The 72089-nt window shown below is 37.7% G+C and overlaps 1 protein-coding gene across 2 annotated transcripts; it reads right to left on the reverse strand.

Annotated features, from left to right (window-relative positions):
* Positions 1 to 18970: 18970 nt before the first annotated feature.
* LOC149212416 (uncharacterized) lies at positions 18971 to 22012 on the reverse strand. 2 transcript variants are annotated; one of them, XM_089390607.1, is made up of 3 exons: positions 21675 to 22012; positions 20071 to 21513; positions 18971 to 19918 (listed from the first exon to the last, which is right to left on the reverse strand). In XM_089390607.1, the coding sequence occupies exons 2-3, from the start codon at positions 21497 to 21499 to the stop codon at positions 19287 to 19289; spliced, it is 2061 nt and encodes a 686-aa protein (XP_089246733.1). In that variant the 5' UTR covers positions 21500 to 21513; positions 21675 to 22012; the 3' UTR covers positions 18971 to 19286. The 2 variants fall into 2 exon arrangements, with proteins under 2 accessions (XP_089246733.1, XP_089246734.1); XM_089390608.1 differs by having other exon boundaries at positions 18971 to 19750; positions 20071 to 22012.
* Positions 22013 to 72089: the final 50077 nt, after the last annotated feature.

Consider the following 72089-nt stretch of genomic DNA (forward strand, 5'->3'; position numbering starts at 1 on the left):
GATCATCTCATTGTTGTCTAGTAGATGGTATAATAACTGATCGACTAGAATATCTAGCTTCAAGCAAGAGTGTCAGATTTGCAGACATGACCAACAATTTTATAGAGATTTTTCGGCGTAAATCACAAGAAATTTCATTTGTCGACGTGTTTCGAACCAACCAATGTGGTTCATCGTCAGGATAAGTTGAAGAATCAGATCTAGCTTAGCATCTTAAATAGTTAGAATAGAACATCCAACGGCTATAATGCTGGACCAAATAACGGTTATACTGTCTAACGGCTAAATTTGACCGGGAAATGGTTAGAAGGACCGGATAAAGGGCAAAAACCTATATTTAAATAAATTAATTAATTAAAATAAAAGTAAAGGGACCATTTACTTTTATGACCAACAATTGTTGCAAATCCTATCTTCACACAATCTCTGTAGAAATCCCATGGCGAGTTTTTAGCGGCAAAAGAAACATTAGAAGCCACACTCGATAGAGGAGATGCTAGTAATACTGCACAAAGTAATTAGCATACCCACCTGGAATATGTCCATTCAAAAATGAGGGCTCGAGAGATTCTTATCAAAGACCTATTGGCTAGAAAATCTTTATATCCTAAATTCTAGTAGGCAATCAACACCCAACTATAACAAGAAAGGGATACCTACTCATAGCTTCTACAAAAATACCCCCAATGGTTACAGGAAGGGAAAAAGTCCTAGCATGAAGCTTCAAACACATCTGAATTCATGCAACAAACTCTTCAAAAGTTGTGAGTATTGAAGGAGCCAAGCATTTTATTCAGAGGATAGAAGACCACACATATGTGGAAGAAAATGTACAATATTTGATTGATGTTATAGACTCCAGTGTGAAGGCTAGATTGGAAGTTAGATAATGGTTGATCTTTGATAAACACCTGTGGATGCTTGCACCAGTAATATACAAGACAACTTTCCCAAGCACAGTTCCACCATTGCGAGCATTTCGGCTTCACCACACCCCGATCGACCTACCCATCAATTCTGCACCCGGTGTTTCAATGTTTACTGCGACTTCAAAACAAAAATATTGTGAAGACGAAGTCAATCAAGCAATGAACCAGTCATCCCAGCCAACTTCTGACATTCTGACTATAGCAACAGAGGCACAGGGTACTAATCCAACATTTTCCTTAATTTAAGTTTTCGTCAATGTAACATTTTTTCTTATAAACTATCTACTTCCATATGTAAAAAGTCCCTTTTATTTTTTGTATTTTTGTTTTATTCTGACTCTCCCCTTCTTCGGGCCAAGGAAGGCTTTGAGGGTGGCGGAGTTGTTGGAGGAGCTAGCGATTTGACCAAATAGTTAGATGGAAAAAGGGCTAGTCAACCCCATCAACTAGCCCTAGTCAAGTCAACAGTCTATAATGTGATGTAAGGTTAACTAATTATAGTTTAACCAACATAATCAGTCTGAAAGTTAGACCTATATAGCTGTCTTGTTATTCTATATATATTTGTCTATGTAGTAATGTAACAAGTTGGTTCGACTCATAATAAAGATTACATCTATGTGCATCCTTGTTGTCTCTCCATTACTGTATATCTCGTACCTTTTTATGCTTACTATGTAATTTCTTGATGACTATATGCTCATAGCAATGTATGTTATTCGCTAGATTACAATAGAGGGCAAAGCATTCCAGGTCATTTTCAAATAGAAGGAAAATTATTTATATGATTATTTATTTCTTTTATTTCTTTTCTTATCAATAAATTTATATATTCTAGGAAATCAAAATATTTTTCAATTTATTTTTGATAAAGTTGTTATTATTAAATCTTTAAACAAAAGTTGGTCGTGAGTTTTTTAATCCCTCCTTAGGAAGAATAATAAAAATGAATTTGATTCTCTATTTTTTATGTGAATCATTTTCTATTTCATTTTGTTTTACTGAAGAGATAATATGAAGGATTTTAATATGCCTAAGTATTGAAATGTTTAGATACACATTACACTACATTTAAATTCTAGTTTCCTTATCCTTATAGATGTTTGCTTGATAGATATAGAGTTAAAATGAGATTAAGCTAGTAAATATTTCATTTATTTTCTATATTATTAATGTTTAACTATGTTTGCAAATAAAACCATTTCTTTTTATGAAAATTGTGAAAAAATCAACTCTAACAATCTCTCGACTAAATCATATATGTATTGTACACATCAAGATTTGTTAAACATCTCCATTTTAACTTTTGATTTATTACATTTAGCAGAAAAATCTAAAAACATTTCCCAAGCTTGTTTTTTGGAATTTCCACTTAAACAAATGAGTTCCTCTGTATTGGAGATTTGTTTACCTGGAAGCTCTTATATTGAGTTGCATAAAATCATTTGTAATATCTTATATCTTTTTTTCCTCTGGCCAAAATGCATCAAACTATATTAACATTGTACATATGAAAGTTGTGTGTACACTTGACTCCATCAAGTTACCAACATTTTTAGGGTTCCAAATTTATGAGAACCATGGTTTTCTCCATGGTATCCATCTATAACGTAGAATATTTAAAGGTAAAAAAAACTCCATGTTAATTTTTTCTAGTTGTTATTAGGATCCCAAGCAATGATGTCTTCAGATACCACTCCTTCTCTCAGTGGTTCATGATCCTAACAAGTGGCATGAGAGACTGAGTTGGAGATATAAGGAGAGAGAGGTATAGTAATGAGAAAGGTTGGGTCAAGGTATGCATCAACAAATCTAGATATGGATTTAGAGAGTGGTCATATGGACCTAAAAATAGAGATGGAGTCAATGGTTTAGTGAGGGAGTCAATGTGTGATGAAAGCCACTATGATGTAATAACACCATTGGTTTGTGAACACCCTAACAGTTTTGTGTAGAAATTCCCACTGTAGATCACCTGATAATGCAATATACTAAGGAAAAATACTAGGTCTACTTCTACAATCAAACTTTGTAGAAGCTTAATCAATTTGAGCAAGATTGATCAGAACACATATGACAGAGAATGAGAAACAATCACACATGAACACAAAGTATACTCTAGGGAAAGCCTCAGCTAAAAAACCCCGATCTCTGTATTACCATACAAGTGGAAATTATCTCAGAATTACACAAAGCCTTAGCTTGGAATCTATCCAGCTCTCAGTACAATCCCTCAACACTTCTCACAGACTGAATAGATACAACATATGACTATCCTCAGCCCTCCAAGCCTCCTATTTCCTTGCGAAGTTTTTCCTGGGGTCCAATGCCACCACTTGTGTCAAGTCTGACATCATACAACTCATTAAACTTAGAAATAATTGCGCAATCCTCAAGGAATGAATTCCTTCTACATGCAAGAGATATTCACAATGGAATATTCCTGCAACTGATAGTACATTGTCCCTCCATCTGATCTCAACTGGGTCTTTGATAGAACTGACATGCATGAGTTATTTATGAGAGAATATTCAGTGATCTGAAGTGCAGTAGTTAGATGCATGCATGCATTAACTAAGTAAACTCACAATCAGTTCCTCCAACTATTGGAACTAATCTAACTGGACTTAACTCAGTTAACTGAGCTAACTAATTACAACTCAAAATTACAACTCATCCTTATCTCTTTAACTAAGGGATAAATTCCTTAATCAAAGGAATAACTGTTGCATGTCCTCACATAGACTTCATGTTTGATTTTCCTCAACTAATTAACTCAAGATGAATTAATTAATTATTTTACAAACAACTGCTAAGATCAAATTTGAATTTTAATTCACAATTTTAGTTCAGGGACTAACTAAAATTGGAATGTATCCCGAAATGCTATTTATGGCAGTGTTATTTTTAGTACTTCTATATTTAGCATTTCTTGTTGCTATTTTCAACACTCCCTCTCAACAAGAAAGGGATTATCAGTCACCCCAATCCTGTCTCTATGGAACTCAAACTTGAATTTTGACAATGCCTTAGTCAAAATATCTGCATCATGTTCCTCGGTCGAAACATACAGCAACATCATGATCCTCTTCACCACATAGTCTCGAAGATGATAGTACCACATATCTATATCCTTGGACCTGTCATGAAACACTGGATTCTAAGAGAGTTTGATAGAACTCTGATTATCGCAATATATCACTGTTGGATCCATCCTATGACCAAACAATCCCACTAGAATCTTCCGCATCCAAATGGTCTCGCATGCTACCTAACTGGCAGCCATGTATTTAGCCTCTGCTGAGCTAAGTGCAACTGACCTTTGTTTTCTGCTGTATCAGGAAACTGCAGCTAAACCAAGGTTGAAGATTCCTCCAAAAGTGCTATTCCGGTCTGATGGACTCCCTGCCCAATCAGCATCTGTGAAGCCTTGAAGCTTCACTCCCTCTGTCTATCTGTACCACAATCCATACTGAGATGTGAATCTGAGGTATCTTAGCGAATGCTTCACTGCCTTCCAAAACAGCTTGGTAGGTTGAACCATAGCTTGACTCAGCTGGTTCACTACAAAGCACAAATCTGGTCGTGTGTTCACTAGATACATCAGTGAACCCATAAGTTGCTGATAAACAATAGCAGCTACTACCTCACCTAAAGTAGCATCCTCCTTCCTCCAGTTACCAGCTAGAGGAGTCTGCATGGGCTTGCACTTCTCCATGTGGAATCGCCTAGTATCTCATTTGCATACTTGCCTCGAGACACAAATACTTCCCCATCCTTCTGCCACACTTCCATGCCTAGAAAGTAGCGCATAAGACCCATGTCTTTCATCTCGAACTCTCTTGCAAAGTCCTCCTTGCAAGACTTGATCAACTGATCATCACCTGTCAATATCAGATCATCAACATAAAGTACAATGATCAATGACTTAACTTCTACCATGATGTGGTAAAGGTTCACATCTGCTTCACTCTTCATGAAGCCCAACCCGGTGAAATAGCTGTCGATCTTGGTGTACCAAGCACGAGGTGCTTGCTTCAACCCATACAATGCTCGCTTGAGTCGGCACACATGTGACTCGTGATCGAAGGTCTCAAATCCTTCAGGTTGCTCAATGTACACCTCTTCCTCAATCTTCCCATTAAGGAACGCAGTCTTCACACCCATCTGATGGATCTTCCAACCCATCTGAGCTGATAGTGCCAACAACGAGCCGATAGATGAGTACTTTGCTACAAGAGAAAAAGTATCATCGTAGTCGATCCCCTCGACCTATGAGAAACCACGGGCAACAAACCTTGCCTTATGTTTCTCAACACTGCCATCAGCTGCCTACTTTACCTTGTAAATCCATCAGGAACTCACCACTGAATTGTCCGCTGGTCTTGGGACAACATCCCAAACACTGTTCTGGATGATAGAGTCATACTCCTCTACCATCATCAACCCAGACTGGTTGCTGCACTTCTTCCTCGAAAGAAGAAGGTTCGGTCGCTACACACTCCCTAACCAGGGCCATGTAACCAATGTACGCTCTGGTGATCTCCTCTTTCTGCACTGAGAGGATGGCTGCCCCACATTCTCTCGCACATCTAGCATCAACCTGTCAGCTTCCTATGGTCATTTCTGCCCACCTCTGGAAAACTCTACATGAGCGGAAGTCTCCAATCCCAGATCCTCTACATGCGGCTACTTCACATCAGTTTGAGGCTCCTCCTCCTTTGGAACCAAAGGTTCCTCCTCTGCATGCAACTTGAGCTCCCTCTCAAGTGATACTCACATGGCTTTCTTCTCATCGAACATCAGACTGCTACGTACCACTGTCCTCTGAGTGGTAGGCAGGAACACTATCGGGTGTATCCATGTACGCCACAAGTATCCCCAACTCAGTTGTTGGATCTAGCTTCTTCCGGGCATATTTGGTCGCATGGAAACAAACTGATGACCCAAAGATCCTGAAGGGACTCACATCTGGTCGCTTCCTAGAAAAGGCCTCCATAGGTGTCTTCATCCCCAGTATGTGGTGCAGACTTCTATTCTGCAAGTATACTGATATATTGCATGCCTAAGCCCACAATCGCTCGAGCTGTTCCCACAATCGATCTATTCTTCCTATTGGCCACCCCATTTTTCTATGCGTTATGGGGTGCCGTCAACTCTTGATTAATTTCTTCTGCGTAGAAGCCCTTAAACTATTAGGAGACATACTCTCCACCATTGTCGCTTCGCAAGGCTCTTATTTTCTTTCCAGATTCTTTCTCTACCAAGGCTTTAAACTCACAAAACCTCAACAAGGTCTGATCCCTCTTTTGCATAAAGTAGATCCAACATCTACGAGAAAAATCATCAATAAAAATAACATAGTACCTTTGTTTAGCAGTGGAGGTTATAGAGAATGGTCCACATACATCTGTTTGAGCTCACTCCATGATTGCTCCAGCTCTACTATCTTAACCCTAAAAGGAAGATTTCACATACTTACCTAAGGTACATCCTTTGCATGTATCCACTTGCCCCAGTTTTCCCTTGGGTAGTCTAGTAGAAATTTGCTGCATGATCTTCAAGGCCTCGTGGTGCAAGTGGTCCAATCTTCTATGCCATAGCTTGCCAACATCTTAGCTTTGCACCACCTCTACTTTGGAACTCAGTGCAGCATAATCGTCTACCTCTAGCTTGTAGAGATTCTTTACTTGAATCCCAACTCGCTTGGTCTATCCAGTGCCGATATGCCTCAGGAATACCTTTCCTTTACTAAAGACTACATCATAGCCTTTATCTTCTAGCATAGCAACGGACACAAGATTCTTCTTCAGACCCGGTACATACGTTACTTCAGTGAGGGTGAGGGGAGCTCCATGCTCCCTCTGAAACACAACCATACCTTCACCTGAAACACGACACCTTCCATCATCGCCCATCTTGATGCGCATCTAGAGATCCTTCTCCTCCAGGGTACTGAATAGATTCTTGTCACCTGACATGTGGAATGAAGCTCCAATGTCCAGGTACCAAAAACATCCCACCATGGATGAAACCATGCATGCGATGAGAGAGAAATCCAACTCAAACTATGAGGCCAGTGCCTCACCATCTCTTCCCTTCAAGGATCCTTTCTTGGATTTCTTCTATGGACAATTCGTAGCATAATGGCCCACCTCATGACAATGAAAGCATCACACTTTCGATTTGTCAAGCTTTTTCCCACCACGGGAAGAATTCGATTTGGGATGGTATGCCTTCCCTTTCCCTTTCCTAGCTTTACCTGCTAAAGCTAGATTTTCTTCATCATCATGTTTTGATGAAGATCCATCTTTGGTGCTTCTTCTTATCTCCTCCTACATCAGATCCAACCAAAGTCATTCCCAAACTGGCAGTTTCTCTCTTCCATTAACTGAGTCTTGGTAGCTATGGCAGCTCTTAGGAAGACCGAGGAGAGCAAGACTCACCATGTCATCGTCGGCAGTCGTGATCCTTAAACTTCCAAGCTCATCCCTGGAAGTGGTGAGCTTGGTCAGGTATGTTGAGATCATGTCGCCCTTTCACACTTGATTTTCCGAAGCTTGTCTTTCAGCGCCAACTTCCTCTCATCATTTTTGTTCTGATATAGATCCTTCAATGTTTTCCACATTGAATACGATGTCTGCTTCCCATGGAGGCTCGAGACAATGTGGTCTCGAACTCCCTCCAGGAGGATTCTCCTTGCTCTAGCCACACATTTCTTCCATTCCGCCAATTCTTGGGCATTAACTGCTAGGGGCTTGGGGAATTCTTGATCAATGAAGCCCTTCAACCTATTGTCCTCTAATACCGCTTCCATGTGATCCTTCAAGGCTATATAATTTGAGTTGCCATCAAGGGCATACTCGAGTATCAAACCACAAAATGCCATTGGTAAAATTGAGATGTGATAAGAACTCGATTTCTATAATCAGGAACTTGAAACATCAAACTTCTCCCTTCTTTGTATACTGTTCTTCACCTTGATCACCTTTGCTCTGATACCATGTAGAAATTCCCACTGTAGATCACTTGGTATTGCAATATACTAAAGGAAAATACTAGATCTACTTTTGCAATCAAACTTTGTCGAAGCTTAATCAATTTCAGCAAGATCAATCAGAACACATATAACAGAGAATGAGAAACAATCACATATGAACACAAAAGAATACTTTGGAGAAAGCCTCAGCTAAAAAACCTCGATCTTTGTATTATCATACAAGTGGAAATTATCCCATAATTACACAAAGCCTTAGCTCGAAAGCTATCCAACTCTCAGTACAATCCCACAACACTACTCACATACTGAATAGACACAACATATGACTATCCTCAGTCGTCCAAGCCTCCTATTTCCTTGCGCAATTTTTCCTTGGGTCCAATGCTACCACCTGTGTGAAGTTTGGCCTCATAAAAATCATTAAACTCATAAATAACTGTGCAATCCTCAGGGAATGAATTCCTTTTGCATGCAAGAGATATTCACAATGGAATATTCATGCAACTAATAGTAGACGGTCCCTCGATCTGATCTCAACTAGGTCTCTAACAGAACTGCCATGCATGAGTTATTTATGAGAGAATATTTAGTTATCTGAAGTGCAGTAGTTACATGCATGCATGCATTAACTAACTGAACTCACAATCAGTTCCTCCAACTATTGGAACTAATCTAATTGGACTTAACTTGGTTAACTGAGCTAACTAATTACAACTCAAAATTACAACTCATCCTTATCTCTTTAACTAAGGAATAAATTCCTTAATCAAAGGAATAATTGTTGCATGTCCTCGCATAGACTTCATGTTTGATTTTCCTCAAATAATTAACTCAAGATGAATTAACTACTTATTTTACAAATAGCCGCTAAGATCAAATTTGAATTTTAATTCACAATTTTAGTTCAGGGACTAACTAAAATTGGAATGTATCCTAAAATGCTATTTATGGCAGTGCTATTTTTAGCACTTCTATATTTAGCATTTCTTGTTGCTATTTTCAACATTTTGTTCCAAGGAGCGTGCATTTACCCAAGAAGTTGTAAGACATTCAAGCATATATGTAACGAAATGCCACATGGAGTTATCAAGTTGTGCAATGGACCACTTGGATAAGTACGAGGGTGGTAGGTGTACTAGTATCCTAGCTTGAGGGGGGAATATGAGATGTCAGGTGAGATTTTTGTTGAAATATTGTGACTAGGTTAATATTTCATGTCTTGTTTCAAGGGGAGAATGTTCACGTAGTTTACATAAGATTGACTCAGTCAAGTTACCAACATTTTTTGGTCTTCAATTTTATGAGAACCCATTGTTTTGTCCATGGTATTCATCTCAAGTGTAGCCTATTTAAAGGTTGAAAAAAACCTTACCATTTTATCCTAGTAACCATTAGGATCCCAAGCAACATATCTTTAAATACCACCGCTTTTCTCGGTGGTTCATAATCCTAAAAAAAATAAAGTTTTCATCAAATAGCTTAATATCTTACAATTTGTTTTATGGTATTTCAATACACTCTATTTCTTGAATTACATCTAGAAACAAGATTCGATTCATCTCTATTTGAAGACTTCCTTCAATCCTATAAATTAAGATAATGCGTTTGAAAAATGAAAAAAAAAACACCATATTTTAGAAAATTATTTTATCTTAAAAATAATCTTTTTTTTTCTTATCTTCCATACAAAAAAATATAATATTGGATAAAAAAATTTAATTAAATCCAAAGGCTTACTCATCAATGGCCAACAAGAACCAAATGTTATAGCCATGGGCTTTACATGTAATAATATAAGCTTTATATTTGTATTTATAAAATTATTTTATAATCTTTGGTTTTCTAAAAATTCATTCATTTTCCAATTTCCTTTCTCATTCCTAAATGAAACATGGTTGCAAATATTCACTATACATTAAATTAATATTTCGTTTGAAATGGAGAAGCCTTTTGAAAAAAGCCCTTAGTGGGAGTACGTGTTTATTTCAATTAAAGTTTAAAAGGGAAATATTGGTTTAAGATTGAAAGGCTCATGCCATTATTGCAATAGGATTTTTCTCGCAATTTGTTTCTTTTTTGCTATTAACTATTCCTCCTGTCAGCACTTCCCAATTCCTCTAGGCTAAGGAGAGGAACCCAAAGGTAACCACAAACCACTTTAAAACTAGAATCTAGCCCTTCCAGCACCAAAGATGATTCTCTCTATATGAATCTTGAGTCACTTAAATGACTAGTTGTCTTAGGTTTTAGGCTAGGTATTGAAATCGAAGAGAATTAGGTCTTAACAATTTGATGGCATGGAAGAGGGAAAATCCATTGGGCATGGAGTCATGTTAAGCTATTAATTTTTAGTGATATGATGGAAAAATGAGGAATCCTTTAACATGGGAAATGTAGGAAATATTTATGGTGTCTTTGTCAAATTTCACTATAGAGAGGGAGCACAGGAGTAGTGGGCTTGATAACATCTAAAGCATCTATGTGAGGATAAATTCTAGATATTACAATGGAGTAAAAACACTAAAATGTCTAGTTAGCTATAAATTAACACTTAAAAGTGAATTCTAAAATAAATTCTTTATTAACTAAGCATTGAAGTCATGAAATTTAAGAACAGAAATAACATAAGATAATGAAACAAAATTGGGAGATAAACATCACCATAAAAAATTGACACATGAATCCCTGAACAAGTAGACTTCAGCCTTCATCATTCACTGGAACATTTTAACGAAAATATGTAATGCTCAATGTCTTCTCTATCAAATCGTGACCTACCAACCCTTTGCACACTAAAATTAATGAAATATATACAATTATCTCATCCCTCGACTGAGGAAACAAAAATTCATCCTTTTCCCAAAGATAGGAAGAGATTACAATGCTTTAGGAATACAATATTTGGAAAATCTTCCCATATCCTACTATCTAGGGTCTTTTTTTTTACTAACCAAAAATATGCTAACTCGAGAGAAAATCATGGGATTTGGTAGAAAACTCTTCAAAATTCATCATCCAAATTAATTTGGAGTCAATTATTCCAAGTTTGAGGTCCACCAAGTCGAATTTAAAAAAATTCTAGAATTCTGTCAACAAATCTGGCTTAGCGAAATTGTGAAAAATGAGTTTCACAGTGACACCTATAATTCTCAAACTGTAACAAGTGTATAAAAATTGAGAGAAAATTTTGTATATCAGCATGTTCTTGAGAGAAACCTCTCTCATTTTTTCAAAAATTATTCTCCATCTCCTTGGACTCCATGCCCAAACATCGTGACTAAAATAGGAAATGATGAAATCTAAACAATAGGTTGTAAAGATTCATCTGAATCTTCCAATGTATGACACCTATTAAAATATTGATGGATGTTGTTGTTATTTTTCTTGTGTTTGATAAAAAGCAATTTTTTGTTTTAACTATTCATCTCCATTTGGCCAAAAACCAATTTTGAAGTTAACTGGTAAAAAAGTAAAAACCTTAGCAAATCCCGTGTAGCCAAAACACAACAAGTTCATCCTTTGCATACTTTTGACCATCTCCCGTACTTATGAATGTGTCAAACATGTGGAATAAAATCCATGAATCATGAAATACCTATTTAGAAAACATTTTTCCAAATTTTAAGCCTCCCTTCTTGAAGATCACCACCTATAGCAAAAGCACAGTAACAAAGCGCAGCGAACTTCATTTGCATGGGTTTAAATAAGTGTTGAAATTTGTGATTGAGAAAAATAGTTGGTGGATGATGTTTACAACCTTATGAAACCTCTTTGAAACTCTAGTTATGAAAAGAAGTGCAAAATCGTTGATTTTCTTCATAACTTATATTCTTTAACAATAGTGCAATAGAAAAACGCAGTGGTGAAGGAATAGATGTGAAACTGACTAGTTGAGCAGACTCTTGAACATTTTGAGATGAATTTTGATGTAATAAAAACAAAATGAACAAGAAAAACAAATTTCTAGAACCTTGAGGTCATCAAGTTGAAAGAAACCATAACAACTATGAAAGCGCGACACAAGGAAGAAACACAACAAAAATATTACAGGTTTGGTACTTGCAAGTGGTGATAATGATATGATTTACAATCTGATTTGACTATGTAACTAACTGAGAATAAATCACTCACTTGTCCCAATGATAAAACACCAAACCCACTATGACCTTAGCCATGAATTTGATGACATATTAACTCTAGATTTACTAAACCTAGACTTTAGAAAATCAATGATTATTTCCATCTTTACTTGAAACATTTTTAACACAACCCTAAATTAGACTCAAAATAATTACATGATCTGACACTTATCTCAAGATACCAATAACTTGATCTCTAATAGATCATAGCAAAACTTTACAAAATGACCAAAATAATAAAAAGACTAAGATTGACTTTGATTACTATAACATAGGACACTAACATTGGCTCCAATGGCGATGGTATTCTCCCTATGAGGTGCCAAATAACATCATATACTAGTAGCCTGATCCATTGGGATTATCCCAACCCTACAACATGTTCCTTCTTTGCAAGCATGAGAACCAAAACTGAAATCCAAACTGAACTATACACTAGAACTTTACATGCTGCAAACTGAAATTTGAAAATGCTGAAAAACGTGTTCAAAGTTTTGAGCTTATTGCCACACCATTTCCTACTCTAACCTATCGGAGAAGTACTAAAATCAAGTGATACAAAAAATCCAGTGAAGGCAGTCCAGTAGCTGCTCAGATAATATGGCTTTTTGACCATGCTTGAACATAATTAAAGCCAAAAAATATAAGAGCAAAGGCAATTGATAATACATTTGATCCTTGCAGTGGAAACATAACATAAAATTAATGCTCAAAATACCTTCCATATAAATAGCTACAAGATCATAAAAGACATGGATTTCATGGTTTTATTATTGATCCTCAAGGCATTCTACAATTTGATTTTCATGGTTGGACAGTTCATATGTACTCTCTTTTACAACATATGGTTTCAGTTGTGAGTCATCAAACCCATTCCAAAAAACAAGACATTCTTCAATCTTGATATCAAAGGGCAACACCACCTCCTTTCGTTTTGGATGAATAAGCTTTTCAAAAGACTGACTTTGATCTTAGAAATTATGGGACTATATTTGGCCCTCTAAAACCTCAATATCTTTCATAACATTTTCAACAAATGTTTGTAAAAAAATGATCTCTGATTCTAGGCTGCATTTGCATGACTTTAAATAAATACACAAAAACCTTAAAAAAGATTCATCAATTTGATCATCATCAAAATTGTCCCAATATTTATTAAAACCTTCAATAGAAACAAGATTTTCCACATACCCTGTCATCTTGATTGATTAGGAAAATGGATTTGTACTTTAAACTCTGAATTTTTTGGATACTGGAGTCGCCATGGAACATTGAACGTTGAATTCTGGATGTCATTGACAATGGAGTTTCCAAGTGAATAATGCACAACCTTCTTGTGTCTAATCACTTTTCACCATCAGTAATCATATCTGAAACTTGATGGTTGTTTCCTGTGAAATATGGAAACTTTCGCTCCCCGACAACGGCGCCACTATTTTAGCACTTCAGAATTATTTGAGGTTTAGGAGAATAACCCTAAGGTAACCAAAATCCACTTTAAAACTAGAATCTAGATCTTTCAGATTTAGAGAGGGCTCTCTCTATATGAATCTTTAGTCACTTAGATAACTCATTGTCTTATGTTTTAGGCTAGATATTGAGATGATAAAGGAATAGAACTTAATAGTTTGATGTAAGGGAAGAAGTAAAATCCATTGGACGTGGAGTCATGTTAAGCTAATGATTTTCAATGATATGATCGTAAAATGAGGAATACTTAGACAAGGGAAAGGTAGGCAATCCTTATGGTGTATTTTCCAAATTTTGATATAGAGAGGGAAGCTGAGGATGAATTTTAGATATTACGATGGAGGAAAAACACTAAAATTTTCAGTTAGCTACCACATAGCACTTAAAAGTGAATTCTGAAATAAATGCTTTCTTAAATCAACATTTAAGACATGAAATTTAAGCATGGAAATAACATAAGATAATGAAACAAAAACAAGAGAGAAGCATCACCATAAAAAGCTCACACATTAATCCCTAAACAAGTAGACTTTGACCTTCATCATTCACTGAAACTTTTTAATGAAATTGTACAATGCTCAATGTCTTCTCTATCAAACCCTGACCAAACAAACCTTTGCACTCTAAAATTCATGAAATATATACAATTAGCTCATCCCTGGACTAAGGAAGTTGAGATCCATCATTTTCCCAAAGATAGCAAGATGTTACAATGCTTTAGGAATAAAATATTTGGAAAATCTAGCCATATCCTACTATCTAGGGTTTGTTTTTTGACTAACCAAAAATATGCTAACTGAAGAGATAATCATGGGATTTGGTAGAAAAATCTTCAATATACATTTTCCAAAATAATTTGGAGTCAATTATGCCAATTTGGAGGTCCATCAAGTCGAATTTCAAAAAATTCTAGAACTCTAGCAACAAACTTGGCTTAGCAAAATTGTGAAAAATGAGTCTCAACGTGAAACCTGTAATTCAAAAAATGTAACACCTGTATAAAATCCGAGAGGGGTTTTTGTATATGGGATTTTTATTGAGAAAAACCTCTCCTAGTTTTAGAAAATTCATCTCCATCTCCTCAGAATCCACACCCAAAAATCATGATTAAAACAAGAAATGACGAAATCTAAAAAATAAGTTGTAAAGATTCATTTGACTCTTCCAATATATACCACCTGTTACAAAATTGGAGGATTTTTTTATTTATATCGTTTTTGAAAAAACATCTTTTTGTTTTTCAATATTAATCTCCATTTGGTAAGAAATTGATTTTGAAGTCAACTTCTAAAATAGTAAAAAATGCAGCAAATCCCCTGCAACGAAAATGCAACAAGTTCATCCATTGCATAATCTAGAACATCTCATGTACTTATGAATGCGTCAGACATGTGGAATATCACCCATAAATCATCAAATACTTATTAGAAAAAAGAAATCAAAATTTCAAACCTCCCTTCTTGAAAATCACCACATACAGGAAAAGCGCAACGAATTTTATTTTCATGGGTTTGACCAAATGTTGAAATTTATGACTGAGAAAAATAGTGTATAGATGATTTTTACAACCTCATGAACACTATTTTAAACTCCACATATGAAAATAAGTGCAAAATCATTGAATTTCTTCATATAGTATATTTTTTTTACAGTAGCACAGCATAAAAGTGCAACGGTGAAGGAATAAATGAGAAACTCACTAGTTGAGCACCCTCTTGAACATTTTAAGGTCAATTATGAGGTATTAAACACAAAATGAACAAGAAAAACAAACTTCTAGAACATGGAGGTCTTTAAAATGAACAAGAAAAACAAACTTCTAGAACATGGAGGTTGACAAGGTGCAAGAAACCATAGCAACTGTGAAAACGCAGTGCAAGGAAGAAACAAAACAAAAATCTTACACCTTTGGTACTTGCAAGTGGTGACAATGATACAATGTACAATCTGATTTGACTATGTAACTCACTGAGAAGACACCACTGACTTGTCCCAATGATAAAACAATAAACACACTATGACCTTATCCATGACTTGGATGCTACATTAACCCTAGATTTACTAAAACTAGACTTTAGGAAATCAATGACTATTTCCATCATTGCTTTTAACATAACCCTAACTTAGACTCAAAATAATGACATGATCTAACACTTCTCTCAAAAGACTAATAACTTGATCTCTAAGCGATCATAACAAAACTTTACAAAATGACCAAAATAATAAAAGGAATAAGCTTGACCTTAATTACTATAACATAGGACACTAACACCTCCTATAAGAAAAACAATCTCGATAAGAACTACCCTTTCATTACTTTAGAATGAGATATTCACAATCTAAGGAATGAAGGCAACATCCTTTTGCTTGGGGACTTCAATGCTAGAACCGCTACTAACCAAGTTACTCTATTATGTAATAACAATAATCCTAACCCCCTTTTGACATGATGAGGATTATGTCTTGGCTAGTAAATTAAAAAGAAATTTTGAAGACAATACCAAAAACCTATTTTGTACCAAGCTAATAAAGCTTTGTAGTTCCCAAGGCCTAATTATTTGTAAGATTAGCAAGTGGCAAACATCTAGTGAAATGACTTGTATTCATGGGCTTGGCAATAGTTTTGTGGAATATGGGATATCTGATATCGAGGTTCTCAATTGTATTGTTAATTTTGACCTCCTAGATGATCACACGCCTGATTGTGACCATATACATCTATCCTTAACCCTAAACCTTGATATACACATTAGTCACATGCAAAATAATGGTGAGAGCCAAAGGCACACTCTCTTTGACAAAATTAAAAAGGATCTCTTCTTAGAAGAATTAACAAGGAATTTAGGTCTTTTAACGTATAATGATAACATTGATCGCATCTATCACAATTTTACTACAACCCTCTCCACTACCATTAATAAATTCTCTAATGAGGTTTGTATAAAAATAACAATAGAAATTCCAACTCTTGGGATGATAAGGATTGTACGTTTTCGAAGAAATAGTTGAGATATGCTCCTAACGAAACTATGATACCTGATAAAACAAGTGTGTATAAAGTTCTTATCAAAAGGAAGAAAAGGCATTATTTAAACAAGAGGCAAGAGCATCTTCTTCACATCTCTAAAGCTAAGCCTAGAAAGATTTGTAGGAATATCATTGTTTGTAAAATGAAAGAAGATAATCCAATCCCCTTAAAGGAATGGGATATCTATCTTAAGAATATTTATATCTCCCCACACACCATGGGAAATATAGTAAACAATCCTATAGAGTAAGATATATTTTCTTTGGAAGACATGGAATTCGGGATTACGAAGCTCACTAATGGGAAGGCTAGGGATATTGAAAGATACCAAGCTAAAATTTTCAAAATGGGAAGGTCTATCCTCATCTCGCACAAACTCCTCAACTTGGCGATGAAACACGACTTTCGTAAACTTTGGACGCAAAGCCTTATTGTTCCTATATTTAAAATTAGAGAGAAAATTGTACCCTCTAACTATAGGACTATCATGATTAGCAACATTTTAGCCAAATTTTTTGGGCTCATTTTGGAAAATAATATTAGCATCTCACTTGAGATTCATGGTAAAAGAGTAAAAGGGTAGGTTTTCTTTAGAAGGCATCACTCAACTATTGACCACCTTGTCACTCTTAGGACAATTACTGAGGAGTGTCGCAATAGTAAAACTGATCTCTTATATTGTTTTGTCGACTTTAGAAAATCTTTCTTCCTCAGGAGAAGTTATGGCCAACGGTCAATGAGATAATGGTTACTCTTGAGGTGAGAGTTTCTAGAATGTTATATGAGAATGTTATTTCCAAGCTTAAGACCATTAAGAGTTGGTTTGAGGAGATTAAAGGTAATATCGAGGTTAAGCAAGGATGTCCCAAATCCCCTACCCTTTTTGGCATTTACATTGATAAGCTAGAAGAGTGTTTAGAAGCTACAAGATGTGATGGACCCAAGCTCAGTGGTATAGTCATTACTCTTCTCCTTTATGCTCACAATATCATTCTTTTTTCTAGAAACCATGATGATTTTGACAAGAAACTTAGAATCCTCCATGATTACTGCTCCAATACAAGTATGATTATTAATAGAAAAAAGATCAAGTCATGATAATTAAATCCAAAAGGATCAACTATGATAATTTCATTTATGATAACAATTACTTGGAGAAGGTTTCCTCATACAAATATTTAGGTATTGATAGTCATCATCACCTCAAATGGAATTATATCATTGAGAAAAGGATTATAGGAGGTTGTAAAGCTTACTCCTAGCTTGAAAACAATTGTAAGTCAACTGATTTTTGGGTTTGGAGTAAAAGGAACTCCCTCTTCGAGAATTTCATCACCCTTGTTATTTTATATGGATTTGAGGTTTGGGGCTACTATATATCTAGATAATCACGGAGAATGATTGAGATGATCCAAAAGCAATTTGTAACATACAAACTTAAGATTAAAGTAAATACTTCCTACCCTATTCTCTTGATGGAAGCTAGCCTCTCCCCCTTTGAAAGCATGGCCATGTTTAGGTATTTGATCCACAAGAAGAAGTTGTACAACATGGAAACCAAGGGGCTCCCCAAAATTTCTCTAACTCTAGTCAAAACCCCCACTTCCAACTCAAGTGAGACTCACATAAGAATGCCTAGTCCTTGCTCAACAATTGGGGGATAAAGGAGGAGATCATCATAGAGGAGAAGGATGATATTAAAAACAATATTACTTCCAAATTTAAGGATAAGCTATCAGATGATAAGTAGTTGGAGGGAAAAAGAAAGCTAAGATACTATAAGGAGGTGATCAACTCCACTTTTGTTAACATGAGTACTAAAAAGAAAATGAATTGCAAAGATAAGAACTAATTCTCATGAGATTTGGAGTGAAGTTGGGCATTGGTCTATTCCCAAAAAACCCTTGGGACTAAAGAATTTGCCCCCTTTGGGATACTAAAGGAGTTGAAAATGAAAATCACTTTCTCTTGGACTTCCCTACCCTTACTTATATCCGTTCTCCTTTACAAAACATTTGCCACACTACCAATCTTCTTGACTTGTTAAGTCAACAAAGCTACAATTATCTAAAAACGTTTCTCTCCCTTCTCTTTAATCATATAAATAAACTATTGAAGAACCTTAGTTAATCACTTACTTTCTTCCAGTCAAATAAATCATATTAATCTTTGCGAAAGTATCGTTTAACTAATTATTTATTTTATATAATATTAAATTTCTTTCCATTATTAATATTTTATGAAATATTAAATTTAAACGCATACATAACCAACTACATTATGATAATATTATTGAAAAGAACACATCTACAGAGCATCAGTACCCACTCTAATTAATAATAGTAACAATTTCAATTTTACTGAAATTTAAAGATTATAAAGAAACACATTCACCATGAGTAGGATTTGTTTTTTTACATTTGTAAGATTGTGGTCTTTACCTGTGTGAAACCATCACCTACAAAACAAACTATATCACTTTGAACCCAAGATACAAAATACACAATAAACCATATGATCTAGCAATAACCAATCAAGCTATTTACCTATTAAAAAAAAAAACGGTAAGCGATCAAGTTTTGACCAAATACTCTTCAGACCACAATTGACCTATACTCCTAGATTTAACGTGAAATACTAACCATTGCGATCAATTCAGGCCGCTCAGGTTTTGGAGGATGCATTCCATGTTTCAGACCGGCAGCTACAGCTAAAAATTCTCAAACGCAAGTGTTCCTCGACGAATGATTGGTGTATGAATTCCTTTCGAACACTGACCCGCGAGATGGAGCCATGAATTGTTTCTGAAGACAGTAATATAGCGAAGTGGGCTTGATCGATCGATTCAGGTTTCGCAGGATGCATTCCACGTTCCAGATGTCAGCTACAGGAAGTCGTTGGAGGGTTCTGAAGCACAAGAATTCCTCGCCAAATGACTGCTCCATGACTTGCCGTTGAGCAGTGACCCTCGAGCTGGAGCAATGGATTGCCTCTAGAGCCACACTTCCACGGCGACCATGGAACGTGGTCAACATAATGCTAAATTCTTTAGCAACCTTCATAAACTGCTCTTGAGCAGACCACCCAGCAGCATCTTTTCCAACATCACACAAGCAGCCAATCGTGACCTTTTGCTTTCCATCAATTCTGTTTCCATACCAGCTCATGGAAAACAATGCAGTCCCTACAAACAATGGCAGTACAAGTGGTAAGGGCTTTCTCGCACGGTATTCTCCTAGTAATATCTCAACGACCAAAACATGGGATGCTGCAGTTGCCACTAATGGAATAACAAAAGCACCAAAACTGTCGGCAATGACATGAAATGTGTCCACATTCTCTGGAATCTCATCTGTAACAATTGAAAGAAGAGACAAAAATAGATTTAAATGCATGGCCACTGAGAGCAATCGGTAAAATTGTTAAGGGAAGAAAGACTTAAAATAATGGTTAAAGAGCATCAGAATGAAATAATGTATGAGAGAGAAAGAGAGCACGGAGTACCTTTTATACCGTTCATTAATGCGTATGTCTCTTGCAGCCGTTTCTTCCAAACATCCATAATGTCTGATTCTCCACCTTGGTTCGGATGCTCCTCCATATTTATGTTGCCCGCAGTCTGCAACAAGTTATCAGCTTTTCTTTCTTCTTTCCTTTGATCCAGAACCTTCCGAAGTGTCTGCGATCCCTTCTTGAGTATTTGTAGTTCCAGGATCTTCGTTAGTCCCCTCATGACTAATTGCCCCAATTTCAAAATTTTGGGAAGAAGTTCCACATCCAGCTCAAGTTTTGAGATATGATTATACTTGAGCATGGTCAGGGCATCTACACTGGATACAAAAAATCCCTCTTTGACCTTCACGTACAAGCAGTAGTCCCCATAGCTCAACTCTGCTGAGTGTATTATACCATCATTGATATGAAATGCATAAGATTCTATGCAGGGCTTTGCTCTCAAAACCACATCAACAAATTGGCACTCATCCAAATTTTTGAATTTAACAAATGTTGTTACAGGGAAAACACTTTTGTTTTCTTCTTTTGTGGTGTAATAAGCATAGCCATACCTCCTATCACAAGCTGTCCATCTCTTGTTAAACAAGCTGAAGAAAATGTAAAGAAGTCTGCACTTTCTGAATATCCCCATTTTCACTGATTTGATTAAATAAGACATGAAATGCTCGTACAGTTTCAACAAAGGGGTCCTTACGAAATCTACAATAATCAGAATGAGCGTGCACAGAGCTGATTGCTTAGCCAATCCCTTGGCCTGTAATAGCAGGGGTATGGTCGCTAGGAAGGCAGAAAGCCTTAGATTCCATGAAATGTTATATTGTTTTCCGAATATGCAGGGGGCATACAACTCATTTATGTGGTACTCTTTGGAAAGCATCATTTCAAACATTTCTTCTTTGCTGATGACTGTCCCCATAACCAATTCGTTGCCAATGAGCTCCACTTCCTTTAAGAGAATCATATTTTCATCAATATCATACATCGCCCACTCGAAAAGTATGTCTTGATGGCAGAAGTAAAACCTTTCATTGAATTGAACGGTATACCAATACCAGTTAAAATCAATCAAAGTAACACCATTTATATTTCTGTTACTCTTCTCATCCAAATAGTGCTCCCTAAATTCTTCCCATGATTTTGAATGTATCCATGATTTCCCAAGACTATATTTCTTAGATATGTGTATAACATCGGGTTTCTCGCTTCCATCTTCCATTTTAGTGTAACGCACACCATAAGCGTCTTCCTGAATATGTGTGTTCTTTCTGAACACAAATTTAAGCTGGCCCTTTATTGCCATTTGGCAGAGATAATAGACGGAATTTACAAATGTGGTCTCCCTGACAATCTGCCAGATCGCATAGAGCCATTGTATGAGGATGAAAGTTTGCCCCTTCAAGAAATCACTGAAGATCATTTTCGTTCACCTGTCTGTAGATTTCATTAATTAATTCCGCGTGCCCCCAGCAAAAATGTTATACAATATTACAGCTCAACTATCGAGAACTATATCCAGATTTCAACGAGATGCTTTGAGCTACTCGCAAAACCTTAATTTGTCTAGGGATGTCAGCAAGAGGCAGAATTCTCACCATGAATTTTCGGCGGTTTGTCGCTGTTGCTTATCGCGTAGAGCCATTGTATGAGAATGAAAAGTTGGCCCTTCAAGAATTCACTGAAGCTCTTTTTCTTTCACCTGTCTGTAATTGCCTTAATCAGTGAGGCCTCCTTTCAGCCAAAATGTTATACAATATTACAGCGTCCACCATCGGCAACTATAACCAGATTTCGATGAGATGCTTTCAAAGTTACGTTTGATTATGGAGTTCAGCAAGAAACAGATTTTCTCACTCTGGGGTAGGTGAGGTTAGACTAAGCTATGGATGTCAGCCAGAAAGATTTTCCCACTATCCCTTTTTGGGAAGAAAGATTTTCCCACTATGCCCTTTTGGGAAAATCCACCTTAGATTAGGTTAAGTTTGTTGATATTGTATCCACCTTGGATTAAGTTTCCTCAGTATGTTTTTGCAACCAGTTTATAGCTTTTATTTGCAACCCTACATTTCCTTATCATACCTTGCCTCTTTTCTTTTCTTTTATTTTATTAATAATATTTTTAAATATTTATATAAATTTCATATAAAATATAAAATATAAAATAAATTATATATATTCATATATATATATATATATATATATAATATTATTTTTATATATAACTAATATCTAGAATTCTTTTATTTATAATTAATATTGAATAATTTATTTATTTCTTAATATATTTTTGTTTTTACAAGTAAATTCCATATATTATGGTTAAAACATTGATATAATAATATATCATTTTCATACTTATCGAGAAAACACTTAATATTTATTAATTTAAAATAAACATTGAAATATTTATCTATATATATTATTTTGGTTATTAATTTTTTTTAAATGTTATTTGTCAATTCTATATTAAATCTGAAATCATGAGTTATATAATATATTTTACATTTTTATTATTCTTTCATTTTGTGTATATATTTTTAAATTGTTTTATTTACAATTAACATTCAAATATTTTTTTTTTTTATTGATATTATTTTAAATGTCACCAGGTCAATTTCATGTAAATAATTAAAGGAAATATATATTTACTTTCATACTCAATATAATTCTTTTCTATGAATTAAATAAGATTTCATTATTTTCTTATTGCAAAATAAGTTAGTTTGTTTTTCCCTTTATATCCATAACCAATTTATAATCAAAATTAAATATTTTTTATTATTATTATCATGTAATAAAATAAATAGTATTTTTTAAGTGAGATAATCTCTAGGGTAGTATGCACAATCAATTCAATTCAATTTGTTACATTATAATTTTGTAACTATTAACCTACATTCGAGTGTCTCATCAAAAGAGAAAAGCATTTAAAGTTTTAATGGTCAACGCGACCAAAGCATCCACCCGAGGGATTGGTGTCACCTCATGAATGGCTTTTTAGAAAACACACAAAGTTGCACATGGCACAAAAGATTATTCATATATTTCTTTTCAAAAATTAGAATGCATCACAAGAATATAGTGCACATGAGATCCAATAGATTCTAATCAAGGAGATTGTTATTGAGAAGATCTCTCAACAAACTCCAACAACCCTTAAACTACTCTCTAAAATAAGCATTATTCTAACACTCTCCCATAATCTTTATTTTACAAATAACAATATAAAAAAAAAAGAATCATATAGTTCACAAACAATTCACATTTGTGTGATATGGTATTCAATAGCAGTTCTACCCACTTTAAAGTCTCACAAGCCATGCTCTTTCTCCACACAATCTTCGAGCTTCCCACTTGATTCATTTAAGAAATAACTTCTTTGGATGATCATTGACTTACTTGTAATGATAAAAAATATTGACATATTCAGCTCGTGAGGGCTTCCACAAGAAAAAATTCCAAGTAACGAAACCACTCTATGGACCTATCACCATCTGTCGGATATTTTGCTTTCGTCTATCCGTTAGTTTCTAGGAAGGAAGTTTGGATACTGAATGTATTGAGAAGTTGATCATACAAATTGACCTGTGTAACACACAAGAATCTCATACTATAACAAGTAGTCATTGTTCAAGGGTTTTTGAGCACAAAGAACAAAAAGTTGTAACAATATGTAAACACAATCAAACTAGTGATGTGTTCAAGCATTTATGAGCGCTAAGAACCACTAATTTCAATCACTCAACATTGTTCAATAATTGGTTCTACACCTTCAATTTACAAACCAAAAATATACATAACTTTAATACAACATATATGAGCGATAGCTATTTTAGAAGAGTATGAGAGGCTCAACATTGAACTCATCATCATTGTCACAATCTGAGAAGTCTCCAAGGTTGACCTCTATTGAGTCTTCAGAAGTAGATATGTTAGTTGATTCTTTTAATTTTACATTCAAGATATATTTGGGACAAGTTTTGCAATTGAATGATGTGTTTCCATGGCTTCTCTAGTAAAAGCATTTGAATGATTTTTCTTTTTATTGATCGTGTCCTTGGATAATAGTGTCATCCCACCATGTCACATGTCCATTGTGTCACTCATATTCATCCTCTTTTCTTCTACTAAGAGTCACGTTGTTGTCATTTCCTCTAGCAATGGAGAGGATTACTGATTTAAGGTGAAAATGGTATTATCATAATTTGAAGATAAATTGTTTAGAAAAAAAACCTTAGCATCTTCATCTTCTATTTTCACCCTAGTTTCCTCCAATTGCCTTATGAGTGATTTTAGATTAATTGTGTGTGTATACAATGATACCCAATCATGCATTTTAAGTTAGAATAATTGTAATTTCAAGGATGATTTTGCATTCAGATATTTTCCCCAAATATCTTACTTAATTGTTCCCATATTTGTGTAGAAGATTTTTTTAAGTCTTGTTGGGTCCTTCGTTTTTGTAAAATTTTGATCAAGTTTTGGTTAGGAAATGGTTGTGCTAAAGATCAACACATTTTTTGCAACGACTGTTCGAGGGTTATTCTTGGTGTTGGGTGCTATAACCCTTTCTGTGTCTATATTAACATGGTGAACAAGGCCATTGGGATACTACCTTCACCTCTCATGTACAATCCTCTTCTTCAGCTCGTTGAAGGTAATGTTTGACATATCCATGAACTTGTTATCATGTGCAGGAAAAATTCCCATGTCGTTGAAAGGGAGATGGCCACAAGTGAGAGGAGCTCTTGATTGAATGTTTGGCCCATTTGTAATTGGTTTAATATAATCCTCCTCTTATATCTCAACCTTCATGTCACCAACCATTAGTTCTTCCTCCATTCTTTGTGCAGCTTCTTCTTCCTCTTTATTGTTCATCTCCTCTTCCTCCAACCTCCTTGGTTTTTCCTCTTCTTGATTCATGTGGATATTGGTGGCCACCCACCTATTCCACCTAGACCTCAAGTTAGTTTCATCTTTTCCTTTGTTTATTGTAGCATTTAATGTTTTTAGCAGTTTTTCGGGTCCTAAAATTCGAGAGCATTTTTAACCCCATAAACAATGTTTTTTTGAGGTCCTCAACAGGCCCATAGCTATAGGAAAGGGCCTGTGTCAAATCATTCAATACTTAGAGAGATATTTCCAACAAGGTATCATACACACGAAACAGAGATAATATGACCAAGCTACGACCCCAGGATATTGGCTGCCCAACTAACCCCAATGGGACCCATAGACTCTTAGCATTCCATCTCCTGTGGTTAGGGTTTTGGTTGTTTAGGGATTTCCCTTATTGTTCAATAATAAATAGGGCATGTTTAAAACCCTCATTCAAGCTCTTCTACTATCATCATTCAAAGAAGTCCTGATGATGGATCCCTGTTGGGATTTGAAACATTAACAAAAAATGGCTTTTACTCTGGGTTCTCTGGTTACTAAGTTAGAATATATAAATCACAGAGGTCTTAAATCCAAAATAAATAGGCCCTTGAACATCATTGTAACAAAATTTAGAGGCATGTAGCCACCACATCTCTTCTTAGAGATAAGCTACCATCACCCGAGCTAGTTTATTTCCATTCTATTTGTAAGCATAGTTTAGTATTTGATATTAATGAAATAAAGTGTTATTTCTATTGCATCATTGTATTTATGGTTATATCTATAAAAAAATTGTTCATGTTTATGTTTGGATCATTTTTATCAGAGTGATTTGTTTTTTCTTTCCTTTACATGTCCCCAACGAGGTCGAGATAAGATGAGTTAGGGCTTGAACTAGTCAAACCTTTGCAAGATGAACCTCACAAATTTAGATGGCCTCCCATGGAGGAAAACAAGAAATATGAGGGGGTAAAATATCCTTTCAAAATATTGATCGAAGTAGCCCTCGAGCGATAGAGGAACACGATGATGGACAACTTTTCCGAGATCCTTCAATGGCTACCCAAAGGCAACAAATCTTCTTGCAATAGCCTCTCTAGAAGCGCCACACACTTTAAGGTACAATTTAACTTTGACATCCCCGTATTTCAAGGTCAGATAGATGCAGATACCATTTTTAAATGGTTAGACATTCTAGAAGGATATTTCTTTGTTCATGATTTTTCCAGCCAAGAAAAGATTACTTTCGAACTTCTCAAAGCCGCCCCCATGTCAAGGACTAGTGGGATTCCTACTATGAGAAGAAGGAAGAAATTAACCCCTCACTATTTTTAGTCACACCTACTTGGAATTTGTTCCGAGATGCCATCAAGGAGTAATACTACCTTTTTAGTAGTTGTGAGGATAAATACATAAAGTGGACCACACTGCGGCAGGGAAGGGACCAAGACATGTGAGAGTTTACCAATGTTTTTCATACCCTTCGCACGAAGTTGGGTATCAAAGATTCTGAGCGACATTTGGTACTTAGGTATTGCGGTTCTTCATATAGGTACATTCATGGCGAGATGTAGTTCCTAGACATCTCCTCGCTCGACACGGCATATCGATACACTATCCAGATTGAGCATAGGTTTAAACAGAAAAAGACAGAATCTAGATTTGTGAATTTGAAGCCATGGAAAGGCACCCCCAAACCAGAGAGCAAAGAAAAAATCCAAGGCAGAGCGACTCAGGACAACCCACCAAAGCCGCAAGCAAAGAACAACACTATGAAGAGAGATAAGGACACGGGAAAATGGTGTGTGTTCCATAAGAGGTCCACTCACAACAAAAGTGAGTGTTGAGCCAAGTAGTCACTGGTGGTCGAGCTAAAGGCTTTCGAATCAGACACATGTTCTGACTCTGATTTAAAACCCAACAAGGGGAATGAAAAATGGAAGCATGTCATTGACACAGAGCCTAATGCCACCTTGGCCACCACCAAGATCCAAAACAATGAGCCTAAATATCTAGAGGAGGGGGAACGCCTCTTCCACTGACAGATGTAAGTGAAGGGTTCTCTGCTGCAATTCATTGTTGACAGCGATAGCCAAAAGAATGTAATTTCAATAGAGGTCATGAAGCAGTTGGGACTACTGACTACCGCACATCCACAATCGTACACCATCAGGTGGCTTCACTAAGGATGAGATATTTGCGTTAGCCAGCAGTGTCACCTTCCCTACAACATCAAGCCCTTCATGGATGAGGTACTGTGTGATGTTTCTCCTCTTGAAGTTTGTGATGTATTATTAGGAAAACCATACTTGTGGAAGCGTCATGTTGTAATGAGTCTAGATCTCACTCTGTGATTATTACTTTTTGAAATAAGTTGTACAGGATACCTGAGATAACCTCGCCTACTCCCATCTCTTTGATCTCTACAAAGAAATGTAATAAGATCATTTAATAGACCAAGAAATTTGTTTTCCTTATGATTCGCCTTCGGGACAAGAAGAAAATTGTGGCCATGGCTTCCAGACAAGGCTCCTCCACATAGCAACAACAGATGGACAAGGTCATGGAGGAATACAAAGACATTTTCACCTCACCTACACGAGTACCTCTGCACTATTAGCTCAATCACTCCATCGATCTGACCTGAGGCACTGCTACCCAATGGACCAATCTATCGATGCTCTATTTTGGAGAACGATGAGATCAACAAATAGATTCAGGAGTTGTTTTAGAAAGGGTACATCAAGACAAGATCATCAGCCTACGAGAGCCTGATTATATTGGTGTAGAAGAAGGACAGGACCTGGAGACTATTTATTGACTATCGGGCACTGAGCAAGATCACTGTTTGGAATAAGTACCCAATCCCATGAATTGATGACCTTCTAGACCGATTCAAGGGGGCCAAATACCTCATGACGATTGACTTGAAGTCTAGCTATGACAGGTGCCTATCAAACCCTCTCATGTGTGGAAGACTTCCTTCAAATCCAAGGATAGCCTTTCTGAATGGTTGGTCATGCCTTTTGGGTTGATGAATTCCCCTGTAACCTTCACGAGATTGATGGAAGACATATTGCAACCCTTCACCAATGCATTCATTGTGGTGTATTTAGATGATATCTTGATATTTAGCTAGAGTTTGGAAGAGCACCTCCACCATATTCGGTAAGTCCTCCAAATCCTGTGAGAACACAAGCTATGTGCAATATTAGAAAAATGCACTTTCGGCATGAACCAAGTTCAATATATGGGGTACATCACTAATGAACATGGTGTGCATGTGGACCCAGCCAAGATACAAGTAATTCGGGATTGGCCAGTCCCAACAAGTCTAACAGAGCTCCAAAACTTTCTAGGTCTTGCCAAATTCTATCGCAGGTTCGTGTTGGGGTTTTCTCATATCACTTGGCCTTTAAGTCAAGTCACCAAGGGCGGGGAGAAAGAAAATTTCTTCTTGTGTGAAACCCAATAGAAGGTGTTTGCCGAGTTAAAGCATCACCTTCTCTCTGCACTAGTGCTCACATTATGAGACTTGCAACAACCATTTGAGATTTAGATAGATGCCTCTGACTGTGCCATTGGTCTAGTTCTTACTCAGTAGAGGCATCCTTTGGGTTACCACAGTGAGACATTTTCAAACATAATCTGAAAGTATCCCACCTATGACAAAGGAATGTATTCCATTGTGTAGTCCTGCCATCAAAGGAAGCATTACATTATGGGGAAGGAATGTTGGGTTGATTTGGGCACACCTAGTTTTGATCTATATTGTGCACCAACAAAACCCTCAATCAGTGGCCCTTTCGGCAATTACCTATAAGCAGATTGCAGTCTCACCTGAAGTGACTAGGGAGGTTGTAGTACCAGGTTTCTGCAACCTTGAAGGACTAAGGGATGTGGTATTATTATGATTACTTATTCTTAGCATTTATAAATCACTTCACTGCATTAGATTAATCACTTAAACATGCCATATAAAATAATAAACCATTACTGTGCTGAAGTAAAACTCAAATGTAATAACTGCTACTCTACAAAAAAATAATAGCAAAATATACAAATCAAGACACCAAATTACCTTGGTTCACCTGAGTGTAGGGCTACATACACAAGAATAGTTTCTTAATATAATGAATCTTCATACAACAAATAGTTCTTTGCATGCACACTAAGTTGTAGGTTTTTGTGCACTCAGCTGTAGAGCCTTGCCTTCTCTATCAAACTACACATCACAATAATTCAACCAACATTGATTTGGATCATGAAATATGATTCTCTTATTATTATTTTACCCTATATATACTATTATAGTGAAGGTTTGCATCATCAAAATACCATTGTCCAAATACCAAGGACTCCCTAAAACAAGCAACTATGGTCTCAAAACCCATTGATCCCTTACAAAATTGCACTCTTTTAAAAAAGGGAGGGGCTTTGACCCACCCCAAATCCCTTCAACACTGTCTTGTATATTCAAAATGCTCCACTGTGTGGTCGACTTTGCGCTCTGCTGCATGCTCCACAAAATGCAAAGTCTTTGCCAAAATCTAGGCCAACTTGGGTTGTCCCCAAAAAGATGCCAACACAAACATGTGACTTGTCCCGAGTCACTCACTTGATTTACCTTTTATCTTTGCGGCAATGTTGTTGTAGGTGTTGTTAAACTGCTGAAAAATGTATATGACCTACTTCTCTTCGCTGTGCACTTTTTCCAGCAGTGCTTTTGTCACAGGTTTTGTAGCCTTTTGCATCATTGTTTTCTCTCTTTGTCAAAGCTCTTGAGGCTTCTCATCCACTGCTTCAGATAGTTGGAGAGCCACATCCTGCCGTGGATGAGTTCTCTCTATCAGAATTTTCTCTTCCTTCCTTGTCTCCTCTATAATCTTCTGGAGGGAATTTCCCTCATTGATCTCTGCGAGCTTCTGTGAGATTGGCAAGGTTATCACAGTTGCTTGAATCTCCTCCGGCTATTGTTGCTTCTGCTAAATATCCTCTTGTAGCCTCAGCACATTTGGATCTTCCTATAGCAATGTCCAATTTTGTAAGCTCTCATCCAACAACTTTCGACAGTATACCACTGTTGCAAAGATGCCGCTCATTACAGCCTTTAGGTTGGCCTCCCTCTACTTTCGTACTTCTTACGGTGTGGTTGGTTGTAGCTTCACCTATAGCTTGTTGATCTTCATATCATATGTAAATTACACTTCGATAATATTATCCTTGTATCATTTCACTGCAAGGTCGAGCTTCGTGACCTTGTCCTCCATTGATTCCTATTCTCATACATCAATGTCTGGAACATCACTGCATGTTGCTTCACTACCCCCTTCAACTTTTGTTGTTGTTGAACTTCATGATCCCTCTATTGGATCGCCTGGAGAAGCTTATGATTCAATGAAGCTCACTCTCTTTCTACCTGAATGTTTAATTGTGAAGTGTGTTGTTCGTGCAGCTCTAGCTCATCTATGATCTCTAGATGCAACTTGTGTAATCCCTGAGGTGGCACATCTTCGATGTTCATATTCACATACCTCCACTCTTTTACCTACTGTTGTACCTCGATGGAGTGAAATTGCAAGGCTCTGAAATGTATCGGTGTTATCCACACTACAACTATAGGCTCTACTGGTCTTTCCTCTCTAAGCTTCTCCTCTGCCTACACTGGCTATTGGGCATGGGATCCCTCGTAGAAGGTTTTGGGGCTAAAATCCCAAGTTTTGGTCAAAGATGGTGTAGAACTATGCAAATTATATAATCAAGTTATAGGGTTGTCTGCCCGAAAATATTGTAATTTAATGTAAAAGTGCGTCGGCCTACCCATGGTCCACAAAACATGGGATTGTATAAATAGAGCGAGGCTCTAAGTGTAAGATAGTTTTTAGAAGTGATTTAATAATGGATCATTGATGTATGTGAAGTAACGCTGAGTCTATAAGTCCGAGTCTTGGGTCGTAGCAGCAGGAAGAGGCTCTGCAACTGAGTGCGCCGAGGCCTAGTAGAGTTCGCAGCTGAGTGTGCAGACCCCTGCAGCTGAGTGTGTAGGACAGAGTTGGGATTGTAATTGAAAAAGAGAATTGTTACACTAAAATTTGTCACCATGACTATTTTCAGTTAGTATGGCTCCATCAGCTGTCATACTATCCTCCTTGGCAAGTCTCATACCTCTGCTCTCCATGTCAAACTCCAAGAAAGAGAGAAAGTCATTAAAAATCTATATATCTCTGGGTACGCAGTTTCTCTTAGCCTTACCTGCGTGTACGCACCCCAAGTTCACAATACCTGCGTACTTGTACGCTCTGTATGTAAAGCAATGGGTGCGTACTCCTGTAAAGGTCAAAAGGCGCAAGTTTCACTCCAAAAAAGTTACTTGTGGTCATTTCTAGAGCCTTCTAGAAGCTTGTTTGACGTGTATGAAGCGCCTCCAGATGGTTCATGTATCCCTACCAAAGAGGAACTTATCCCATCAAGAGGGGAGCTATCCCATCCAAAGAGGGGCTTATCCCATTGATGGTGGACCTGAATAACTTCCTCTAGAGCACTATAAATATAGGCATTGGGCCAAAGGGAGGGAGGTTGAAAGTTGAACATTCCTAAGGGTAGATGCTGCTGGAATTAGGACTCCCTTGTAAAGCTTGAGAGGAGAGATTCCCATCCTTTCCTAGCCTTATTTGAGAGTGGGTGAGCTGATCAACGTAAAGGAAAACTCTTGCTGGACCCTAGGAGGGACTTGCACAACACCAAGGCTCAGGCTGTAATGGTTCCTTTTGTTACCTTTTAATGCAAATGAACTTATTTTTCTCAACAGATTGTTATTCATGGTTTGTTTCATATACTCCTTGGTCTGTATGATGGATATGTATTGTTTTGTGAGTTTATCAGGTGCTATTTAATCTTTTGGCTTGTTAGCGAATGCAGGTTTCGAAGATAAGAAGGAGCTCATCCGGATCGGCGAGGCTGGACTACTACAAAGCGTTGGACTAAAGGTATGTTAAAGATCCCCTGATTACTTGTATTTGCAATGCATGTTTAGAGAAAGGTAGGATTTATTTGTCCTTTTTGTGTTGAATACTTGTAGGTTCCGACTGGGCTCTCCACAAGATAATCCTTGAAATGATAAAGTACTTCACCCTTCCTAGAAAATATGAAACCCTAATCTACTTCAGGTTTCGCACTTTAGGGGGCAATCTGTTACACTAAAATTTGTCACCATGACTATTTGCAGTTAGTATGGCTCCATCAATTGTCATACTATCCTCCTTGGCAAGTCTCATACCTCTGCTCTCCATGTCAAACTTCAAGAAAGAGAGAGAGTCATTAAAAATCTATATATCTCTGGGTACGCAGTTTCTCTTAGCCTTACCTGCGTGTACGCACCCCAAGTTCACAATAATTGCGTACTTGTACGCTCTATATGTAAAGCAATGGGTGCGTACTCCTGTAAAGGTCAAAAGGCGCAAGTTTCACTCCAAAAAAGTTACTTGTGGTCATTTCTAGAGCCTTCTAGAAGCTTGTTTGATGTGTATGAAGCGCCTCCAGATGGTTCATGTATCCCTACCAAAGAGGAACTTATCCCATCAAGAGGGGAGCTATCCCATCCAAAGAGGGGCTTATCCCATTGATGGTGGACCTGAATAACTTCCTCTAGAGCACTATAAATACAGGCATTGGGCCAAAAGGAGGGAGGTTGAAAGCTGAACATTCCTAAGGGTAGATGCTGCTGGAATTAGGACTCCCTTGTAAAGCTTGAGAGGAGAGATTCCCATCCTTTCCTAGCCTTATTTGAGAGTGGGTGAGCTGATCAAAGTAAAGGAAAACTCTTGCTGGACCCTAGGAGGGACTTGCACAACACCAAGGCTTAGGTTGTAATGGTTCATTTTGTTACCTTTTAATGCAAATGAACTTATTTTTCTCAACAGATTGTTATTCTTGGTTTGTTTCATATACTCCTTGGTCTGTATGATGGATATGTATTGTTTTGTGAGTTTATCAGGTGCTATTTAATCTTTTGGCTTGTTAGTGAATGCAGGTTTCGAAGAGAAGGAGGAGCTCATCCAGATCGGCGAGGCTGGACTACTACAAAGCGTTGGACTAAAGGTATGTTAAAGATCCCCTAATTACTTGTATTTGCAATGCATGTTTAGAGAAAGGTAGGATTTATTTGTCTTGTTTGTCACTAGAAAGTTTTTGCTTCTAGGGAGGTCGGTTGTGTCCACACTAACGACTCTTTCCGCATGACAAAATGGCGACTCCGCTGGGGAATCCATTGATGTGAATGTTTTTTCCTTTGTATCAACTTTTGATCTGAGAAAAGTTATTTGTTTTCTGGTTTTTGGCTGTCTGACTGTGTATTTGGGTGGGCTAGCTTAGGGTTAAATTAGATTTTAGTTTTTCTTTGTTTTGCTAGAAGTACGCAGCCTCTGGGTGGAGCACAGTGTGTACCTGTACGCACTGTCGCTTTGTGCACAGAGCGTACCCGCACCTGTGTAAATAGGTCGCCTGCGTACCCCTGTCAAAACTAAGAAAATTTCATTTTTCTTCTTTTTTGCCTTTTACATTTTGTTTTTAATTTGTTTTTCTGCCCAGATCCACTGGTTTTCTGCCATAAATCTTCACCTAAGCTTGTTTCGTCAGTGTCGAGAGTTTTAGTGAAATTCATAGGGATTTTGCCTTAGGGTTTGATTTTTAACTGGTCCTGTAGTGACTTTGGCGTTAGAGGTTGTCAAACTTTGGATCTCCTTGGTTTTGATCAGTCCTCTTAGGAGTCGGGCCTGTCATAGAATTCACCCTTGTGAGAGACCTACCTTTGCGTCTTCTCTTTGCGAATCTCGAAAAAGTTTGTCGTTTGAACTTTGAATTTTATTCTTGAGAAAAGAACAAAAAGATTTTGATTTTGTTTTTGACTAGTTTTCGGTTCTGCATTAACTAGTCCTTAGTTACATTTTGACTGAGTAAAACATCCAGGAATCATCTTTAGTAAGCTTTTGACTCGTTAGATTTATTTTTAGGTGCTTTTCTCTTAGATTTGCTTTTGAGTGAAATTGAGTTGATTTGATTTCCATAGCTTTTTTAACTTTGATTTTTGTTAAAGTAAGTTTTACATGCTTTATTAATTAGGAAAAAATACAAAAATATCTTTTGAAGGAAGGTTTGCTTGAGTAGTATTTGAGTCTTTGAAAGAAAAAGGAATTTTCGTGAAGTGATTAGTGGTCATGTGTCGTATGTTTTGAAAAGATAAAGAGTTTGTTTCTTTGTTTTTCATTGCCAAGAAAGTTGTCTTTATTTCAAATTTGCATTCTTCAACTCTTTTAGCTAGGAAATTCATTGAAAAAGGAAAAATTAGTGTAAATCATCCTAAGTGCATCTTTTTAGTGGATTTCGGTCGAGTCTACACACCACCAGTTTCATCTCCACTACCTTTTGTCTTAAAGAAAGCCATAAAAAATTAACGCTTAAGGTAAAATCAACTTATTAACTTTTATTTACTAGGGCTCTGAAACACCAATATAGATCCGGCTAGTGTCTTGGAGTAGGAGAGTAATTAATTCTCCAAGACAGCAAAACCAAACAAGTAGCTCATCTTGTGGTAGGATAAATCCAACTGTTTCATTTGTACTCTGGGAAAGCTCCTCTTAAAGGAGAAGCACGAGCTCGTGTCCGAACCAGTGAGGAGATCAATCCTCCTTTGTTGGGAACGACGCCAGACACGCATTTATTACAAACGGTAAACCTCGGATTAACCATTGTCGAGGAGCCAGGGGTCACTTGTCGGTAAACCTTGGATTATTGTCAAGGAGCCGGCAAGGGGATTGAGCTTGATACTCTGCCCTTGCGTGCTGTCGGAGTGTAGATTGTTCCCCCAGGTGCATTTGTTGCTGTTGGTAACCTTAGTGACCATTATCTTTAGGATTCTATCGAGGTGACGGTGGAGGGAAGATCCCACTGTACTTGGAGCAGATGTCGGCTAGACTCACTTGGATTTTCTGAGGGGTTCACTTCACTCGAGACGGTTAAAGTGGAGGAACTTATGCCGGTCTATTCATTAAGCAGGTTACCGGGGTAACTGTTCCGCCCACCACTTCTGTACTGAATTCGGCGATGTTGGGTTTCATCTCCAACTAGTGTTTTCGGTCCAGAAGGCTACTGTTTGTGTATGGTTTGACGCCCTAGATTCTTTAGGCGTGTGATTCAAATTTGTTTGGTTCTTTAGAGACTTTAGGTGGTTTGCTTTGAGATTTTACTTTGTTTGCGTGTGCAGTAGTTAAAAGTTTTTAGCTGTGGCTGAATTACCGAGACAGTCCCGTAGACTTCGGGGCAAGTCTCCTGAGATTGTTACCGTGGCCGATTTGTTGAGGAAGTCCCGTAGATTGCGGGGCGAACCTCCTGAAGGGGTCCCGAGTCATTACGAAGGTTTAAAGGTCCTTGTAACTCATAGTGGCAGTAAAGTAGGTTCACCTGAAGAAGGAGAATCGTCGTTGGTAGTCCATCCAGATTACCAAGGTCTATAAACAGGTTATAATCCCGAAGCAGTTGCAGTTTCCGAGTTTGCTGGTAGTTTTTCATCTACTAGTGATATAGGCGAAGAACCTGAAGTATCTGAACCTGTTACTCCAACTTCTAGTGCACCTGATTCACCTAGGGTAGAAAGAGTCATCACCGAAAATCTTCCTGCTGGTTTGATAGCTATTGAAGAACTTGCTCCAGAGGAAGAATTAGACGTATCTATCCTTGAAGATCAACCTACTATTGATCTAAGAGAGTGTGAATCTATCTTTTACAGTCCTCCTAGAAGTACTACTTGGTACCTTTCGTTAACCAATTATTTAGACAACTCAGGGATAAGTTTTTCTCCACCTCGTACTCCTTTTCCACCTGGAGGTATTTATACTCCTGTAAATATGTCTGGTCAGTCGTCCGTGTTCACTCAATCTCCTGAATCTTTCTTGTACGGTGGTCCTTCTGTTCCCTCCGGGTATCAGTCACTTTCTGGTACCTTTGCGGGAGCATCTTCTCAACCCATTGAACATGGGTTATTAGCTGGAAATAATGGTAATAAACCATTGGGTGTAGGAGACATTTACATGATGTCAGGTTCAGTTCCCGGTTCTCAACCTCAAGGTGGTCAATTACCGCCTGGGGGGCAACCTCAAGGTACACAAATTGCGTCTGGGGGGCAACCTCAAGGACAGTATGTACCCATAGTACAATACATTCCTCAAGGTCAACCCCAGCCTCAATATGTACCCCAGGGTCAACCTCAGTATCAGTATTTACCTCAAGGGTATCAACCTCAAGGTCAAGGTCAACCCCAGTATCAGTATTTACCTCAAGGTTATCAACCTCAAGGTCAATACTCGAGTCAAGGTTATCAACCACCTCAAGGTCAATCATATGTTCAAGGTACGGGAACTGTGCCTTTTAGTTATCAATCCTATCCTCAATCCGGTTATGGATCTCAATATCCTCAACCTGTCATGGGTCAATACCCCGGAATGAACATAGTGTGGGATCCATCGCAAGTTCAATAGGTATTGCAGCCAAGTATATAGTTGTCATCTCAAGCTGGACAACCTTTAGTTGCTGGTCCATCCCAGCAACTGGTCCAGTCTAATGTTCAAACTTATGTAACTTCGGTAGTTACTCAGCTGCCAATTGCACCTAGTACTCCATCTCAAACGGCTGCTGCAACTACCGCAACATCTGCTCCTTCCATCACACTTGCTTCTGGAGCATCGACAGCTCCGGTTTCTACTGTCTCTGCAACTACTCCTCATACATCTTTACCATTGTCTGGATCTACGATTCAAACTACGGTTCAGATGCCTGTAGGACAGCCTGGTTTAAGTACGGTTGTCACTAGTCAACCACAATTCACTTATCAACCATACCAGGGACAGTACCAATACGGGCCTACTATCCAACAGCCGGTTTACCAGTTTCAACCGTATCCTGGGTACACTTATCAACAACCTCAGCAACCCCAGTACGGTCCGGTTAATCTTGGTTTTCCAGGAGGATATAATATCCCGAATGCGATTCCTATTCCAAGTTATCCTGGATATCCTCCTCCTGGGACTGGTCTTGTGACCCAAAGTTTTAGGGATCCTAATCGGCAGTTACCGTTTATCGCAACTTTGGATTTACCAGACTTGTCGCGCCTAACGAACGATCCAATACAATATCTTCCATTCTGGCCGCCAATGCCAAATAAGTTGCCCAGTGATATACCCAAGTTCGAAGGTAAGTCTGGAGAGGATCCGTCCAATCACGTGATGACTTACCACCTCTGGTGTGCTTCAAATTCCATCTCGGATGATTCGATCCGCTTACGTCTTTTCCAGCGTACGCTCATTGGTCTCGCGGCCAAGTGGTACATTGAGTTATCACGGGCCTCTTTTTACAATTTTAGTCAGTTAGCTACCACGTTCCTAACTCATTTTCAGTTGTCAGTCAGATACGATAACGGCACGGAGCTATTAACTTCATTAAAACAGTCGACCTCCACTTATATTTCCGATCATATCCATGAATGGAGACGTCGACGGCGATTGGTGAAAGTTTTTATTCCGGACCAAATCTTAGCTGAATGGTTTGTTAAATCATTATTACCGAAGATTACTGAAGACATAGCTAAGGCCGGAGTAGTTACTGAGGAGCAAGTAATTGCTCAAGCGCAGTACCTTGACTTAGTTTACACTCAGTCAGGTACGTTACATGAAAAGATCCCAGATCTTCCAAAGTCAAATCAAATCACTGCTGCTCCTTCGGGATCTCATGCTGCTGATGGCATGATTGGTTCGGTAAATACTAAAAGCAAGAAGAAATCTTCAAAGAATTCTTCGCCCATTATAACCTTACCAGATTCCCCGACAGGAGAGTCTTCTCTTGAAATTTCCGCCGATATTCACGCTGTAGAGTCATCTACGGCTAAATAAAAAAACAGTGGGAAGAAGAAGGGTAAGAAGAAGGGTAAAGCAGACAAGACTCCAAAGGAGAAAACAGAAAAGTCGGAATCCAATGACGAAAAGCGCAAACCTCGATATCCTTGTCTAATTTGTGAAGAGGATCATTTTACAAGAGATTGCCCCCATCGAGCCGAGGTTGTGAAAATTGTCAAAGGTTCCTCAACTCCTGTTGTTTTGAAAGATCCATTTCCAAAGCAGGAGAGTAAGATGATAGGTTCTTCCTCAAGTGCCACTGAAGAACCCATATTAATGATGTCTCATGTAAGGATTGCGACTCGATCACATGATTATGGTAGTAAAAGTCCTGTTGATGGATTGAAAGAAGCAGAATCTTCTCATACAAATCCATCAACCTCAGCTCCCGGTTCCGATCCACTACAGATCGAGAAACCTAACCCTGACTTAGTAATAAAACCGCCCACCAAGGGTGTACTTCGAAGGTCTGCTTTCAATCCACATGCACGAGTGGCCCAGAATTACAACATTGTTGAGGATTTAGCTGTTTCACCCTTAGCAATGTCGGCTTTAGAAGTGCTGCAATCATGCCCAGCACAGCGAAAATTACTTTTGTCGGCTATAGGAGCTGTTGATGTTCAGGACCCAAACCTAATAATCTTTGATCTAGAAAATAGTACACCGCGTCTCCCTCATCAGATGACTTTCCAGATTCCAGTGATAGTCAAAAACAGGCCTATTCATCGGACTGTAATTGATGAAGGAGCTTCCACGTGTATTATGTCGATTCAGTGTTGGAGATCGCTTGGTTCTCCTTCGCTGAACCAATCCCCGACAATTCTTAAGGCCTTTGATGGCCGTGGGTTCCATCCGTTTGGCATTTTACAGGATTTGCCTATAGGGGTTGAAGGAAAAACCGTTAGTCTGGATGTGGACGTGGTTGATGCCCCTCTAGACTACAACCTTCTCTTGGGTCGAAGTTGGTCTTACGCTATGACAGCGGTCGTTTCATCGGTCTTCAGAGTAATCAAGTTTCCACATAATGGCAAGATTGTGACAATATACCAGCTGGCTTATTTTTCATCCGACCCAGCCTCTTCAGAGAGTATCCAGCATGTCGGTAAAACGACTATCCCTCATAAGGATGTTGGCGTTGGATTAGTTAAAGATTCCGGTTTACTGGGAACTTTTACTTTTCCTCCAATCAACGCAGACCCTTCATTAGCATTTATTCATATGATTACGTCAGATACTATTATTTACGATGATCCTTGGATTGTCCCATCTGAATCTGAGATAGACTCATTCGGTGATGCAATGCCTTTGAGTCCATATGAAATTGCCTATGAAGCCGTGCAGTCTTTTTCCGACCCAAGTTCAACCCGAATCGACCAAATGAATGTGGTCCGTGAGGAATCCCTTTTCGCGTCATCCTCGGAGTTAATAACATTTCCCGAAGTTGTGTCATCTGACGACCAACTTTGTGAAGTCCTGTGCGCAGACGATTTACCATGGGAAGATCTCCATCATAGATCTTCGTTTTTACCTGAGGATGATCGTTTTGAAAACGATTTCTCATCCATCTTTACAGCTGAATATGTCAAAGACGCTCAGAGTCCAATGAAACATCCTGATTCAGAGCTGAATTTGGGAAACGTTTCTCGCACTATTCCCATTGACATTTCAGTGAAGCCCGGAATTGTTGAACACATTCATATAGGTGCCTCGTGTTCAGATGACGAAATTCAAATATACAAGGCCCTATTTCAAGAATTCCGCGATGTGTTTGCCTGGTCCTATGAGGAAATGCCAGGAATTGATCCCTCCATTTTTGTTCATGAGATCAAGACTTACCCGGACGCTAAACTCGTTCGGCAACGTCTGCGTCAGATACACCCTTGGAAAGCGGCTGCAATTAAAGCAGAAGTTGAGAAGCTGTTGAAAGAAGGTTTCATTTATCCGATCCCGTTAACGGATTGGGTATCGAATATTGTTCCTGTTAATAAAAAGCAGGGAACAATAAGAATATGTATCGACTATAGGGATATCAATCGTGCTTGTCCCAAGGACAACTATCCAACGCCCTATATCGATCAAATAATTGATGATTGTGCCGGCAGTGAAATATTTTCCTTTATGGACGGTTTTTCCGGTTGCAACCAAATCAATATTCTACCTACCGATCAACCAAAAACGGCTTTCATTTGTCCATGGGGGACATTTACTTATTGCAAACTACCTTTTGGGCTTAAGAATGCCGGAGCCACTTTTCAAAGGGCGATGTCTTATGCATTTCATGACATCAAGCACATTGTGCAACCGTATCTCGATGATTTGCCCGCTCACTCCTTACATCGAGCTGATCACCTTGTCCATTTACGAGCAATTTTTATGAGGTGTAGGCATTATCGTATACGGTTGAACCCACGCAAATGTGTCTTCTGCATCAAAGTGGGACGATTGCTGGGATTTGTAGTTTCAAAAGCCGGCATTCGCGTCGATCCCTCGAAGGTCGAAGCTATCATCAAATTGCCTCCTCCTTCGAGTTTGCGCCAACTCCAAAGTTTGCAAGGGAAAGCAAACTTTTTACGCCGATTCATTCCTAACTACGCCAAGATTACCAAGGGTTTTACCCGGTTGTTGAAACAAAATGCTCAATTCTCTTGGGATGAGATAGCTCAGAAATCTTTTGATGCGCTAAAGCACGCGTTGACCCATGCATCGTTGCTGCATCCTCCCAACTACAACCAGGATTACTTTTTGTACCTCGTCGCTGCTCATTCCACCATTGGAATGGTCTTAGTACAGGAAGATGAATTAGAAACGGAACATGTGATATATTATCTTAGTAGGACGTTAAATCCCACTGAGCTAAAATATTCGCATGTGGAGAAATTGGCCTTGGCAGCTGTTCAAGCTGTTCAACGTTTTCGTCATTACATTCTTCTCCGTAAAACTACAGTCATTTCGGATTGCAACCCTATGATCTATATTTTGACTAAACAATTGCTAGGGGGCAAGTACTCTAAATGGATTGTTATCTGGCAAGAGTTCGACTTGGAGTTTGAAAAATCTAAGTCTAAGAAATCTTTAGTCTTTGCGGAATTGATGTGTGACTTCCCGCGTGCTGACACGGAAACTGTGGCAGAGGAACCCATTGCGGACGAATCTCTGTTTCTCATCAGCACTTTAGATCCATGGTATGGGGATATAATCATCTATCTCCAAACCCAATCCTTTCGGCCTGAAGCTTCAAAGTCGGAACGCCGAAAAATTCGATTCTAGTCCCAACAGTACAAAATTATTGGAGATACTCTTTATCGTCGTGGGGCAGATTTGGTTTTTCGTCGTTGCTTAACTCATGAAGAGGCAGAAAAGGTTATGAATGACTGTCATTCTGGAGCGTGTGGCGGTCATATGTCTGGGTATGCCACAGCCCAGAAGGTGTTGCGTGCTGGCTACTTCTGGCCGTCCATGTTTAAAGACTGTATCATTGCGGTCCAAAAATGCCACAACTGTCAAGTGTTTGATCGCAAGATGCGCGCACCACCTGCTCCTCTCCACCCTATAATTGTCGTTGGTCCTTTTGCTAAATGGGGTATCGATTTTATTACATGTAACCCTCACTCGCCGGGGGGCATGCGTATATCATCCTTGCGGTTGATTATTTTACTAAGTGGGCCGAGGCGATGCCTACATTCGAGGCAGACGGCAAGACAACTGCGATTTTCGTATTCAATCATATTATTGCTAGGTTTGGTGTCCCACAAGCGATAATCACTGACCATGGGCGCCATTTTCGGAACATTATGATGACAGAACTTACAAGCCAGCTTGGTTTACGTCATGATAGTTCTACTCCTTATTATCCCCAAGCAAACGGTTAGGTTGAGTCCATCAAAAAAGTTCTAGTTATCATGATCCGACGAATCATTGGTATTCATCGGTCGAATTGGAACAACATGTTATTTTCAGCGCTTTGGGCGTACCGAACCTCAGTGAAAACATCAACAGGGTTCACTCCTTTCCAACTAGTTTATGGTTTGGAAGCAGTGTTGCCCATTGAATGCGAAATCCCATCACTTCAAATGGCTGTCGAATTTCTTCCAACTACTTCCGAAGAGGAAAAGCATCTATTATACTTAGCTAAATTAGATGAGACTCGATGTGACGCTGCATTCTCAATCGAGACTCACGCAAAAAGGATGAAAGCTCAGTATGATCGCAACGTGACCCTCGTAATTTTTCGGAAGGAGACCTAGTGCTATTATATGATCAAGATAACGATAAATTAGGTGCTAGCAAATTCGATCCTATGTGGCATGGGCCCTACGTTGTCAAGCGAAAGCTAGCAAAAGGGGCCTATGAGCTGGTAGATTTTGATGGGGACTCTTTGGGTAAGCCCAGAAATGGACTTTACCTAAAGAGGTATTATGCTTAAATGATGGGTATGGAGATTTAGTTAGGTTAGTTTCTCTTTCTAGCTGGTGTGTTTGTTAGTATAGACAGTGTGCTTAGCTTAGAAAGTGTGTTTTTAGTCGTTATTCTGGCTTATCTTGGTTTTACTCTTGATATTGCAGATGTCGACGCCTCTCCAAACGTACATTGGATTTGCTGATGGTGCTTGTCGTAGTACACGGAATATCTCTTCCGCAGCTTGGGTTATCTATTCGCCCTCTGACGAGTTAGTTTCTATGCATGGGGTGAGCCTTGGTCAAACAACAAACAACATTGCAGAATACAGTGCAGTGATTGAGTTATTATCTGAATCTATTTCGTTTGGGATTCGGAGTTTGATAGTGAGGTTAGATTCTGAACTCGTTGTATTACAGCTTAATAGAGTATATGCCATTAGAAATCCAGTGTTATTAAGGTTATTTTTGAGAGTGCGCCTCTTGGAACGTGAATTTGATTACATTGAATATCAGCATATTCCAAGGTCATTAAATACATTAGCAGATGCAATTGCTTCTCGAGTGTTGGACAGACATTTGCGATAATCATAAAAGTAAATTTAAAAACATTTCATCATACATGTTTAACAAGATAAGCTGGTAATAATGATATATATATAGATAGGAGTGTGTCAAAAAATATACATCGTCTTCGATCATAGGTTGAAAAACACCTTATGATCGGCAAAAATGATAAGTACAAAAAACCAAAAATGTCACATGTGTCCACAAAAAATGACTAGCCAATCACTGGTGGTGCTCTCTATACAAGACCACTGCCCGCGCTACCCTACACAGGAACCTCCTGAAAGGTCCTGGGACTGCGACCACATAGCGCTGAAGTCGGATAGGAATATCGTCTATAGTCGTCTCTGGTATGTCCGCCGTGAGACGCTCTAGGTCCCGTTCCAGCTCGGCTAAGGTCTCTGCGGCCGCATCCTATGGGGCCAGTGCTGGTGCAACTGGTACTCTTCTCTCGAATGGCCGGAGATTGGCCGGACGCTGTGGACCTACATCTGCATTTTGGAAATTGTCACTGTCTGTTTTGAGACGATATAAAAAACAAACAAAAAAGTAAATAATTTAAAAAACTTGTGAAAAATGAAGTACCTCTGTCGTCCCATTGTTCTCCTTGTGGAAGAACCATGTCCGGATCACCGCGAAAATCTACTCTGGCATAAGGAAAATCCTGGATCGCAAAGACCTGGTCCTCCAACCAGTGAAAGTAACCCGCAGGAAATCGAACAACTCCCGCTCCCTCATTAGGATGCCGGGCCATCACCGCAACCCATCGCATCAACTTTGGCTCCCGAGGAGGCCCAGCTGGAACAGTGAGATGCTATGGGATCAGCATCAGAACCCTCTCTAGGGCAAAGCTCACAACTAGAGGCCCATACCCAAAGGTCTTTAATTGCCCATTCTTTGCCCTAGTCAGTTGGCCCTTCATATTGGCCAACACAGCGTCACACCAATTGAAAATGGTGCCTCCGTAGCAATCTATCGCCATCCGCATTTGGGACCTGGTGGCAATATGAAAAGCGACTGCGCCGCAGAGTCTGGTAACTGTAAAGGCAATTACCATAAGTTTGGGCAGGGATATGTATTTGATTTCTATCCCTTTCTCCTAGTTCTGATTGTTGCACCACTCTAGCCGGAGGCTAGCAAGGGATTGGCCACCCGGCCTAGTCCTGGAAAGAGTCAGTTGCTCGCCCCTATTAGGCAAACCAGTGAGAAAATATATGTCAGAGGGCTCTATCTCGAGCTGGTGCCCTCCGATGTAGAAGCATTGATCCTGAACATTCCGCCTTTCAACCAGCCATTCTAAGAATCGCACCTGGGCCCTCATGCCAGGTATGGCCCAGTATTTGTAGAGACCGCATGCCTTCAAAGCATCAATGGAGGGTTGATGATCTATTACAGCCAAATCGACATCTTCGTGTTCTCTTTCGCGCCAATCAAGCATGGTGGGCAATCTACACACCAAAAAACATTCATTAGAGTTCATTAAATCAAAAATTGATGGTTTAGTTTTGAGTTTTAGGGTTTTAAATTCACTTTGCGTGGAGTACGCACCCCGCGTTCAGAAAACAGAGCATGGGTACGTAGCTGTTCTGAAGGTAGGCTGCGTACTCTGGCCATTTTCCCATTAACTAAAATGTCGGGGTACGCAGGTCGCCCATGGGGCACCTGCGTACCCCGAAAGGCGAATCCTAAAACCCCAAAGCCCTCAAAAAATCAAACTAAGGCTTAAAATGAAATTCTAAACGGATGAAAACAAAGAGGAGGATGTTCTGAAATACCTGAAAGAGACGGCACTCGATTCCGATGGTCGGATTCTCCGCAAAGTCCACGAGAAGTTTCTTGCCAAAAGCCCTTTTCTCTCCTTCAACAGTAAAATGGTAAAAATGACATGGTAAAAGGTCTTTTTATAGGTTTTTTGGATAAATGAATGCTAAGTTTGTTTATTTTTCACCATGGAAGGATATTTCTCAATGCAATTTTTGCTTATCTTAAACAGGTATGAGTAATGTGTCGTTTTTGTGCAGGATAAAAGGACTTTCAGGGAAAATTATCATTTTCACGAACCAAAACATCAGAGTCATCTTTTAAGCCCTTTTCTAACTCCTAAAACATGAAAAGATTGCCGAGCGTTTCTTTTACACTTGTTAAAATGGAATTAAAAGACGGTCCCCTTATAGCTCTTTTCTGACCGTAAAAACAGGAAAAGATTGCCGGGTTTTTGTCGTTTCAAACTCGATACTGGAAATAAAAAGACGTGTCCTTGATCGCTTTTTACTTTTCAGGTCAGAGGCACTAATCATGAAAGTACTCCTTGGTCGCAAGACTAAGCGGTTCTCTCAGGTATTATTTTATACTTTTTCAGGCTTGGGAGACACAACTTTACAAAAAAGTTCAACCTGGAGTCTTCTTAAGTTTTTTCAGACTCTCTAAAAAAGAAAAACACCGAGTTTCTCCTATACTGGACTCGTTAAAATTTCACAGTAAAGGACCTGTTCGATTACAAACAGGAACAGACCACTCCTTCTTAGGGTTCGAATCAAAACTAAGTTGGACTCATCCGAAGGATGAGCTTATAATCAAGCATATGTTATCCTCCTCAAGCTTGTAAAAAATAAAGAGGTACTTGCCAGAAATGGTGGGGGAAAAGAGAGAAAAATGAGCCCATTTGTTATCCTTTGTCTCAGAAGAAGCCTTATTACCACTCTTGAACACGACACTTTCATTCACTTGGGTTGGGAAATCCTTTGCCTCACAGTTGATCAAACCACATTGAAAGTCTTTAGCCGGGTATTAACTTTGGGTCAAATGTCACCAAGCCATCTGTCGTGTCGTTATGTGTTCAAGAGGTCTCTACAATAAACATTCATCAGTCCTTACAGCTATATTTATTCAACTTGATCTATGATTTCGCGTTGTGAGCTTGCCTGCAACGGGTCGCTTTCTATCGACATCAGCACATTATATAGAACGATGACCTAGGAATCGTCAGTACCTTGAAGTCTGCATGCATCAATGGCAGGTTTCTCGCCTTTGACGACAGTTTACATCATTGACTTTCGATCGAAGGATTCCGTGAAATGTTCGACATCAACTCATTCATTCACATCTCATGGATTGCACTGGGTACTTTGAGAACCATTGACATCACTGGTGGTCTCTCTCATGCTTGTTAACAGTTTACATCATTGACTGGTAATCAAGTGGTTTCTACCATGTTCGACATCAACTCGTTTATTCACATGGATAGAATCGTACCTGTTCGGGAAGTAGAAATGAAGACCCTGGATCTAGTTTCCACCATCCAGGCTGCAAGGAGTTTTGTATTCATTATACAGTAGACTAACTATAAACAGATGGCTGCATCCATACTGTGTCTATAAAAGTCTATGATTATGATGTACTGCAAAATCATTCCTGTATCAGAGCAGTAGATAGTCAATTAGTTAAAGTTTTCAATCTAAGTATGGGAATGCCTACCTCAGCGATGATATGATCATATATATGTATTTTGTGTTGAATACTTGCAGGTTCCAACTGGGCTCTCTACAAGATATTCCTTGAAATGATAAAGTACTTCACCCTTCCTAGAAAATATGAAACCCTAATCTACTTCAGGCTTCGCACTTTAGGGGGCAATCTGTTACACTAAAATTTGTCACCATGACTATTTGCAGTTAGTATGGCTCCATCAGCTGTCATACTATCCTCCTTGGCAAGTCTCATACCTCTGCTCTCCATGTCAAACTCCAAGAAAGAGAGAAAGTCATTAAAAATCTATATATCTCTGGGTACGCAGTTTCTCTTAGCCTTGCCTGCGTGTACGCACCCCAAGTTCACAATACCTGCGTACTTGTACGCTCTGTATGTAAAGCAATGGGTGCGTACTCCTGTAAAGGTCAAAAGGCGCAAGTTTCACTCCAAAAAATTTACTTGTGGTCATTTCTAGAGCCTTCTAGAAGCTTGTTTGACGTGTATGAAGCGCCTCTAGATGGTTCATGTATCCCTACCAAAGAGGAACTTATCCCATCAAGAGGGGAGCTATCCCATCCAAAGAGGGGCTTATCCCATTGATGGTGGACCTGAATAACTTCCTCTAGAGCACTATAAATACAGGCATTGGGCCAAAGGGACGGAGGTTGAAAGCTGAACATTCCTAAGGGTAGATGCTGCTGGAATTAGGACTCCCTTGTAAAGCTTGAGAGGAGAGATTCCCATCCTTTCCTAGCCTTATTTGAGAGTGGGTGAGCTGATCAAAGTAAAGGAAAACTCTTGCTGGACCCTAGGAGGGACTTGCACAACACCAAGGCTCAGGTTGTAATGGTTCCTTTTGTTACCTTTTAATGCAAATGAACTTATTTTTCTCAACAGATTGTTATTCATGGTTTGTTTCATATACTCCTTGGTCTGTATGATGGATATGTATTTTTTTGTGAGTTTATCAGGTGCTATTTAATCTTTTGGCTTGTTAGTGAATGCAGGTTTCGAAGAGAAGGAGGAGCTCATCCGGATCGGCGAGGCTGGACTACTACAAAGCGTTGGACTAAAGGTATGTTAAAGATCCCCTGATTACTTGTATTTGAAATGCATGTTTAGAGAAAGGTAGGATTTATTTGTCTTGTTTGTCACTAGAAAGCTTTTGCTTCTAGGGAGGTCAGTTGTGTCCGCACTAACGACTCTTTCCGCATGACAAGAATTAATAAAGATAAGTTTAATTCAGAATACTATGTATCTGTGTGTCTGTTTACCTTTATGCATTTACACTATTTATGATTGTGCGCACTTATTTGAATGTTGAATGGTTAATAATAATATTGGGCCCACACAATTAAGTCAAGTATTAATCTAATAAGCGTAGGGTAGGACTTTCTTCGCGCTCCTTATAGATCTACGCGAAGGTAGTGGCACAGGTTGTGAGGGATAGACAACTGCGCGGAGCAGTGCGGGCGCGCAGGTCCGGACCGCAAACCTACAAAACTTCATCAAGACATCCCTAGGGTGCGGAAACCTGGTTCCAACACCCTCCCATACTACCTCAGGTGAGACCTCAATCCGCGCACTGTGAACTGTTGCCAAAAGGGCTAGTAGTACCAGGATTTGCTTGGCTAAATCACTTCCAAACCTGGGTCAGGCCCCACTAAGCCAACACTGGCTATCTCTTTGTTTGTGCCAATATCTTTAGCTATGCAATGCACTCCTTGAAACCTATTAGAAGTGCATCATATCAATCATCTAAATTGTTCCATGGTTCTACTGTTGCTTCATGAATTTTGTCACTAATATGGTCCAAGTCCCGATTAGTAAGGACTACTAGCGTTATGTCCTTTATCTTGTCTTCCTTCTACTTCTTTTTACTTTTGGTGGCAACTTTGGCACCTACCTTTCTCTTTTCTGTGACAGCTTGGTGTGTCTCTATCCTTTCAGACTCTTTGTTCTTCTCATCACCTTTAGGAGGATCCTGGTGACCCTCATCGTGTCGCTCCTCATGTCCTAAATCTATCACATCCTTATTCTTCCCACTTGCTTCCTCGTGTTGCGATGTGTCCTCCTCCCAAAGTGTCTCTTGTGCAATGATCCACCCTGTGAGCCACTACTATAGTTGTGCTAGGACATCATCTTCTGTCACTAAATATGGCAGGGGATGCCATTTCTTCCTTGTGTCCCTCCACGTGTGTATGTAAATTTTGTGGAATTCAGCCTTAAACTTCATGACACTACTATACTTCTTATATAGGATTGGGGAAAGGTGAGGGTGTTGTTTCACCAACATGTGTAATTCCATATGGTATAATACAAAAAACATTATGTTATCCTGTTCTCAAGCTAGCTTAGTGGTATACCACAGCGAGGCGTACCGCGCGGCTTCGAAAACATTCAAGGCTCTATGCATGCAAGCATCATAATTCTCAAAATTAACCATGCATAATGACACGGAGTACCTTTCTCCTAAGCCTCATAGTAGTCATCGAGAAACTTGTGGCAAAGATATGCAGCCCAGTTGTATTGAACCCCATTAGTGCATTGTGCAGCTAATGAAACCACCAGTGTAGGGACTTCATTATCCTGACAACAAAACCATTTGTTGGGTTGATTTGGGTCGACTCGGGTTTGATCTATACTGTGCACAATCAAAACCCTCAATCACTATCCCTTTCAGCAACGATCTACAAGCAGATCGTAGTCTCACCCGAAGCGACTATGGGAGGTTGCAGAACGAGGTTTCTGCAACCTTGAAGGACTAAGGGATGTCATATTATTATGATTACTTATTCTTAGCATTTACAAATCACTTTTCCGCATTAGATTAATCACTTAAACATGCCTATAAAACCATAAACCATTACTGTACTGAAGTAAAATGAAACCGTAATAATTTCTACTCTACAACAGATAATAAGAAAATATATACATCAAGACACAAAATTACCATGGTTCACCCTAGTGTAGGGCTACATCCACAAGAAAAATTTCTTAATATAACAAATATTTATACAACAAATAGTTCTTGGCCTGTGCACTAAGTTACAGGTTGTCTGTGCACTTAGCTACAAACTCGAGCCTCTACGCACTCAGTAGGAGAACTTTGCCTTCTCTACCAAACTACATATCACAATAATTCAACCATAACATTGGTCTACATCATGAAAGATGATTCTCTTCTTATGATTTTACACTATATAGACTATTACATCGAAGAGTTACATCATCAAAATACCATGGTCCAAACACCATGTACTGCCTAAAACAAGAAACTATGGTTCGAAAACCCATTGATCCCTTACAAAATTGCACTCTTTTACAAAAAGGCGGGGCTTCAACCCACCATGAAGCCCTTCAAAAACCCACAGTATATTCAAAATTCTTCACTATGTGGTCTACTTCATGCTCTGCGGCATGCTCCATTGCACCTTCTACTCCACAAAATGCAAATTCTTTGCCAAAATCTAGAACAAGTTGGGTTGCGCCCAATAAGAAAATAGTCATCCACACAAACCACCAACCCTTGCTGCTCATATAGACATAAGGGAAGTTGTATAATGATCACCATAAAAGATGGTCCACATACGTGAAACAGTTCCATTTGAACATCAAGTACAAGAAGGGTAGCACCAATAATGTTTCATACTACCTCAGTCAACCACCAGTCGTGGCATTGATCACTGTTCTAGAATCTTGTGGGAACAAAACTTCCAGGTGGCTGCATCTTTACAAGAGAAATCTAAAATTCAGCAGCGCGTACCAAACACTCCTAGAAGGTAAGCAAGTTCCAAATTTTCACCTCCAGGATGCGCTTTTATGCCACCTAGAACACAATTGTGTTCCTTCAGGTGAGCATGGAAAGATGATTTGGGAGGCGCACTACAATCAGGTCACTAGACATTTCGGAGTAGAGAAAATTGTGGCAGTACTGCAAAAATATTTTTATTGGCCGAACCTTCATAAGGATGTTTGGAAGTACATTAGATCCTGAATGACCTCTGCCATTACCAAACCAACCATAAAGAAGAAATGCCTATATACTCCTCTGTCTACTCCTAGTCAACCTTGGGAATCCATCTCCATGGATTACATGTTGGGCCTTCCTTCTACTAAGCATGACAACAACTGTGTTTCCATGGTCATCGATGGATTCTCTAAGATGGCCATTATGGCAGTTTGCAAAAATAGTATCACAGCAGAGGCCACTTCTAAGATCTTCTTTGAGCGAGTGTGGGTACACTTTGGGATCCCATAGTCCATTGTTTTAGATTGGGACAACATATTCTTGAGTGTATTTTGGTCAAGTCTCTAGTCGATGTTGGATACCAAACTTACTAAGTCCACAACTTTCCACCCCCAAACTGATGGCCAAATAGAGGTCATCAACAAGATGATCGTACACATTTTGCACATTGTTACACAAAAATATTGTCACCATGACTATTTGCAGTCAATATAGGTCCATCATCATCCATACTGTCCTCCTTGGCAAGTCTCAAACCTCAGCTCTTCATGCCAAGCTTTAAAAATGAGAGAAAGTCCTTAAAAAATCAATAAAGCTCTGGTTCCGCACTTTCTCGTACTGTTACTTGTGGTCCCGCACCCCTTGTTCATGTTACCTGTGGACCTGCCTGCTCTGTCTCTAAAGGAGTGAGTGCAGACCCCTGTAAAAGTAAAAAAAGGCGCAAGTTTATTCTTAAAAACTCACTTGCGGTTAATTCTGGATGATTCTAGAAAGATTTTTGACGTGGATGGTTCGCTCCTAGGTGGTTCATGTATCCCAAAACTAAAGGAGCTAATCCCTTGATAAGAGGAGCTTATCCCTTTGAAGGAGGAGCTTATCCCTTTGAAGGTGGACCTAGTAACTTCCCTCCATTGCACTATAAATTAAGGCAGTGGGTTGGTTGCTTAAGAGGTTAGAAGCTGAACATTTTTAAGGGTAAATGTTGGTGGAATTGAGACTTCCTAGTCAAGCTTGAGAGGAGAGATTACATACCTTTTGGCTTCATTGGGAAGAGAGTGAAACTTGTCAAAGTAGAGGAGACTTCTTGCTGGACCCTGGGAGGAGCTTGTATAGCATCAAGGCACAGGTTGTAAAGTTATTCTTTGATTAAAGTTAATACAATCAGATTCATTTTTCTCAACAGATTGTCTTATGTGGTTTGTCTCGTAAATTGCTTGATCATTATGATGAATATGCTTTATTATATTGGCTTTTCAGGTGCTATTTAATGTGTGTGCTTGTTTGTGTCTGCAGATTCTTTATAAAGGAGCTCATTTGGATCAACGGAGCGTGGCTTCTACAAACTTGCACTGGACCCAAGGTAGGCCTAAAACACTTGTTTGCCTTTATTTATAAATTGCATATTTAGATAAAGATAGAATTTGGTTGGTTTGCTTGTCGCTAGATATCATTAGATACTAGGGAGGTCAGTCTTGTCCGCAAGAACGACTTATCCGGCCGACAAAATGGCGACTCCACTAGGGATCGAACCCAGAATCTCTGGTTTCGCAAACATCGATTTCAACGGATGGATTTTCCGCAATCTTCACGGGAAGTTTCTGACCAAAAGCCCTCTTTTCTCACTCTGAAATCAAACGGTAAAAATGAATTTAAAAAAGCCCTTTTTATATGTTTTTTTGAATAAATGAATTGTTTATTTGTTTATTTTTCACTTTAAAGAGGTAACGTTTGAAGCATTTTTATATATTCTAAATAGGTATGAGTAATGTTTGAGTTTTTGTGCAGGAAAATGGATTTTTTAGGCAAAGTTGATCATTTTTGACGAAAAACATTAGTCACCTTTAAGCTCTTTTCTGGCTCCTAAAACATGAAAAGATTGCCGAGTTTTTCTTTTTAAGCTCGTTAAAACAGAACTAAAAAGACAGTCCACTTACAGCCCTTTTTTGACCATAAAAACATGAAAATATTGTCGGATTTTTGTCGTTTCAAATTCGATATTGGTTATAAAACGATGTGTCATTGATTGCTTTTTTACTTTTTTGGATTAGAGACACTAATTATGAAAAGTACTCCTTGGTCGTAATGATCAAGTGGTTCTCTCAAGCATTATTTTATACTTTTTCAAGCTTGGGAGACACAAATTTACGAAAAAGGATAGCCATGGAGTTTTCTTAAGTTTTTCAGACTCCCTAAAATTGAAAAATGCCAAGTTTCTCCTATACTGGACTCATTAAAATTTAACAGTAAAGGACCTGTTCAATTACAAATAGGAATGGACCACTCCTTCTTAGGGTTCGAATTTAAACTAAGTTGGACTCATCCGAAGGATGAGCTTATAATCAAACAAATGTTATCCTCCTTAAGCTTCTTAAAAATAAATAGGTACTTGCGAGAAATGGTGGGGGAAAAGAGAGGAAAATGAGCCTGTTTTTCATACTTTATGTCTCAGAAAAGCATTTAACCACTCTTGAACACGACACTTTTTATTCACCTGGGTTGGGAAATCCTTTGCCTAAAAGTTGATCAAACCATATTGAAAATCTTCAGCCGATTTCTGGGTATTAACTTTGGTCAATTGTCACCAAACCATTTGCTGTGTCATTATGTGTTCAAGAGGTCAGTGCAAATAAACCATTCATCTGCAAAATATCCGTCATTCATCTTGACCATCCCTGAGTCAGTCCTTTCTACTATATTTCTTCAAACTTGATCTATGATTTCTTGTTGTGGGCTTGCCTACGACAGATCGCTTTCTATCGACTTCAGCTCATTATCTAGAAATATGATCTAGAAATCATCAGCACCTTGGGATCTGCATGCCTCAATGGCAGTTTTCTCGCCTTCGACAATAGGTTGCATCATTGAGCTTCGATCAAAGGATTCCGTGACATGTTCGATATCAACACATTTATTCACATTTCATGGATTGTATTGAGTACTTTGAGAGCCATTGACATTAATGGTGGTTTCTCTCACACTTGTTAACAGTTTACATCATTGACTGGTAATCAAGTGGTTTCTACCATGTTCGACTTCGACACATTCATTCACATGGATAGAATCGTACTATTTTGGGAAGTAGAAATCAAGACCCTGGATCTAGTTTCCACCATCCAGGTTGCGAGGAATTTTGTATTCATTATACAGTGGACTATTCATAAACAGATGGCTGTGTCCATACTGTGTCTACATGTGTCTATACTTGTGATGTAGTACAAGATCATTCCCTATATCAGAGCAATAGTTAGTTTTCTAGTCAGTTTTGATCTGAGTATGGGAATTCCTACCTCAATGATGATATGATCTCATATATATATTTTGTATTGAATGTTTTTACAGGTTCCAACCGATCTCTCCACAAGATGATCCTCGAAATGATAAAGTACTTCATTCTTCTTAGATGGTACATGAAACCCTCATATACTACAGACTTCGTACTTTAGGGGGCAATCTGTTACACAAAAATATTGTCACCATGACTATTTGCAGTCAGTATGGGTCCATCATCATCCATACTATCCTCCTTGGCAAGTCTCAAACCTTAGCTCTTCATGTCAAGCTTTAAAAATGAGAGAAAGTCCTTAAAAAATCAATAAAGCTCTGGTTCCACACTTTCTCTTACTATTACCTGCGGTCCAGCACCCCTTGTTCATGTTACCTGCGGACCTGCTCGCTCTGTCTCTAAAGGAGTGGGTGCGGACCCTTGTAAAAGTCAAAAAAGGCACAAGTTTATTCTTAAAAACTCACTTATGGTTAATTCTGGATGATTCTAGAAGGATTCTTGACGTGGATGGTTCGCTCCTAGGTGGTTCATGCATCCCAAAACTAAAGGAGCTTATCCCTTGATAAGAGGAGCTTATCCCTTTGAAGGAGGAGCTTATCCCTTTGAAGGTGGACCTAGTAACTTCCCTCCATTGCACTATAAATTAAGGCAGTGGGCTGGTTGCTTAAGAGGTTAGAAGCTGAACATTTTTAAGGGCAAATGCTGGTGGAATTGAGACTTCCTAGTCAAGCTTGAGAGGAGAGATTACATACCTTTTGGCTTCATTGGGAAGAGAGTGAAACTTGTCAAAGTAGAGGAGACTTCTTGCTGGACCCTGGGAGGAGCTTGTACAGCATCAAGGCACAGGTTGTAAAGTTCTTCTTTGATTAAATTTAATACAATCAGATTCATTTTTCTCAACAGATTGTCTTATGTGGTTTGTCTCATAAATTGCTTGATCATTATGATGAATATGCTTTATTATATTGGCTTTTCAAGTGCTATTTAATGTGTGTGCTTGTTTGTGTCTGTAGATTCTTTATAAAGTAGCTCATTTGGATCAACGGAGCGTGGCTTCTACAAACTTGCACTGGACCCAAGGTAGGCCTAAAACACTTGTTTGCCTTTATTTATAAATTTCATATTTAGAGAAGGATAGAATTTGGTTGGTTTCCTTGTCGCTAGATATCATTAGATACTAGGGAGGTCGGTCTTGTCCGCAAGAACGACTTATCTAGCCGACACGCATGTACAACTTGAAGAATCCATGCAAATGGTATGAAAGCCTCCACTATGTCCAGCACAACTACAACAGATCTCTCCATAGCTCAATGAGCCACAACCCATTTCAAGTAGGGGTAGGATTTCAACCATTATGCTCTATTGATGTGGCCATACCATTTGCAGCTACTCAGGAAGATTCAACTCACGTTTAGTCCAAAGATTACAGGACTAAAAACTTCATTAAGCACATTCATCATATCCTCTAGTAGGTCCATGATATATTGGACAAAACCAATGCTAAGTACAGGCATTGCCATGATCAACACTAGGTACCACATAAGTTCTAAGTGGGTGACAAATTCTAGCTACATTTGCAGAAGTGGCACCTCACTCGACCCTAGTGCAATCTTCACCTACTTTGATATGGGCCATACACCATCATCAAGCTTGTACAGGACAATTCCTTCGAGCTCAACATTCCACCGTTCCTTGGTTTGCACCCAGTTTTCAATGTAGACTTCCTTTGACCATTCTTCCCATAATTGTTGGACACATCTGACATTGCAGAACAGCTCACACCAATAGAGCTAAACCTAGACTGCGTGGAACAAGCCACAACTGATCAAATCATGGATGCGTAGATCAATAACACTCAACAACATAGGATATAGCTATATCAAGTTGTCAAAGCAAGGAAAAATAGGCCAACTCCTTCACAAGGGCAAGTGGTTCACTAGGGACCAGGTTCAATATAAATTTCCTCACCTCATGGATGCTCTGCACGCAATGGCAACCATTACTTCCTAAGGAGGGTAGACTAATCTAGGTGGATATCGGTGGTCACCCGGCTATTCCACCTAAACCTCCAACGAGTTTCATATGTTTCCTTGTTTATTGTAACATTTACTATTTTTAGTAGTTTTTAGGGTCTTGAACTTCCGGAGTAGTTTTGATTCTCGAAATGATAGTTTTTTGAGGTTTGCGGCAAGCCCATAACCATAGGCAAGGGCTCATTACAAATCCTATAGTACTCAGATAGATATTTCCAATAAGGTGTCGTATGTGCCAAATGGAGATAATATTACCAAGTTACGACCACGTGTAGTTTCTTACCCAACTAATCCCAACGGGGCCCACAAACTCTTAGCATTCCATCTCCTGGAGTTAGGGTTTTGGTTGTTTAGGTTTTTCCCTTGTTTTTTCAATAATAAATAGGCCCGTAAGCGTCATTGTAACACATTTCAGAGGCATGTATCCACCACATCTCTTCTCAAAGATAAGCTACCATCGCGTGAGCTAGTTTATTTCCATTATGTTTGTAAGCATATTTCAGTATTTGATATTAATGAAATGAAGTGTTAGTTTTGTTGCATCTCTTTATTTATGGTTATATCTATAATTAGTTGCATTCTTGTTAAGTTGGGATCACTTCCTCTACTCTTTTCTTCTTCAAGGTTTCTTCTTGTTATTTCTTTTGTAGCTCCTCTGCTTTTCTCTTCTTTAACTCTTCTTTCTTCTTAAGGAAGTAATCCTACTTCTTATTCTCTTATTCTTCCTTTTGTTCATGCTCTTCCTCTTTTTTTTGTTCTTCCTCTAGATGCTTCACTTCTTATTTCCTTTGGTGGGAGTCTATTTTCCTTTGATATTGCTGATTCAGTTTGGTGGGAGTCTTTTTTCAATAATTTCAAGAACAACAAATGAAGATATACTTCTGAAAACTCCATTAATTTGGCCACAAAATATGTCAAATGAACATGAGGCAAGAAACATTGTTGAACAACAACAATCTCAAGGTATTCTAAATTCTTCACAAGTGGAGGAAAGAGAAATGTATATTGGTTCTAGAAGATATCGTGCATAACGTGAAGCCATGGAATACCTTTACAGGGGTTCAGTATAGGATATTACGTAGGGTTGCATGATCACAGTGTTAGCAGATGGAGATGCCAATGGCTATACATTATGGGTTCCCAAGGTTATAAAGATCATTACAAAAAATGAAGATGTTGTGGGTGTTGAAGTACATTGGTATGCCATAAATACACACCCATTCAATAGTGTGTACAAGTGAGAGATGGTAGTTGATAAAAAATTGGCAGAAAGAGAAAAAGAAAGGGTACAAATATAAATCATCACCACACAGACCTCTTAAAATTGGAGGATGATGACATACATCTTGTTTATGACTTCAATTTAACAAAGAGAGGAACTCTTCACTTCATGATGATAAAGATTATGAAAAGGTTTCTACTAGAAGAAATAGTGTTGAGATGGGAGTCTGTCAAACCTAGTCGTAGATCTAAAAGAATTTTGAAACATGAAATGGTGGGCATGTAAGTTGACTCACATGGTGCACTAGTTGATGAAAGAGAAGAATATGGAACATCTGCATCTACATCCAGTCATTCATCTGAAGATGTGAATTATGATGGTGTGCAAGAAGATATGAGCGATTTTGAATAATTGTCTAAGACATTTTATATAACTGATGTTTGCATGGTATCTTGAAATAAAAAATTTGATTTCCATATGATGTTACATGAAGGTATGAGTCATTTTTATGTTTGATGGATTATATGTTTTAATTATGATGAATTTATTTGTTTAGAATATCCACAATGCAACAATAACTTAGAGATATAATTAATGTTTCATTCAATCTACAAGTATTTATATTTTGGTTAATTTAGTTATGTAATTTTTTGATAATGTCATGCTTTAAATGTGTTGAAAACTTAGAGTTTTTTAATTCCATGGTTGAATTTTTTTATTTTATTTTTGTATGGTTGAAAACAATTAGAATTTTAGATATCTTTAATGTCATGTTATTATATGTTTAATGACATGGATGAAAACTGTTGGAATTTTAATGTGTTTCGGATCTCATTATTTTACTTTTAACGCCATTGTTAAAAAATGTTCATATTATACCTAGGAAAGAAAAATGTTATTCTACGAACAACATTAGTGTTTTTTTTCATTTATTTTGTGGGAAAAAATGGTTTTACTGCCATTTTTTAAATATATTGAAAATTAGCCCTAGAAAAGTAAAACATCATTCCAGAATATACACTTTTCATTTTCAGACTATTTTTCATGTTTTTTTGGGGTTTTTTGGCTAGATTTCCCATTTTGAGTTTACAGTTCCCCTTTCAAAGTTTACATTGTTTAGTCCATCATCCAAGAATTTGAGGTCAGCTTTCTTTGGGGTTGTAACAGGGCCTTCTTATAGCTCCTATAGAGACAATACCTTCTTCATAGTTGCTCCCTCTGACATAGGAGTCCTTCTTTCATTAGAGACAAACCATATCGAATCATCAACTGAGGTCAATGTCTTGTCAATATCCTCTCCCTCTTTCTAAGAGAACCTTCTCAAATGCATGGGATATCTTCACTTCTCTTAGAACAAGTACTATAAATTGGTTTCTCCCTTAGAAATGTCTAGACATCAATAAATTCCTCATGCTTTGCTTCATTTTTCTATTTCTTCCTTTCTCTACTACCAAGGCCCAAATGGTCCTTGTCATCAACCTACAATCCTCATTAGGAGACCATGAAAGAATAATTATAACCACGTAAATTATAGTCAGACAAGAGACTAACTAAAAGACAACGATATTAAAAATCAAAGAAGAGAGATAAAATACTTATCTTTTGAGGATTATGTCACCTCCCTCTTCATCTTGGCTTCATTTCATTCATTGTGAAATTTTGTCCACATCGTCTCCTTGATGCAATTCCTTCTTACGCTTTCTTATTTCAATGAAAATCATTAGTCTATGGATTTCGTTCCTAGGGTTTTCTTAGCTTAAATTTTTTTAGGGTTTACAAACCTTAGATTCTTCAATATTCAAAGTTTACAAGACCTTCCATGTTCCATATTGTAGATGTATTCTAGATTTTGCAACAATATTCAATCAAAAAGAGGACATTATATTGTGTTTGCACCTCATCATCAGTCTCAACATCAACATATATGATGAATAAACATACTTGCAAGGTTCAATCAGACTTGAGGAGGAACTTGATTTTTCCAATACATGACTTTGTAGCTTTAGTATGCAACAAAATTGACTTTTCTTGCTTGAATATGTTCTTTGCAGTGTATTTCATCATTTTAAAAAGTGTCTCTTTTACCTAGTTTTGGTATCTTGGTTACACCATAGATATTAATCTTTCACAAACTTGTGCCACAACGACGAGTTCGAGCTATTGGACATACCACAACTATTTTGAGGAGTATCACAACCTTTCTTCCACTGAAACGAACTTCAATTATTAAGATGTTATTTATGATTGATCATTCTTTCGTTTCCTTTCAGAAACTAAGCTTCTATAGCTCATGATATATATATTTCTTCAAGATGTGATACCAATGATTTTATACGATGCAAAGACACTTGATGTCTATAATGAAACTTTTCCAAATAAGCGTACATCAATATTTTTAGAGCTAGAGTAAGGATCACATAATACTTACTTGAATTTTTCACTGAGGCAACTTTGCTTTTGTTATTCAAATTTCATAGTACTACATTTATTGATTTTTCATCTGAGACTTCATGAGAAGCTTTTGAACTCCAGTATTATTTCATTGGATTTGAGTTTTGTGTAACCTTTACTTTATAAAACAATCTATTAAGACCGATTTTGCTAATATTACTAAGGATTTTAGACTCTTGAACATTATGAGGTAACTTCATTTGAAGGAACTAAGTTTTGATTTAGTGTATTCTACTTTGAGGCCTCTTCGGCCCATTGAGACAAGATTTATGACTTCGATACAAGATATTTCGGCCTATAAGGAATAGATTACAGAAAATATGAAATGGGATAATTCTATAACTTCACATAGGATGGATTCCAAAGACTCCACATAACTCAAATATATAACTGAGATATTATGACAGTGAATATGCCTTTCAATGAATGTATAATGTCCCTACAAACTTCATAGTAGCCTCAACTTTGTTATAAGATTCAAATGCTTCCAAAGTAAGAATAGCTTCAAAATTTCATATGAATCACATATAACTTATGCTCCACAAACTTTGTATTGGTCATAGAGATTTACCATAGAAGTAGGCCACAAAAATGCTAGACTGAGGTAAATATGATAATCAAGATGCTTCAGACTTTGGCTTGTATTAATTCATCCTTATTTTCTTGAAAACAAAGATATCTAAGTTCACATCCATGTGTTATAGGAGTTATACGAATGGTTATTCTAGTGGTGACCTCATGATACAAGAAATTTTGGTGGATACATTTTTGGCTTAGATTGAGACAATTGGATTGCTTGTATTTGAAACTAGATCTTGAACTACGACAATAATGACTAGCTCTAATACCATGTTGAAATTCGAGGTCAAGCTAGAATTTTTAATCATGATAATTACTTGTGATTGATTTATATGTTTCCTTTTAGCATCTATGTTATTTATTTATGTCATGAAGCAATTATACATTCGAAAACATAAAGAAAGTAGATATCATAGTGAAAAGGGGACAATAGACACCATCGATTAGGCCAATGGCTAGGGAAAACCAAACAATCATTCTTTTATAGAATCAATTCAACAAGATACATCAAAGTCACACTGACCAGTATAACCAAACTCCAAGTGCTAGGCCAACCCTCCAAGATTCAAGATGAAATATGCATCAATTTTGTCCACAAATGATCTGAATTGAAGTCTGCCACTAGCCACAAATCACCTTCCACCTCATAGAATTATATTTGTCACTGACTTGCATTCCATAAAAATAATTCATGTTTCCTAAGAGAGAATTCACATCAAAGAAATATTTTCCTCATACTTTCATCTTCCACAGAGATATATAACCTCAAATAGACCTTGTAATTCAAAAATGTAAATATGCGTTTGAACTATTATTTTGGGAGGATACATCTGGGTTGTTTATAACATTCTTATTCATGCAAATGGGTACCATATGAAGCTGAGTGGACCTTACATTTGGAGAGTTGAGTTGGGAATTTGGATGACACATAAATAGACTATAAAATTATATTTTATTTTCTTTAAATGTCCAAATAGGACATGACAAGAACAAATTTTCTTAAAAAAAAATGGACTCATTACAAAAGCATATCTATGAAGACCGAACCTAGTTACAATTTCAACATATTTTGTGTTGTAACTTATCACCCAGTCTTTCCAAAGTTGAGACATAAGTAATTAACCTTGTGCCTTGTGTAGCTAAAGAGATGTGGGTAGATAAGAAAAAGGTTACTGGAGAATGGCACCAAGGTGATCAATATTGTTTTCTAGAATTGTTGAGATAGTTTCCTAGTACTAGTGTGAACAAGCCCACCAAATCTACTTTCTAGGGAGTGATAACATAATGACTAGCTTGATACAAGGATTGTATTGAGATAGGTCTCAATTAAGCGCATAGGTAGGAGCCATACTCACATTTTTACTTAACTCCCAATTGAATATCAATCCATCAAAAAAATTCTCAGATTTTCAATAGTGCAATTTAAGAAGGAATTTTATGGATTGGAAACAAGGAGAAAAGTTTCGAGTGACATAATTTTCAAATTGTATATACAATAGTAATATCATTGACTAGTAAAAAGGAGTAAACTTTTGAGGGTTCTAAGGGAAAGGGAGTATCATGCGCTATAGCTTTCCAATAAAGGTGTGGGGTCAAAAAATAGTACTCATTCCAATTTTTATGGTAACAAAAAAGGAGGCTTCATAGTACCTTTAGTCATGTTAGTTGATTATGTAAGCACTAGAGAGTGATCATCCTAAATGTTCTTCTTGTTGCACTATAACAAGAAGATGACCTATCACATCATATAAAGCTGTTTTTAGGTAACCTAGGGGAATTTCAATATACCCTATGGTAAATGGAAGTAAAAATCCAATCAAAGTTGTTGTTTGATGTGGTATTACTCAAAGGGGTACTAATAAAGTCGAACTAGGTGCAATCACATATTTTTCCTAAATGTGTTCTTCCCCTATTGTAGTTTTTCCCTACATGTATACTTCTCCTATTTTATATTTACCAACAACTAAATAATAGATCAATGTGTTTGCTTTATTGGGTAAACCACTAAAAGGTGATAAGTTTGCATGCATAGTCATGAGTGTGGAATGTTAAATTTAGGGATTTACCTAGGCAAAGGTGGGGAATTGAACCCATGGAATTGCATATGCCCTAGGAATCTTTTTTTAATTGCCTTCATAGGATTTATTGGATAAATCGCTGACAAGCTAGGGTAAGAAAATATGCATAGATTTTCTTTTGCTTTTGGTGTTCGTTTTTTGATAAAAATATATATGTTTCATGGTATGGGACGAAATAGTATAAAGAATAAACAACCTAATTTGGTGTTCTTTTGGTGTGGGAAGGCTCTTCATGAGTGGTCGAACTACATGTTTATAATGGAAATCAATGCAACCATTATTTCCATGGAATTATAACTTGGAAACACCGAGATGATATACTTCAACCCAGGTGCTCAAATTGGTGGATGATTAAAATGCCTCATGCAATCAAAATCAGCAACGTAATCTACTTTCTGAACGATTTAGTAGAATTTGGGTCACTAGATTCCAAGAGAATATACATGTTGAATAAGAAAAGGGTGAAAATTAATTATGAGGCTCCAATCGATAGTTCATGCTTGCTTGTGTATCCCACGACATTATGCTAATAGCTCAGGGAGTCAGTTAGGATGTTGACGGCCAATAGGAAAAAGAAAATATTTTTGAAATTGAATTTGATAGTTTAACTTAACAATGAATAACTAATAGTTTTTATTTTAACGTTCACAAAACTAAAAATAGTTTATGGTATTCGTTAGCCTCCATGTTTTTGGATTTTTATAATTCAAATATTTTTTTATTCAAACTAACGATTAGCTAGTCTATCCTTCTACAATCCCGTAGTTTTAATGACAATTCCAAGAAATAGTTGGTAACATATTCTCATAATTGTACTTGATGTCATGAAAGCATCACATTCCAAAATGAAATGTTTTTCCCATTTCACTGGGCCAATAAGTGAGAAAAAAACACACTAGTTCTTCCTTAGCATTTTTAGGTGTTTTCCACCCTATGAATATTTGCCCTCCATTGAATTTTAGCTTTAATATACTCTTTTGTTAGAGAAAACAAGGTTTAATTCCACAACATATTACTTCTTTCTACGCAACTATTACCTCCATATATGCTTGCAAAACTTCTTCATAACAAAATTATTTAACTCCTTCGGAAATGCATTGAGGTAGATATTCCATTTATGCATCCATCTATTCTTTTGTTTCATCCATGTTTTCTTTATTTCATTCATGTATTCATTGAATAAAACTTTAGGCCATCTACCTACTCCCATTTACTAAATTATTTTAAGATATCTTATAAGACACACCATAACATGCTTTGATGGGAGCTTCCCGTGGATGTGATTATCACCTCACCAATACAAAGTTACAATTTTTTTCCACATTGAACAAACATTAGAGGAATTTTGAGGTATAAAATGGGCCTCCTAAGAAAAATGTACAACCAAAATAAACTTTATAAGAACCAATAGGATTCAAGATGATGATTTCAACCATGGGGGATGATTCACCATTTTTGGAGTAAAAAAGTAAAAAGATTAAAAAATAATAAAACTACTTTTTCAACTTGTATTTTCAACTGATTTCCCTAATGTTTTACTCAAATTTCAATCAGGGAGTACTCATTGGATGAAGAATTTAATTCCTCATCAGGGAAATTTTTAGGGGCTAATATTCATAGGTGGGCTAATTTTCCATGCTTTAAAAAAGAAATCACCAAATTCCATTTTTCCCTAAAGTGATTTGCCCAAATTTTATAGTACACCATTATTTTACCTTAAAAATTGACAAACTATTAGATCACTAATATAAAACCATTGGAAATCCAAGTATTTCTACAAAGATATCACCAAAATTTTTATAATTTGCATATTAGGGACTAGTAAGATTCGCCAAGGTTTCTAAACTTTAAGATAAACTTCCATCCTTGAAATTTTACGTATTCCTCATCCAAGAGTACCCATGTTGGATACTTTCGATGGACCATGCTACACAAAAAATGAGAAATACATGAAAAATGTGATTGGACTTTTAATGGACCCTGCTACACAAAAATTGAGAAATACATGAAAAAACGCGATTGCAATCACATTTTTTTTTATGTATTTTTCATAATCTGTGTAGAAGGGTCCATCGAAAGTTTCCAAAATTACGCCTTAGAGGAGGAATCAAATTCTGCATCCATCGAGTCTTCTTGCTTGAAATTTGAGAAAACCTATAGGGAGATAAGTTGAAAATACGAGTTGAAAAGGTAGTTTTTTCTCTTTTCCCTCTAAAATTTGATGATGTAAAATCTTATTTTATTATTTCTACTGTTATTTTCTAATTTCCTTAGGAGTCCCATTGTAGACCTCAAAATTCCTCTAATGGAAATTTGGAGAAAGAGCCATAATTCATACTTAGACATGCATGGCTTAATCTTTGACACTAGCATATACCATAAAAGAAAAACTATAACTAATTGAATGAGTCATCCACAATTTCACAATTTGAATTAATTCACTAAAGGAATAAATTATGCATCGATAGAGAGTGGAGGGAAATTACTCCCAAACTATGAGTACCTGATATAGACAGTGCGCAGAAATTATTGCCAATCGTCTATACCTGATAATCCAGTTGCTAAAGGGATAAACAACGCATGGAAGTTATTGCCAAACCATCCGTAACTCATAATCTAGTCACTAAGTGTTAGACAGTGCGTGGAAGTTACTCCCAAATTTTCCATGCTTGAGAATTATTTAGTCACTAAAGGAGAGTGCCTGGAAATCACTCCCAAACTATCTGTACTTGAGAAGAAAATCAGTAGAGAGATAAACAACAGAGTAAACTGCAATTACTTACAAAACTTTATATAGATGTAAATAAAGGAAATTGAAATTTAGAAAGAAACCACAATTACTTTGGCAAGGAATAAATAATGCATCAATAAAGAGTAATTGAATAATCTAGATATTACTACCCAAATTTTCCATTTGGAGCAGTCTAATCGTGAGTATTTTTTTCTTAATCCTGCTATATAATTTTTAGTTAAATTGAGGATTTTGGTTATTTTAAAAGTGTTTTTGAATGTTGAGATGGATTCAAATCTATGAAAAATGCTTTGGAAACTAGATTTCTATAGATTACACAGTTGAAACTTAAGATTCTAAAAATACCAACTAGATTTCAAACAAAACTGACCCAAAAAACATAAAAAAAAAAAAGAAAAAAAGAAAAAAATTGTAATACCTAAACTGCTACTTTCCACTCAAGAGTACGATGCACCATTTCAATTCCAAGTGTGGTCAATTCATTACATTTTCTTTCAATTTTTACACAACTATCCACTCAAGAGTACGTTGCACCGTCCCAATGCAAGGCGTGGTCACTTCATTACATTTTATTTCCATTTTTAATCTCGATGGACCTACAAATTTGACATGGTATCGAGTCATTCACATATACTTTGTATATAAGTGAGGTTCTATAGTCCTTCATGCAAAATCTTCGGACATCACATTATTTTGTCCTTTAACATCTCTACTGATTTTATGGATGAGTCATGGGATATGGAAAAGGAGGAGGACATCCCTTGGCAGTAGAATGTTACTTATCATTTTTTCTTGTTTTTAATATCTTCCATTTGATAGGAGGGGTCACTGGATATGAAAGAGGACGATATCACAAGCTCTTACATTTTAATATCCCCCATTTATTTGATGAGACAACTAAGGAAAATCAAAGAGGACATCGCATGGTCTTATCCTTTAATTTCTCCCATCGGACAGGTCATGGGTAGGCTTGGAATTTGATAGGCAACATGGAAATTTTCCTTTCAAATGGCTTTACATGAACTTTAAAAATAATAGTGAAATTGAATTCGAAAATCACTAGACCATTATATCTATCACAAACTCACATTCCACAAAAATAATTCATCTTTCCTCAGAGAGACCTTGCATCACAGAAATATCTACCTCATACTTTCATCTTCCACAGAGATATATAACCTTAGATAGACCTCGTATTTTAGATATTTATATACCTGTTCGAACTTCCAGTTTTATAGGATAAATTTGGGCTATTTATAACATTCTTAGTCATGTGAATGGGTACCTATTGTGCTATACAACAACCCCCCATTTCAAAATTATCTTAATCTTATTCATAGATGCTAAATAGGAAATAGGGTCCCTTTAGTTTTGAAAAGCAAATAAAACCTTTACATAGAAATAAATTTCTATGTTTCTTGCTTTTTAATAAAAAGTTCTTCAAAAAACTCTCTAAAAAAATCGAACATCGCAAATCACAATCACTTAAGGCTAAAAGACATTTGATCTAAAAGTTAATGTTGCAATGCGAAGTTACCGAAAAATCCTAATCATTGAGCTTCTTAAAGCAATTCATTGATAAACATGCGATGCGATAAAACTATCGCATATCACTGATTCCAATAAATAAGCTTTAATCGACCATTGAAACTTTGCAATGTGATGAGATTCTCGCATTTTTCATATCACCAAAAACCAAAGGGAAGCCACCCCTGAAAACTTGCGATGTGATATATATTGATCGCATATCGCAGTTCCAATGGAAATAAGTAATACTCACCTTGGGAACGCATGATGCAATGTTAAAATGTAATAAAGTGGGTTAATGATAATAAAGAGAAAATATGATGTGGGCGGTTAAATAAGGGTTTTCCCAACTCTATGTGCCCTGTCATCACTGATCGCAATCGCAGAAATTCGAAATACTTTTAGAACATGGTGCTTACACCTCTCGACTTATGATATGCGATGGCTCTTAAAATATTAAAACAATATATATTGAAATCACTCATTGGAAAATCGAAAAACTTACAACACATATTCTAATTAGGCCTTAGGAAAACTGCGATGTGATCTATTTATTGAGCATTTAAGTTTCACATCGTTGAATGCGACAAAGCATTAAGAACAATAATGACTGGGGTCCTCCAAGATTTCATCTTTCCCTATTTTTCGACTATACTATTATCACCACTATTTTTTCAAGCATTAGTTGCTCTGAAAGTTTTAGTTTATCGTTGTTCTCTGTTTCATATTTTTGTAGTTTGAATCTGTAAGTATGCATCCAGCCAAAATGATAAAGAAAGCTCGAAAGGCAAAAGCTCCCACTGCAGTGGCGGAAGGATAGGAAGAAATTGTGTTAATCTCATATACAACATGTCAATATTGTGGGAAGATTTCATTGGAAGGTATATATGATATTTTGGAAATGGAAAAGCCAAAGGTAACAGAAGGACATGCAATGGTTGATGGACCTGTAGAATTAGAAAACACACTTGGTCATTTAGCCGATTCTTTCCTTCACCGAATAGCAGCCCGCCCAAAGATTTTTCCATACAATTACATGGTGAAATGGATAGTTGAAAGCATCAATATAACGGATAGGATGCTCTTCATAGCTGACGGAAGAATGTTTGGGTCCTTCAAGCCTGAAGACTTGAAGAAAATGTATCATTTGCCAGAGCCTCAGAAGTACTATAATAAATCATTCCTAGAAGCTTTCTCGAAGGAAAATGAAGTAGAGTTGGACCCCATAAAACAATGGAGGCACTTTCTTAACAAACACAAGCACGAGTCATCTGATATGTATTCTGTGGATTCTATAGCCTCTCCATATTATTATGTTGCCACAATGATGTGTAGATTATTTGGAAGCCCCAATTCTGCTAAGGATTCCATTGAAATGGTTCCATTAATTGAAGCAGCATTGAACTCCTTTGTGATTGATTGGGCTAACATCCTATCAGATAAAATGGTCATCCAAATACTTGACTATAGGAAAAATAGGTTTTTTGCCATCCGAGTTGTTCCCCCATTCTATATGAGTGAATATATAGTCGATACCATTTGTTTCAATTCTGATTTTCCTATCATGGGATGGAAGTGGACTATCCAGGACCCAACCCCCATCCATATCTACCATAAAAGCCCATGGAAGTCTCAATAAAAGAAAAATTTCTACAAAATTTGTCACAGTTTCATCCTGCCCATTCATCAAGCCATTTTTAATAGACCAATTCCTCAGCTGTCCAAGGACACTAGTATTGATTTGACTTCAATTGGTAGTGGGTTTGGGGAAGAATTGTTTACATACATTAGGGTTTTTGGTAGCATTACTGACCCACATGTCCTTCCTCTTTATGTTCCAGACAAACTATTATCCAGGGAAATAGCCTGCCACACTGTTGAAAAAGGGGTCACAAAAAATCTCAAAGATTCCAAGAAACAGTTATGGTCTACCTTCCCTGTTTGTTGCGGCATCTATTCATTGCATGACTATAAACATGCCCAAATTGAATCCGAGAAAATAAGGGGTTTGAACCTAGTGGTTATTCCCAAAAGACAGTATGACCCAAATAAAGTTTCTTATAATTTTACTACTCAGGTAAAGGTTAAGCAATTTGTCCATGAAAAAGATGAATTTGATGATTTATTTAGATCAACAGAGATGTTAACACATGTGAGCCACCTGGAAAAGATCAAGCTGCAACCAGGGGAAATGGACCAATTCATCTAATACAGGACACAAACGCTTCAGACATTACCACTGGACTTATTGAACACTACATCAGTCATCCAACAGACAAAGCAAAGCATTGAACATAATACAGAGAAAAGTTCTGGTGCAGTGGAGACAAGGGTGTTATAGATATATTTGGGCACTACAACCCCAATCACATATGTCCATAAACCAAGGGCTTCTAAACCCCTAAAAGTGTTGTTTCATACCCTAAAGGATCAAGGTCGGCTGATTACATCATTTCCCAAAAGTTCTCCCTGAAAAACTACTCAAAACTGGTCAAAACTGGACCATACAGACTGCTCAGTGCTAAGGGTGTGATGCATCTCACCTGTTACACACAAGGGGTGTGATGCATACTGAAAATCCCTTCTGTATGGTGTGATGAGAAAGAGTAGACAAATGGCAAAGGTAGTTTTCTAGGTGGAAACTCAAAGAATCTTCTAGAAACTGCTCATATGACACTTGCCTCTCTGAATTCGCCCAAGGATGAGTAAGAGATCATGAAATATCCAAGTGGAACCAAGAACTATCAATGAAATGACACTAATCAAAATCCCAGAAGCTGACTCACCCCCCTGCAAATATCTGTATATGGATCCCTCATCCTAGAGATCCAGGGGCTAGAATTTTGTAATTTGTGAGGAAGTGCTATTGGTTTCTCTTTGAGACATTATATTGTTGGGTGATCTAGCTTTTCATGAGGTGAAGAGGGCTTTCATGCTGGGAGGATGGCATTGGATCAGACAGCTAGGTTGTAATCCTCTCTTCTACTACTTCTATTAATAAATCTATTTGAGTTTTCCTCCATATACTTGTATATTTCTAAATCTTGTATTTGTATATGCATTTGTATGGTTAATGTACATCTGATTCTACATTGTTTATGGTTATAAATCTCTATGCTTTGATGCTATTTTGCTGCTTTGACTCTACAGGTGTTCTTTGAAGCAGGACAAGTGAGAAAGGAGTGGCGAAAGCTCTATCAAAGGAGAGAGGGAACAGGCAAGGAGCCAAGCGAAAGATTGAGGTTGGTAGTCTCTGCTTTTCTCTCATCTATCTCTCATAAAGGAAAACACAAGTTACTTTGAATTGTTTGTTTCTAAGATAGCTACTCGTCTTAGTGGGACTAGCAGATCTGAATAGACACTAGTTTTCTTGGAAACAAAATGGCGACTTTGCTGAGGAGAAAATAGTTTATTTGTTTGTTACTATTGTTTTCTTTATAAACTACAGATGGAGCTTGAAGTTAAGCCAACTAGCCTTCGAACTACTTTTGCTATGCAACTGCAAAGTAGATCAACGCTGCTTCAGTCAATCTCCAGGTTTGTTTATGAACTAAACATCTGACTTGCAAAAATCCTAAGTGCCCTAGTGGTAGCTCAATAACCTCATTAGATTAGCCCCTATACTATGTGTTTATTGCCTATCATAAGCTCAGCCTAAATCCCTGAACTTAGCTTCAAACTGTGGGTAAAAACCAAGCTCAATCTCGTCCCTGGACCATCGCATTGTCTCTCATTGGCAGTCTGGATGCATCACAGCTCTTGTGTGTTGCAGGTGAGATGCATCCCTGTTTCCCTGTGTTGCAAGTGCGATGATTGAATGAGACTATTTCTCTCTCCAGATTTTAGTTTTTTCTTCATTGTTTTCAACTCTATTCAGTAGTTTTGATGTCTATGATCAGTATAACACTATTGAAACCTTCTTCCTTTACATTATTCAGCCTCCATTGATAAGGAATTGTAAATGTTTTTTATGTATTTTTCATCATTTACAGTCCTCCTTTGCAAAAAGTAGCTTAATCGAACAATCGTCTTTTGATTTGAAAGTGTCGCAACTGTCATTTTCAGTCAAGAAAAAGAGTGTCGTAAAGTATTCCTCTTTTAGATAGTTGATTATACTTTTTCCATTGTATTTGATTTGAATTGTCAATTATTTGAAGTGTCGAAAACAATTTTCCTTTCGAAGGTGAAAGTGTCGTCTAAGTCTTCCTTTCATTTTTTGAAAAGAAATTGTTAAAGTGTCGCTTTGAAGAAAAGCAGTTCAGATCTATACTTAATTTTCTTTTTGGCATTCTCACATTAAGGAAATAGAAAAACAAATACATGCATGTGCATTTGCATTTAGACTGCATGCGGAAATTGATTTAGGAAAAGTGCATTTAGTGTGTGCTCTTTGCTCTATGTTGAAAGAATCTTACTCTTCTTTCCTTAGTAGCTAGGATTTTCATTGCTAAAAGAAAATAAACGATTGTTTATCATTTTAGATTGCATATTTAGGAATTTTACATCTACATCACGTGGTGAACCTTGAAAGGAAAACTTCTTAAGAAAGATCAACTATAACATAAACCTCAATGAACATAAAAATGCTTTAGAACTTAACGCACAACATCTAGAAGTCTAGGCTAGAGACGTATTCTGGCATAGTAAAGCCTAGTAACTATCATTTTCATTGTAGGTTGGGTGATTCCTCCTCTTTGATACGACAAGCACCAGTACGGGCTTGCGCTCCCACGTACCATCGAATATATATTGGGAGACCACTATAGGCTGATATCCTTTATCCTTAGGAAGTCGTGTCTGCCACCCTATCGATCACAATGCACTGAACACAACATTCGAGAAGATTGACTGTTGTACGTAAAGTCCTCGGTAATTTCTCTATAATTTACCATCGAGGTGTATATTGGAGTTTTGTGATTGGTTTGGTAATCCCTCTGTCTAGATTTCCAGAGTAGTCACTTTCGTTCCTTTTCGACTCCTTAAAAGAAAAGGTCCATCTGAGCACTTGTCACTTCAGGCTCATTAAAAGTAGAAGGTGACTAGAGTCATCTTTAGCTTTTTCTTGACTCTTAAAAATTGAGAAAGCAAGTTGTGTCAAAGAATCATAAAATTCATTTAATTCGGAATAACATTTTCCCCTTTTAATTTTGAGTTGATCAAGTAATCCGCAATCGTGGAAGAAATTCAATCAAAACCCTGTCATTCGTGGAGACTAACAAGTCAACTGTATTTGACTCCGTAAACAAAACCATTCCGAGCCAAATGATCTCGTTTAACTGGGTCAAAATCTCCTGGTTTATTTGAAACTTGTGTTTCAACATCATTAGAGAATCCAGTTACTCCAATTATTTTTGGTACCCCTGCCTCTACAGAAGAAGTTTCGCAGTTACAAGAGGACATTAGAACTGATCCTAGTGTAACAGTAAACACTTCTATTCCTGAACCAGCTCCATCTAGGGCTGATTCGAAAGGTGTCACCCCTCCAGTATCTGTCGTTGCAGAGTCTATACCTTCTTCAGCACCAAAAATATTTTATGGACCTGACGGTCTACCTCTTCCACCTGGACTGATTGCTATAGAAGAGATTGTAGAGGATCTTCCATCCAGTACCCCATTACATTTTGGAACTGGGATCCACCTATATCCTTCTACCACAGAAATTAGTTCTTTTGATCACCCTTCATCCGATTTCCTGTCAAATCGCGAGGAAATCTTTTGGATAGACTCAATATGTCTGAACAACCATCGACATCTAGGACTATGTCATCTGATACAACAGCAATAGAACCTCTTGCCGCTACTCCGACAATGTTCATTGGTATACCATCTGTCCCAACTAGTTCTCAACCACTAGATGGAGTCCACCC

This window comes from Pinus tabuliformis, chromosome 1_1, assembly GCF_031772625.1.
Source record: "Pinus tabuliformis cultivar Carrire ecotype Pingquan chromosome 1_1, CPIR1, whole genome shotgun sequence".
In the NCBI taxonomy this organism is placed as follows: Eukaryota; Viridiplantae; Streptophyta; class Pinopsida; order Pinales; family Pinaceae; genus Pinus; species Pinus tabuliformis.

What these genes read in the sequence shown, in the direction of transcription:
- LOC149212416 (XM_089390607.1), bottom strand. Translation starts at nt 21,499, where the DNA reads ATGATCTTCAGTGATTTCTTGAAGGGGCAAACTTTCATCCTCATACAA. An exon ending in ATTAATGAACGGTATAAAAG is followed by an intron (nt 19,919 to 20,070) that starts GTACTCCGTGCT and finishes CAATTGTTACAG; the next exon opens with ATGAGATTCCAGAGAATGTG.